The following is a 72,089-nucleotide window of genomic DNA, read 5'->3' on the forward strand; positions in this document are numbered from 1 at the left end:
CGGGGAACCCGTGGTTCCCACACTCCCCCCTCCTTAAGGCTGAGGTAGGTTTAAGAAAAATAAAAATGAAACTACCGACTCTCGAAAACAAAACAAAACAAAACCAATGCGGCGGTGCCGGCTCCCACATGCATGGGGTGACAAATAAATCGACGTTCTTCGTGACGTTCCCTGCGTTGCAGTAGCTCGCTCACCATGGCGTAGGGTCTTTGGTGGAAGTGGAAGCTGGTCCCTGGTCGGCGAGTTGTCCGACCACCGCGCAGGTCCCGTTGATGAAGAACGGGCTGTCCGTGGCCAGATGAAGGTCCTGACGTGCACGACAACGGCGGGTCGCTGGTTCGGCCCGCGGCCGGCCGGGGTCACAGGGCTGCTTGACGACTCACGGGCAGCTCTGGTCCATGGACGCCGGTGAACTGCCGTCGCCAGGAAACAGCAGCTCCCGAACGGCGCGAAGCCCCGTGCTGGATGGGGATCCTCTTCGTGGATGCGGGGACGTACTGCGGGCGAATGACCACTTGGTCTCCGACCGCTTGTGACGACGCTCGCACCACGCTTTTGCGGTGACGTGTTGGACACGTGAGCGTAGGTGGCAATAACTGACCAATGGTCGTTATGCCACCCTTTCCCTCGGATGCCGTAGTTAGGGGGATTCCCCTACGGGTTGATCCGGGAGCGAACGCTGAGGTGACCTTTTATCTAGGTCACTTGCCAGTAAAACAATGATGTCTGGCGCGTTCGCGAAGGCAGCAGGTGCATTGTGCTTTGCACTTCCCTTAATGTGACATTTCGCCACTTACTGGGGCTGCCTCTACGAAAACTTCGGATATTAGTTTTTCCGAGTTCGCAGATTGTAGCGAGACGTCTGTTGTCCAGCGTCGGCGTTGTCTCGCGTTTTGCGTGCATATTGCTGCCGGGGGGCCGTCATCTGCTGATCTTACAATGAACAAAACAACAAAGAGAACAGAAACGTCAAACCAAGGTGCCAACTGGCTGTCACTCCGATTGTCTACCCCCAGCGAAATATACCTCGTCGTCCGTATTGTTCTCACCGTCAAAGAAAAAGCACTTTCTCTCACCCCCCCTCCCCCCTTATGCTTGCATCCTGGACAAGATTGACCTCTGGTCCTCTTTGTCCCCCTTCTTCCTTTTCTCCAGGAATTATTTCCGTCTTCTCCGTTCTCGTCCTTTCTGCCCCCCCCCCCCCCCTTTCTCGTCGTCGTAACAGTTTAGATTCAGGCTACTTGGGCAATCTGTGATGACCTTACCAGCCAATTGTCCTTTTGCACCACGAAATGGCGATTTGTCACCTGACACAGTACAGATGCATGATTTGCCAAGCCGTAAGATTCCATTGTAAGACTGAAGCCTTTCTCGTTTTCGGGGATGGTTCATCGTCCTGTGTCCTGATTTGAGAAGGTGATAGTTCCTCCAGCTCTGCGTTTAACACCCTGTTCTCTTCAGTCTTGAACGTCCGTTCCACCAAGTGGTTCCTCTGAGCGGAGCTTGCGTCTCTGGACCGGGATGGCGGACATCGTCGTTCTTGACATCTAGTTCTAGAAGGACTTCACATTTCCTCCGTTGGCCCGGTAAGCCTGATACTGTGAAACACTTTATTTTCACGGGCGCAATATTTCGCGAATTTTGTGCAAGTGTCTGGAATACTTCGCGGGTACGACCTGACGCCATTTAGATTTGTGTTATATGTAGGATTCCATGTTTTCAGAGTTTATTTTTCGTGAAATTCGGAAGGTGTATTTTAGAGTGAGTTTTAGTGTGTTCCCAGTTTTTCAATATTTAAAGTAAAGTTAAATATTTCCGGAGAAATACCTTTTTACAATAAAAGTCACTGCTTCTAATTGACCTTGCGATTGGGTGCGCTGACTGCCCCACGATAAATCCTGCAAGCAAGTTGAGGAAACATTGAACTGGAAACCGACACAGTAGTCTTTGCCGTGCTTTTGAAGTGCATTGACCCGTTGTGTTGTACGTACTTCACACGGAGATAAATGACAAACTTTATTCGTAAAATACCGTCTTTTTTGCTTTTTATTTTGCCATTAATGACTCAAAATCGGATATATCAATCAGACATGTCCGATATTACGATACTTTTGCCGGCGAGTGTTTTTCGAATTTCTCCGCTTCCAAAAAACACACGACCTCAGTGACAACAATTTGTTTTCGAGCCTAGTCACTGAGTTTCAGGCCAGACTCTCACCGGCGTCCCTGCTAACCCTAACCGAGTACACTGTGATTTCATTAGGCGGCTAAATTCTCGTCATTTGCCGCTTTAACTTGTGTGTCATTGAGTATATAATATCTTGAGGACATTGAGAAAGCATTGTTCCATATTTACAAAATCAAAACAACGCTGTACACTATTTTTTTTTAACTACGCACGCAGCAGAACGAATGCGACTAGAATGTTTGTTGTAATCGTTTTGACGGCGCCGCCCTATTAACAACGTGTCAAATGACAAAGGGCTTTGCTGTCGAAAATAGTTTACAACAGAAGATAGCCGAAAGCCATGCATTTTGAACGCTTACAAATCACGTATTTGAATGATTCCGCGAAAGATCGAACCTTAAGGTCCACTCAACATTTTTATTTTTTCAGGTTTTTTAAATGTGATGTACACACAAATGAGTCATACGACACTGATATATTTTTCTAGGAAAGCGCGTTTTCAATGCCAACAATGCTTGGATTTGAGCTAGTTGATTTGTCATTCTGATGTATCCTGCGCTGTGCACAGGATACATCAGACACATCATGTGTCTACAAATGACAAAAAGACATCAATCGTCCCAGTCCTTTTCACGATTTCTCAGGTACACACGCTTCATCTAAACTTCAGTCCCGCCCTGTCTACGATTTCCCGTAAAGAGATTAATTTTCAATTCAGTGAATTATCCGGCAGTCTTCATCCTTCAAAAGAAAGGTATAAAGAAAGAAGAAGCAACAAAACTAAACAGTTGTTAGTCTGCGCATTCACGAGTACGTCATGTTCTTAACTGTCTTTCAAATCATCTCGTATTTTGCGTCTTCATGTGTTAAGTGTAACTCCGCAGCGCAGGATACATCAGAACGTGTTTTCACTACGAGAAGGAAAATGTTTCAAAAATGCACGACGGCCGCGCTCCCACCGCGGACTGCATTCTGCGGTCCTGTGGAAGGCAGGCAAAGAGTGGTAGGCCAAACATATTTCCTGTTTTATGTAACACAGAAAAGTTTAAGTCAACCGCAAGCAATTAGTACGTGCTTGAACAATTAAAAAAAAATATATAAAAATTCATAATTGTAGACAAGGTGCAACAAATGCACTAACTTTCAGTCCTCCTACCTCAATATGTATGGCATTTGCGATTTTGAAAACTATATATGGTATAGGCCAGGGCATCTAAATTATTCCTGCAAAATATGAACTTGCAATAAAAATAGAAACTTAAAAAAATATTTTGGACAGAACACATTTAAAGACAAATACCCATATTGAAAAAAAAAAATATAAAAAAACGGTCTCGATTTTAATAGCACTCTGGGGTACGACTCTCCTTAGGCAAGGCGAAAATATCGACCAGAACATGTTGCACCATGTGCTTGTTACAAAAGTTCTAAGCCAGGGGTGGACAGGCTGACCCGGTCTAAGAGCCGCAAACAGAACTATGAAACTTGCAAGAGCCGGGGGGGGGGGGGGGGGGTGGTCTTTTGTTTAGAGGAGTAAACAATTACCAGGACTACTTTTAATCTATCCGAGTCAAAGGCAGTTCAACTGTACGTAATGTAGCAGTAGCACAAGACTACCGAACCGCAACCTGTCTTTCGATTTCAAACGCGTTCCATTCCTTTTTATTGGGGGAACTGCTCGTGCGACCGGGAGGGAGGTAGGGGAGGGAGCCACGAACCGCACTTAACACGCGAAGAGCCGCATGCGGCTCGCGAGCCGCAGCATGGCCACCCCTGTTCTAAGCGGTCAAAGTGGCGATTGCGAAGCGTCTTGACTCCGGCATTTTTCGCTGCACCCCGCTGCTGGCATATTTTTAATTTATTTTAGATGAGAACGTTCGTGTCCATAATAATGAGACATGACTAAAATGTTCCCCTTAAAGTAAGCAATACCATCCAACAAAAAACATGTCATAGAGCGTTGACACGGGGTACGGTCGGGGCTTCAGGTGCGGGAGGGTTCTTTGATCTATTCTAGAGGGTTGAGGGGGGGCTTCGCGGACCCCAAAAATGACTTCGTGGAACCTCATTTGAGAGCCACTGATCTAGATATCTTCTCACCAGTAATTTGATCAAAAAAAATGGTAGACTCACTCATGGCGTGCAGCTATTTTTCGCTGCTTTGCCCTCACGTCATTCATAGTGGGGAAAAACTTACGACCTGGAGTACCAAACGTAGCTCTTGCAAGAACTTATGGAGAGAGCAAGCCGTCTGCTTCTTACGGAAGAGTTGCGGTGACGTCAGAACATCGCCGAGCTCTGATTGGCCCTGATTGCAAGGATAGTGAATAGGCCTCAATGCTAAATGCTTTGAGGTCAACCCAATATTTTGTTTTTCAATCACCGAATAAGAGCTCGGCGTCCTAACATCATGGCAAGCCCAGTGCAGGAAGCAGACGACCTTGGGCTCCTCATTGATAAAAAACGCGGGCCTGTCACGTGACTCTAGAACAAGGCCACTTCATGGCCTTCTTATTTTTAATATACGTGCCTTGCACCTATATCATATGATGACATCCAACGAAGGTGAGCACCATGCTGGTGGTTGACTGCGCAGCGGGGGCAATGATAAACCGGTGAGCTGCGCCGCGCTCGGCTGTAGCAATTACTCGGTATCGCGACGATCGTTTCGTCGGCATGTCCCGTAGACAGAGTAGCCGTCAAATTAAAGGAAGTACGAGCGGCACGAGATGGTTCCGGCCGCGGATTACCGAGTTTGCGGGACGCATTTCAGAGCGGCGAGTGACAGCACTTTTTTCTTGTTGTTTACCATCGCGCACGCCTTTGTATCGGCTTCTGCCCGTTCGTGATGTAGATGGCCTTTGCCTTTCGTTACATCACGCCGTTTCCACGCTTTGAGCACAGCTTCGGAACTTCCGACCGAGTACGGGCGGCGTCGTGCCGGGAGCCTGGCCAGACGGCGATCGGTCCGTGTGCATGCTCGCCGAGACACCGTCGCTTGGGCATCGGTTTGTGCCGTCCACGACACGGTGACCTTTGCAAGCAGTGGAAGTGTCAGGCGAGCCGGTTAGGAACATCGTAATATGGGAGAGTGAGAGTTGTCTTGTCCGTTACTTTATTTATTCTTGCATCAGGATTTAGTTTATGATGGTAACGTTGCGATGGTTACCAGTACTTCGCAAAATCGTAGCAGTTTTTCTACAAGCGACTCTTAGAGCCGCTCGTCACATTTTGCGGCGCAATTAAATTTTTCTTTTTTTTTTCTTTTTTTTTTTGCGACACGGCAGCCCTTTGTGTTAAAACTTAGTCAGCGGCATATAGAAACTTTCTGCTCGTACCTCAATCACACCAATGCCGAAAAATTCCGCACGTACTGGCTAAACGTCATCATCGTAAGCTCGACTCGTTTTTTAAGGTTCACATCTAACAAAACTAGGCACCATTGATGAAAATATGGTGCATGTCAGCGCACGTCCGGCCAGTTAGCGGCATCCTACGCCTTTGTAAGCGCATCCGCGTGGTGCAAACTTCACTCCCAGCGTGGCGCCGCGCCCCGTGGTTCTCTAGCGTGACGTCACGTTTATGGCGTGTTGCTTCGGAAAAGAAAGAGCCTTTTCCCGCACAAAAGTAAAATGGGGGTAGGACTTTGGAGCACTTTCTTGTCCCAGTCAATCAACAATCTGCGTGTGGTTGCAATATAGCAGATGTGTGACTTTACCGTGAATTCCTATCGCCAGTTCGGGAATCCGATTCCACACAAAAGCTTTACCGCTCACAGGTATGTGGCGATTGCCGACTGTAGCTCGCTGCAGAGCCGTCGAGCGCACGCTTCAACACACCGTCGAATATTGCAAAACCGGTAGTTTTGTTTGGCCCCCTTTTTGTTTTCGTGTTCTTCTTTTCAGAACGACGCAGAATAGTTGGCTCTTTATTTACAGTGTAGCAACTCTCGCCGGCCTCCAGGTTGCGTCTAAGACGAAATCTGCCCAGCTACCCGTACACGCGCTAGGGTTACAAAAATGCGCTTGAATCTCGTGCTGGGATATCTCTATCAATCGTCTGGCCTCTAATGTAACAAAGTAAGCCAATCTCCACGTTACAGATCTAGGTTGCTCAGGACGCTAGCTGTCATCTTAGATTTGTTTCGCGATGTACCGTCGAATGTAATCGCCTCTTCTTTTAGGCGGGGGTCGCATTGTTTGAAGTTGCAAAAATGTCCTTTGTAAGGGAAAGAAAAACAAAAAATTAATTTTTTTCATTTTTTTTGGATAACCTGGCACCTTCCGGCTACTGATCTCGACAGTGTTTATCTTCGGACATAGGCGGCCCCTAGATTACTTGATGCGGTCTGGGTTGTTTGGGCTGTAGTTAGGGGTTCGCTTTCTTGTGTGGTGCATCTAAATCCTGGTGATTTAGCTGGTCAGCTTGTTTTTACTTGATTTTACTGTGAGCTGGTAAGCTTATTTTTACTTGATTACGAACAAATGGGAATCGCTTGCCTTTGTCAGTTTCCATGCACGATTCTTCCTTTCAGTCCCGAAATATGTGTAACAGTTTGTGCCTCCATAACAACAACGGAGAAGCGGCAAGCTGTGAAAGCATGATAGTGATTAATATTAATGTACCTACTTCGTGAGTGCAGAAATTGCCTCTTCACTGTTTGTTTTTATACGATTTGCCAACTCCGTCAAAAAAGACTACCCTGGGCTTGTCTGTACAGAGAAATGATTACAAAAGTCCACGAATTGCTGCATTCTTTACATGTGCCATTGTCTAGCAGTTATGTGTATCAACGCTTGTAGCTATAGCCGTGCGTGTTTGAAATGATAAAAGAAAAAGCAGCGCAGAACCCAGGCATTGTCTAATACCTGCTCTGAGGTTCTTTGTGCGTTTTCCATAATTCGCTGCTAGCAGCATGTCGGCGAACCTGATCCAACGAAGAAACGATGCACTATTCGTGTTTACCCCTTGTTTCCGAGAGGCCCGAACGTCACCAACACACTCAAAAACGTTTCCTCCTCTCCCTCGCAGTCACAAGATGGCGGCTCTCTCAGAACCCGAGCGGTGCCTGGAGATCGAGCGGGAGCATAACCGCATCCTGCTCTCGCCCAGCAGCCAGTATTCATCGACTAAGCTCTCCTACGCCGAAGTCGGCCTCAGCGCTCCGTTTACTTTCATGGCGCTAGGCATGAGCTCCGCTGCGGAGTCGGACCACGTGCCTCGTCCGCCGTGGCAACAGCAGAAGCCGCCGGCACGCCGAGAACGCGATCGGAACCCGCCACCCACGCGGAGGGACCGAAGGGAGAACCAAGGCGGGAGGGGACCGGAGGGCCCGCTGCTCCCGACCCCAAGTTCCGCGGGACCGCAAGCGGATTTCCCGGCATTCTCGTCGCCCACGGTGCCGAGGCCAGACCGGAAGCCACGGCAGGACCACCGGATTCTCGTGCCGTCTCACCGCGCCCTAAACAACAGCGCCAACGCGGGGAAGGGGATACAGAGGTTCGCAGGGAAAGACGGCGTCCCCATGATGCCGGGGGCGCTGGGTCCCCGCCGGAACCAGGACGTCATGTTCTTGCGAGACATGGAAAGGCGTCTTCTGGAGAAGCCCGAAGCCATGCAGGGCTTGCCAGCATCATTCCTTGGTAAGACGACGAGGGCAACGCTTCCGGTGTGAAACTGTGTGTGAAGTAAGGCCAGCACTAGAGGCCGCTTTGTGCACTTGCGACTGCTTGTGACCGGAGAGCCTAAAGCGCCGTTCACACATTTACAGCCGAGTAGGACCGAGAGAGGCCATACCGGTTTTTAAGCCTCTTCCGACTTAGGACTAGCTCTGCTGCTTTCATCCGGTCCTAAGGCGTCGCAAGAGGCTTAAAAACCGGTCATGTCGTTCTCGGTCGTACTTGGTTGCAACTATGTGACCCAGCCTTAAAAACCGGTTTTAAGCCTCTTGTGACTGCCTATGACCCACTCCGCTGCTGCGCTTCCAGTCGTGCGAAAAGTCACGACCGGTTTAAATGCCGGTATTCGGTTTCGCTGATTGCAAGCAGTCGCAATGTGTGAATTCGCTTCCTACGAGGCTAATAATGTTGCTTAATGGGCCTTTTCGGGCACACCATTACGGCGTAAACTTTTCCTCTGTCCAATGCATGCTTTTTTCAGGAGTGATTTGGCCTGCGTTTCCGCAAAAACATTTTGTCTTCCAAGATATTTAATACTTCCACTGTGTTGTTCATGACATCAATCACGGCGCTTGTTCCTGACCTGATTGTCCGGAGTTCCATTATTCTAATCTGAATGATCCTGGGAAGATCACTAACTTACTATGTTCTGAAATCTTCATATCTTGTAAGGTTTTGTTCACTGTGCTCTTTAGGGGGTATTCACTGGATGGTATATTTGAAGGCGTTGTTTAGAGTGCATGCTCAGAACGAGCTCGCATGAATGGCATGCTAAGACCGGCAATTTTAATTGTCCGGAAGTTCGCCGTCAGCAGGCGCTCGGCAGCTACGCGCACAGATATGGCCGTCAGGGAATACTTCCTATTGGGTTATAAGTCTTTGCTATTGAAAGTGTCTCACAAATATCTTTCTCTGGCTCCTGATTAAGGCAGCGGAAATCTCAAGAACCCGGCCCGCCTTGCTGAGGAATCAACTGCGAAAATTTCCCTGAACATTTTCAAAGGCCAAAGTGTGCTACCCTTAAAGAGGGTAAGTATCTTTCTCCCACTTCTTCTACCTTTCGCTAGACGGAAGTACCGTCATACAAAGAGGATTCAGGTTTTTATGTCACTCGAAATGTTTACAGTCGTCTTTTCTTTTTTATAGTGTATTTTGACTGAACACCACTTCAGAAAGGTTGTGCTCCTTGACGCTGAAGTAGTTCGATGGAATGTCTTCTCATTGATGTCAAAATGATTGTTGATAACCCCAAAGAAAAAAAGTGGTACAAATAAATGTACGAGAACCCGTTTAAAGTGTTGAAGGCCCGGAAGCAGGCACTCACGTAGGCAGAGATACCACTCACTGGTACTTAGCATTATTGCCCGAAGGCGTGTAGCAAACTAGCTTTGCCGGACTCTCGAACCAGTAATATTTGAAAATCGCGCAAGTCTAATCGCGCTGACCAAGCCTGTGGAGCTCAGAGAGCGTTGAAAGCCACGTTCAATCAATTTCCCATCTAAATTTTGCGGAAAAAAGTGACGTAACGTGACGGAACGTCACGTGACTTGGGGTCAGATGACGTGGTAATGCGACGTTAATTTTAAAATTCGCTGGGAGATTAAGAGATCAGTGACATTCGTTTTCTTGTCATATTTAGCATTAAAAATGACATCACGTGAAGTGGTCACACGATTTCAAGTATGCCGCTAACGGAGAAATTTATTTGGAGAATTTGGCGTGACGTGGCTTAAATTCTGAGGAAGTGGTCAATGGACGTCAAATTTCAAGTTAAAATTAGCGAGAAAATTTATGTCACGTGACAATAATTTTCCCGCTAAATGTAACGGGGCAATGGACATGGCGGTTTTGCGAAAGCATATCCTGTGTTAGAACGGCAAATGACATCTCGCGGTCATCCTGTGCAGAGTTCCAAGCGGTTTCCGAGGGCCATTTTCTACTGCCACTTGTGCCACCGGTACTTCGACGACAACTGGTACGTCAAGAAACACCTGGAGCAAGAGCAGCACCAACTTAGGCTATTGGTAAGCGCTTAAAATTTTCACGTTTTTGAGCATCACAAAGTGTGTCGCTCGTCGTGGCAACGCTTGCGCAAACGGTTGATAGCCTGTCGGTGCACTTTACACACTGGTACGCCAGCAATAGGTGGGCGGGGGGGGGGGGGGGGGGTTAGTTCCAGTTTTTGCAAACCGGCGTAAAGACTGAAGCATAACACTGCAAACAGCAAGGGCTTACATTGCTGGTCCCGAAAGCAAGAAAGAAGAGCGAGTAAAAAGAAAGCCAACGAAAGGCTCGGTGTGTTCTTTTTGCCGCGACGTGCTGATTGAGGTTGTTCAAGCGCTTGTCAAATTTAGTTCTATTTGTAAAGGGTGTCTCTTCGAAGAAATATCATATGTAATGTTTTGTTTTCACCGCAAAAATAAACTGCATTACCAAACGCTCATTTTTTTCTCAAAATGTATCGCTACTGGATCGAGCCATATGGCGAAATATCGGAAAAGACGCTGTTTCATTCAGAAGTTACAAATGATTTTCTGAAGATTTTGATTGCCACCATTTTGCAGGTGAGCGATATGCGGATGAACGTCAAGAACATCCCTCACCCGGTAAAACTCCAGGTCAAGGCAATCGACACTCTGCTCAAAACTGTGAGCAGATACGGGCTGACGACGGAGGAGGTTGAGCTGAGAAAAGCATTTGCCGAGAAGCTGGAGGCCTCCCTTCGTAATACCCTTCCCGGTGAGAACCGTAACTACGGTGCACGAAGCACTTTCCTGGCCACTTCCACAGGGTGTCGATCACCCGAGATCGATAAGTGCGAAAACCCATTTCAAAACTCCTGTGGAGCTATCACTCTCCCTGCAATATATCGTGAGTAGTTTGAAGAGCGCAGTTTTAGTTTCTGCGTTTCTCTTTGTGCGGGGCAGCAATTTTTAATGCCCACGGCACGTCACCGATTGTGACTGCCGCAACCACCTCCACAGACTGGCACGCGCCCGCAAGTACCTCACTTCTTGCCGTGCTTGCGAATCATTTGTCGCTTCATCAGATTGGGATAGCAGCTGTGGTCTGGCTATGAATAGCACATCAGTGATCAAGGTTGACTTGGTTTTGGGTTGATCAAGATTGTTTTTCTGGTAAGATTACAGGTTCTGTTGAGTTATTTTGTTGTGAAGATGAGAAACGTTTCAAATGTTTTTGCGCTTTTTTTCGTTTCGAGGTATCGCCATACCTTCACTTTGTTGGCAACCAATGTTTCTTCAAAAACTACTGCATTGCGAATTAACGTCTACATTGACATTTGCATAATCGAAATTTTCTTTATTAAGCTTTATTTTTACGTGTGACATCATCACGGTAACCAAGTAGTTTCCTCCAAGGATAAACTCAGCAATAAGCCACACTAAACTCACATTTTCTCCATAGTAAGGAGAGTATTAACAAGCAGCTGTTAGGTCAACCGGTTTCTTGACGTTTGGCTCTTTATTGTAGAAGAAGTTTGAGCCCTAGAGTGGATGGGTGTTCGATTGATGTTGTAAACACGCCCGCGAGAGAGGACGTTGTGATCGTGTAGGCGCCGACAGTCTCACCCTGGGTGCTAGAATGGAGTGCATTCGACGTTAAAATCACGCTGTACGTGAACATGAAGTGTCACACGGAAGAGAATGTCGCCGGAGGTTCCAGTCAATCACAAAGCAGTATCATTTAAATGTCGCACGAGCTCACGCTGTCTATTCGCAACGTGTCGCGCGGCGATCCGCGCAATGTGTTTTCGACTGACCCTCCGTGTTCATTATACAGACATCAAGCTGACCCCCCACGGACCCTCGGTGAACGGTTTCGGCCTGTTCAATAGCGAAGTGGACCTGGACCTGTCCTCGACCGGCAGAACTGAGGTGGCCGAGCTCCTCGGGGAGCTTTCGGACAAGATCACCCAAGATGAGGGTGAGTTGCGTTCTGCTCTCTGCACCCCTTTCTTTCCAACACGGAATACGTTCCAGGGCTGCTGTCGCCATGAAAAGCCGGACGAAACGTCGCGAAAACCGTTATAAAATGCGCAACGTATACATCAGAGGACATTCTGCACAGAAGAGCGGTAAATTGTGAAACGTGCCCCAATGAGAATCGAACCCACCACCCCACGTCTGTGAGATCGACATCCTACTGCCGGCCGCGCAATGGGTGGTTAGACGAAAAGCTGGCTGGCTCTGTATCTATCACGGTGGTCTCTGTTAACCGTTCGAATAACAAACACCGGTGTTTCCATTTGGCGTTCGCGCTTGAACAGTGCATGGGAAGAAACGAAAAATGAAAAATGTGCCCATCGTCACATAAACAACTACCGAGCTCGGAATAAAATCACGTGGTATACAGGGTGTGCGCGCCTCCTGGCCGCCATGACAGAGGGAGAGAAATACTTGCGGTTCTCCCGTGTATTGCGTTGTGTTTGGGAGGGCGAGCGGCGACTATTGATTGGTTCACTAGCGAGCAGTTCCGTCATGCTTTTATGCTACCAATGCGTACCGGCACAATCAAATATCACGAATGAAGTTATTTCGATTATCCCAAGACGAGGCATTTGCCAAGCCGGGGTGATCGCAGGATGATGGTATTGGCGGACGATGCTAGCTACTTCGATGTGCTGCCGACAGATGGCTTTAAGCGAGAATGCGATGGCTCGACTGATCATCTTAGTGCAACGATGGGCCATTACAGAGCGTACAAATGCAATGTGCATGATGCTCTGGGAAAGAAGCCTGAATATCGAAGCAAGCGAGTCAAAATTCAAATTGCTTTTGTGCATTATTATGTCTCGTGTCGCATTGAAGCAAGCGAACTAAAAACGTTTGGTTGTTTGCAAAAATTCGGCTAAAACTAAGACTTGCCTCGGTCACTCCTGCGGGAAGGCTTGGCGCATATCTCCGGTGGTTGGAGGAGGTGGTTGCCCATCGCCTATGAGTCGAAGTACGAAGCATCGTGATTCCACGATGCTAAGTGCGATCACGAAGTAGTTTGAACGCATTTAGAGATTTTGGAGGTATTAAGCTAATTTCAGGTGGACAAGGCGAGTCGAATAGGTATCGCTGAAGATTCACCCATAATACCTCCGGCAGATCTGTCATTTTTTTTAGGAACACGCACTCTTCCCTTCTTCCGAGGGATTGGGAAGGCGCGTCGGTCTCGTGCAAGCAAATTTCGCGAGTTACCGCAGTTATTCCTCGGTGGTGATACAAAACAATAGTCCCTAGACGCTCGGTTTTTAATTTTTTTTTCTTACCTCTGCACAGCCCGTCTAACCACAGAAAAATTGAAACGGCACATTATGTGCATACCAAATTTATCTGTCGACGAGAAATTAATCTTGTGGTAAAGGACACCAGCAGTCGCAGACGCATTCTAGTCACTGCACCAAAACAGGTAGTATCCATGGGTGTGCTTCTGAACCACATGTCTTTTTGTATTTCCACATCCAGACAACTTCTCGTCCCCGGAAGGGAATTTCCTGGCGGAAGCACCCAGACTTCGCTTCGTGGACGGTCCGACAAATCTCACGTGCGAGATCAGCCTGAACAACCACAACTCCATCAAGACATCGAAGCTGTTGGCGGACTACGCCTCTCTAGATCCAAGGGTGCAGTCGCTCGGCGTCATTTTCCGCTACTGGGGACAGGTAAGTGGACGTCCAGTCCAAACCTTTAGCCCTTGGACAGCCGTCCTCGCGAATTCCAAGCTCGCAGGACGTGTTACAGGCACAGACTGAAGCTTAGGCTTCGGTCTTGATACATAGTACCTTCTAGCACTACAAGTCAAGAATCAGGAGTGCCGGTTTTTCTGCGTCCTTTGCAAGGGTAGTGGTGACGTCAGAACGCCGAGCTCTCATTGGATCTGGTAGAAAAATAGTAGGTATACCTCAAGGCAGCCACTATCTTCCTAGTCCCGCCACCAGCTCGCGCTTCCTGCCCCTTTGACACCGCTTCGGTGTCGTCTGCAGCTCAAGCTCTAACGAAAGCATGGTAGAAGCCAAAACATGCCGAAAGGCAGTGAGTGTGTGCTGGAGGATGGGCATTCTAAAGACGCGCCTTGTTGTCCTCCCACTGTCCGTGAATGTGCGGGTAGAAACTAGTAGAAATGCCGGAGCACCGAGCTCCGACCGGAATGATAGTTGGGCAGTCGTAAAGCTAGCTGCCTTTGTCTCTACTCGCTGCGTTAACGCGTAGGAACGGAAACGCCAGACGCCGGTGTTCGAACGTATTCTAACAGTGAGCAGGGACAGCTAGCCTTGTGTCTGCCCTCCCTCCTCCCCGATCATTCCAACCGGGGCTTTGTATTCTGATGTCCTAGCCCTCCCTCGTTTCCTTCACATTCTTTCTGTTTTTTTACGCCTCTAGTCGGCCGTGTGTCCTCCGTGCTACTACGAACGACGTCGTTGCCGACGTCTCCTTCCGTCGAGGGAGAACCTACAAATTCCGTCCTGCGGTTTTCCAGGTGTGCCGGCTGGAAAGGAAGGAGAGAGCCCCGCTTCCACTCCACGCGTATCCAATCATGGTCGTCTACTTTCTGCAGCAGTGCAAGCCTCCGGTCGTTCCCGTCCTGCACGAGGTGAGGGGTGCCCTGTAGCATACATGGGTAAATTACTCTCAAAATGTAATTTAATTACAATTACAATTACTTAGCTCCAAAAGTAGTTTAACTACAATTACAATTACTACTACGCAAAAGTAGTTCATTGCAATTACAAATTACTTCTTAAAAGTAATGCAATTACTTTACAATTACTTATTTCTGAGAGTTACCCCCCCCCCTTGGGCCATATAACTGTAAACGAGTTATATGGCCGCTGTATAAATGTCACGCATTGTACTTTCCTTTTATGAAATTTGTTAAATGGATTATAGAACTTAATAGTTTGGAGTAATGAACTCCTGCGTTCATATATTCTCAAAACATAAAAAATGGCGACAAAATTCACAGGTGCGAGGTGAATCTCCTTAGAGGTTATGCAAATGGTATCCAAGTCAAACCAAGAAAAAATAAACTTAAAAATAATACAAGGAAACAAATATGCGAATGTACTGGTATCATAAAACTCACGTAAAAATGGCTAATAAGAGAAACTTGTAAACGACGTCAAACATTTAAAGGATACGACAACTTACGAAAACATTTCAGCCACGATGATTCGCTGCCTCTCCCTGTCTGTGGACTTGTAACATGCCGGATGTGGGTAACCGTAGCACACGAACTCTGGTCGCTTCCACAAAACTAGTGTCACAATAGCAGCAACTCTATTGCCAGGGATTCTGGGTTAATTCAGTGCACGGTAACACCCAAAAAGCTCCTGAGATAAATAATAAATTTAGGATCGTCATGTAGCTAATCATTAGGATAGCAATGATTGTATCGATGCTATGCGTCTCATAAAGAAGACCGATTTGAATTTAGCATGGCAAGAACAACCTCGAAAAATTCATGATACACTGCAAACGACTTTATTTTCGCGAATTTCGCGAATCGCCTACAATTCGCGAAAAAAAAATGTAAACACATTGGAATCTATATCGCGACCCCACCGCGTCGCGAAAATTAAAATCCGCGAATTATTCCAAAACTGCGGCCTCTTGGACGCCTCGATTTCACGATTTACTTGAGCGCGTTTCAGCTGGAAGATATAGACGAGCTATTATTAATATTTTTTTTATAACTGTAAGTATTATTCAAAGTAACAAGAAAGTTGCCTACCTGCAAGTGTTTCCGCAAATTGGAGGTCGCCTTTCGGTTTATTGAATTTGTTTTCAGAAACGGCCCGGAGAGTTTGCTCCTCACGATTATAGTTTTTTACATTGGTGCTAATCTGTTTAGAGAATTTTTTGCAACAAGGCCCCGGCAGCCTTTCCTTTTCCATTGTAGATAAGACTGTTGCAGCTTCTCAATGCAAAGCAGCACTGCGCGCCTCGGAGCGGTTCCACAGGCCAAGACGAGAGGACAACGCGTGGAGGGTCACGATAGAGGTGTAAAAACAATGTGCAAGCCAAGCCCTCTATAAAAAAAGAAGCCTTCAACGAACAACAAATGCAAAAACAAGCTCCCTACAGCTAAAGCCGCGGTTTGTAAGTTTTGGAATCTCGTCCATTCAGGCTGACAAACGGTTGAAATGGTTAGGTAGAGCGAACACTAAATAATGAAGATTTATACAAAAAGGTAGACGAGGATTGGGAGAAGGAAGAGCAGTGTAGCAAGAACAGTTGGAAGTAAGGCAGGGTGAGTCGTGTTAATGAGACTTGCTGCTTCTTTGCTTCTTCGCCTCGATGTTAGAGTAGCACGACTTACTGTTAGTGGTATCAGCGTACGAGATAGAGGAGAAGGACGTGAAAAACTCATAAAGAAAAGGGAATAATTTCATGAACAAAGAAGTTCCAAACTTGACTGAAATATGTAAGCGAATATGCAAGCGGCGAAGACGCGTAAGGAGAACCTCGAACCTCCCCGCCTCGACCGGATGATGTGATCGGAGCCAACCAGCTCGACTTCGACCTCCGATGCCCCCGTGTGGGAATGAGAAATAAGAAAGACCCCCAGAAGCGGGAGCAACAGGAAGCAAACGAGACGAAGAGTCAGATTCAAATACGACGTTTCTGTAAGTTCAGCTGGTTTTCACAATCTAAGTATGTGCAACCAACTAGCTCAGCTCCTTCCCATTGCAAGTTATCTTTCTAGTTACCTGAGCACGTCTTTTGTTAATCTTAACCTCCTCGAGCCGCAAGCCCTAAGCCTTTTCATTGCCACCTCTATCTGCCAAGCACGACTACTCACTCGGAGCATACAAAAGAAGATTGTCCTGGATGAAGTGCAAACCTTCTTTGGTGCGGTTAAACCATCCCAAGGACATGCCCAACGAGTGTCCAAGATCCTTATATCCGAAAAATGGCGCCAAGTCCGGCTCCTCACCGATTTTCTGCGAGTCAAATGTTCTACCCAAAATTGCTTTTCCAATCACCTCGCCTTGACAAGGCATGCAACGGAGAACCTATGGGTTCAAAGTTTCCTCCCCATATGGCGTCACCATCTAGAAGCACATCGACAAGCCAAAGGAAACGTTAGGAAAACTCCACCCCAGGTGATCGGGAACATACAAATTTCAACAAAAGCCAGACAGGTGCTGGAACAAGGACCCAAGTTCGCCATCGCCCCCAAGCTCGAGGCAGTAGACAACGTAGCTCTCCTAAGGCAAATAGCCGCCAAAGCTCCCCAAGGAAAAGGCCCTCAGATCATTGATGAGGGCATTCAAGCCTTTGAAAACCTCATACACCAGACCAACGGAAAGATCAGCTTCAAATCCACCATTCACGAATTGCGAAGCAAAGATCTTAAGTTATGCGCCTCAGACAAAGAGGGAGGTTTTGTTGTTCTTGGTTCAGATGCATATGGAGAAAAGGCTCATCAAGCTGTCACCAAGAATTTTATAAATGTTGACGAACAACGAACCAAAGCAGCAAAAAAGCACATCTTAGACCTCCTTGAAAAAAATCAACAAACCAGCCTTTGCACCAAGATCAAAGCCGCAAAAAATGACAAACTTATGATGTTTTTCTCCGCCAAGACACACAAAGAAGGGGTACCTTTCCGGGCCATAGTGTCGGAAAAAACAACGTGGCAAGCATGTGTTTCAAGGTATTTGGCCCAACATCTTTCCACAATACACCCTGCGGACCCATTCCACATACCAAACTCTGAGCGAGTGATATCATATCTAAAGGAACAAGGAAACAACATCGTCTCGGGGTTTTCCTTGGACGTACAGGACATGTATTACTCCATCCCTCAAGCAAGGCTTCTACAGGTCCTCCGAAGTTCCATCGAAAACCAAGGGCTCGCGCAGTTCCAAAATGCAGCAGGTGTTAGCCTAGACACCTTCTTGGAGGTTTTAAGATATTATTTGTCCGCAACGGTAGTAACCCATCAAAATCGGCCGTATGTCCAGAAGAGTGGTGTGTGCATTGGTTCAAAAGTGGCCCCATACCTGTGCGACATCTTTCTCGCCGCATCTGGGGTAGCCATACAGCAAGTTTTAAAAGACCCACGAGTTGCCGCTATTTTCAGGTATGTTGACGATTTCCTTATTTTATGCACAGCTGGAGTTGATGAATCACTAGACGGATGCCTCCACACCACCCTCAGGCATTTCCAGACAAGCTGCATGGGGCTCACATTCACCTACGAGCCCCCTGTTGATAATTCCATACGGTTTCTTGATTTGGCCTTAAACTTCCAAACAGAACATTTGTGTTGGAGATATGAAGTGCGATCGGGGAAAGGGTTCCTTCCCTTTGAATCCGAACATTCCAAAATTGTAAAACAAGGGGTCGCTACTGCAGCTCTTTCAGCCAGCCTCAGGAAGACCTGCCCCCATCAGATGGTAAAAAGTTTTGAAACCCAAATATCCAGGCTTCAAGAGGCCGGATATCCGAAACCCTTCCTGGACTCCATTTGTGAAAAGATTTGCCGCAACATAAAAAGAACTTGTCAACGCACTGACCTTGATCCACCGAAGCAGATCTCCCGTTCACCTTTTGCGGTGGTCCCATACATACATGGGGTAACTCACAGGTTAAAAAAGATCGCAAGCAGACACGGCATAAATATCATATGCTCGGCACCCAACAAGGCACACGCAATGTGCAGGAAGGTCAACCTAGCCCAGGTTAACAATACAGGCAGGTGTACCACCAAACACAAGACAGAATACGTTCCATGCGACAAAGGAGTAGTTTACAACATACCATTGTCATGTGGACGTAGCTACATCGGGCAAACGGGACGTTGTATAAATGACCGCACGCGAGAACATGCCGCAAACTTAAGAAACCTGGCTGCACCTGGACATCTAGCAGCTCATTGTAGAGAATGCATGTGTGAGGCTAAGCTTGAAACGGTAACCATCCTAGCTCACCACAAAGATCGGTTCGCCCGAGAACTACTTGAGGCCTTAGCCATAGATCAACAAAAAGACAACTGCGTTAGTTCACCATTCATTGCCCTACAAACAAGTGGAAAGAAGTTCCTGCGAGACGAAAATGCCCATGAAGATAGAGGAAGATCAAGAAAAAGGAAAAAGAAGAATACGTAAAAAGGACAGCCACCAGACCAGTAGAAGAAGAAGCCGAGGGTTAATAAATAGTTGGTAGTCCAGCGATCGGATGCTTTTTCCTCCTTTCTCTCCTCCCCCCCCCCCCCCTTTTCTGTAAGTTCAGCTGGTTTTCACAATCTAAGAACGCGAATGTAGCCCTCATTTATCAAATTATTTCTCAAATTCTTTATTAAATCGTTTTACAGTCTACAAAATCCTTCATTCCGTTCTATCCCAGCCTCTCTTTCCCATCCCTCTTTTCCATTTTTTTCAGCAGGTTGGGAGACACTCTCTACCCTGTCGCTTTGGCTGTGCTGTCGTCTCCGTGGCCAGGGGGGAAAAGCGCCGCCGCCACAAAATCTTGCAAAAGTAATTGTAATTTTGCCTGAAATTTAGCAATTACTGACGCTAGAAAGTAATTAAATTACAATTACAATTCCTTTTAGCCGAAAGTAATTATTACAATTACAAATTACCAGGAAAAGTAATTAAATTACAGTAATTTAATTACTGTAATTGAATTACTACCCAAGTATGCCCTGTAGGGAGTCGACCGATGGTTCCTTTTCAAATGTCCGTCAAGCAACAATGCCAACGCAGCAGTAATTTTCAGCGCGAGCCGAGCCAAGTTCATGCCGAACGCCGACGCGGACCTCATGTTCAATGCACATGCCTACACAATGGCGTACTCTGATAGGGTGCGTAGCAGCTGCTGGGTCATGCACACTTTTGAAGAGGGTCTGTAGTGCGATCCACTTATGACTTATGAGGATGATGAGAAAACCCAAAAATTCAAACGCGGACATTTCAAAATATTGGTTAATTTAAACAAATTTAAAAATGTGGGTTGTCCTGCTATGCTTTTCATGTACCTATAAGCCGCTTAATTCCAGCGGCGTTTTCATGTAATTCATACTTTTTCTTCTCACAGCCCCGCTATGCACGCTTCTTTCCGAGCACCGGTACGCTGCAAAGCAATACCCGCGGACGTCGCTTTTGCGGTGTGGCTTCTCTGCAGTGCATCGGTGCAAAACAGGAAGCGCACTCAAAAGGGGCTAGTGCAGTATACAGTGTTTGGCCATTCATTAGGAGGTATACGAGCCAAATGAGGAGACGTCATTGGCCTAAATCCTACTGAGCTTGTTCAGGGCGAAATCACAAATTCGAATGTGGCCAACCAGAAGCCGGAAATCATACCCTGACAGTGATCGCGAGAAACAAGCTTAATAAGTGCGTCGGAGTAACTCTCGGTGACTGATACTATGGTGCACGTGATGTTTCAATCACAGTCATCCAGAATCATAGTGGAAGAGCTCGACTAGTGGAACGATCGACGTAATCCGTACTCCAGGCGCCGAGGGCCAGGAATCTGCCGTCCGAGCGGTCACACTCTGTCTGGGCAAAACGGAGTTCGAGCGACACATTTGTTTCTTACATCTCTCTGCATGATCATATTCGAAACATCACGTGCACCCAATTTTCAACCATGAAGGGTTACTGCATTTAACTCTTACGCGCTTAATGAAAACATATACCTATGTCTCGAACTGTTTCTCGCTAGCACCGCTGGGGGATTCTTTTCGGCTTCTGGCTGTCCAAGAGAGCATGTCAAACCCTCTTTCGGTGTCTGGTGCATGCCCTGGCTCTGCCCGCGCCTCCCAATGACCAGACTCTCCCTATACACGGCTCTGGAGCAGGGGACATGTGAGCTATGAAAACGGGTACTGCACGGCAGTTTCCTTAGCATCTCGCACGAACGCCGTGACGTGGCGCTATGGCATAAGTCCACGTCACAGCAGCTGTGGAAGTTGCTATGGAAACTGCCGCGCGGCGTCGCTTTTGTCGCTAATGTGTCTCCTGCTGAATAGTCCACAATGTACAACTCTTTTGCTGGATGATCGAATTGAATTTTGTTTTGAGGTGTCATGTGCTGTCTGGACAGCCCAAAATGAACATTATTTTTGGGAAATAAATAAATTTACCAAATTCTTTTCACCACTGTTTCGCCTTTACAGAAAACATTGGCGAAACGAATGATGTTGGCCTACTAAATGAACCAAACGGAATTGGTCTACTAATCATACCTGTTTATGATTAGCAGGCCTGTGTAGGAGCAATAAAAAATTTTCTGCTTTGTATGTGTACCCGTCCATATGATAAATTATAGTTTTATCTTGTATCATACTTGCCATATTTTTTGGTGCATAATCGTTTCTTTTTCAAAATTTTTTATAGGTATATACATTTGTTTTTATTACACGGTGTGGCGCCAATTTTTATCCCCCGCGCGCCATTATTTATAGAGCACCGTTGCTACGTAGCCAAAGGTGGTGGTCCTCCTTCCAAGAAGCACTGCTGTCAGCACACTCTTTTAAACGTTTCCTAACTGAAAGCGAGACATTTTTAGAGCACAGTTCTTAGAGGCCCGTATTGCGGGTTGAGCGGCGTCAGTGTTACCGCGCGTTGCATTATGGGACGTTTCCCATAATGACATCACACGTGACGTAACGAGGGTAAACTTTTCCCAGAAAATATGGAGGGAAAAACTTCACTAAAATTGGCAGGAAATTTTTCCGCTAAATTTAGAACAGAACTTTTACCCTCGTGACGTCTCGTGTGACGTCGTTATGATAAACGTGACGTCACATGACGTCACGTGAAAATTCTCCCCAAAATTTTCCCACTAAATATAGCGGTGAAATCCCGCAAAACTTAAAGGGGAAATTTTCGGATAATTTAGCGGGAAATTTTCGAAAATAGGAGGAAAGGAAGATAGAAGAATACGGAGGCAGAGCAGTGACATACCCTCCCCTCCTGCCCCTCAAGAGCTGCGCTTTATTTTTTTATTTCCCCGAAGCGGCTCAATGTCGATGAGCGAGACAGTAAGAATAAAACTTTTACAGCACGCTATTGACGTTGCCTAATCCAGCCATGATTCAGTAATCTTTTGCTTCAGTCCAGTAGCACTGAAAGTGGCCTGGTATACACGCCTTGCAGAATATTCACTCGCGTCTTTTTTAGTTTACTTTTGATGAGCCGCGTTACTACGTGTAAAGGGAAGGATTGTCGCTAGCCGATCTTTTAGAGGTACCGAAAGAAGTATGCAAAGATTTATGTATCCGTCTGCGCATCGATACTCGCGTCATCTGCGCAACTTGGCCTGGGCTAGGCCTAGCCATCCAAAGCAAGGTTCGAGTGTCTGGCATGTTAAACTTTCGTTCGCTCGGCATGCGTTCGCTGGAACAAAGCCGACTACCTTCTCCATTTGCGCGTTCTAAGTCCATTTTCTGCGAAACGCTCGATTGCCTCCGCCAAACAATGCCTTGCTAAGGGCATTTCTCACGAGTGGAAACGCCAAAGTGGCGCGTCCAAACGTACGCGCCGTCTAGCCAATTCTACGAAACTCAGATTTCGCGCTTCCATTGCGCGTAAACGAAAAAAAAACTCATCGTGTGAACCGTCACGGTTCAAGGGAGGAGTTTATCGGTTGCACGCCTTTGCACGGTCAGTGCAAAGATGTGGAACTTATACAAAGTTGCGACATATAGGGGGACACTACAAAAAAAAAAAAAAGTAATTGCTGCGAAAAAAATGTTTTTTTTTTAAATATTGTTTTATGTACAATTACCAAATTCTAAAGAGAATTTCCAGAAAGTTTACATTTGTTTACGCTGCATAGTTACTTTTTTATATATTATTTTCGGCCTACTGACGTTAAAAAGATAGAGGTTGAGCACTTTGAACTCTTTTTTCTTTGTTCGACTCTTTGTCATAAATTTGCCTTTAGGAAAATTATCGTGTGGTACTGGGACAAAAAAGGAAAGAATCACTAATTCTTTTTCCTTAGTGGAATTGTCTTAGAGGGGTGTCTTTTATAAAAGATGCTATATTCGGTTGACAACATAAGAGGCAAATAATTTATTTGATTTTTGAACACCATGTTACCATAAAATAAATTACATTTTTGAATTTTTTTTTTGTGTTGGACTCTATAGGTAGTCTGCTATATATCTAGTGAAGAAAAATGTTGGGAATTAGATAGGTTTTCTAACGATTTTTTCATAATTAATGTAAGTGTGTTCCAGATAAAAACGAAGTTTCTTTCGATGAAACTTTGCACTGCATTCTGCTTTGCAAATGTCAGTGTATTCTCTAAAATTAATTCATTTCAAGTCAAAGGTTAGAAAGTTGACCCTTTTGGGTAGTGTCCTCCTTTATATACCAACGTTTCCACGACAACGTCTTAATATACGGATGTGCGACTTATAGTCGGAAAAATACTGTAGATGAATTTCTTATAATTCGAACTTCTAATAATACAAACAAAACTCCTGGCGTTCTGGAGTTTGAAATAATTAGAGGTTATTGTATCTGGACCAGAATCTGTGCGTTTCTAGTCTAGAAACTCTGGAAATTGATCGTTATATGCCCCATGCGGGACTGATTGGAGCGTTGCAATCGCTTATTGGTGACGTAGTGACCAGCATGACGTGACTAAGTCAGGTATTTTTACCGTTCTTCTTTGCTTCGGTTGCGTGCTTTAGCTCGTAGCAGAAGAAACTGTTCCCTACGTGAATTTTGTTTCTGCTATCATGGATAACCTGCGTAGGACAAAACCTAAAAACCAGTCCGAATGCGCCAAGCGAAACGATCGCAAGTTGTGTGTAAGTTCAGCCCCGTTCACACTCTTGCGATCGAGTAAAACCGAGAGAGACCAGACCAGTTTTTAAGCCTTTTGCGATTTCTTAGGACCGGATGCGATGCAGCGCAGCTGGTCCTAAGAGATCGCAAGAGGCTTAAAAACCGGTCTGGTCTCTCGGTCGTACTCGGTTGCAAGAGTGTGAACGGGCCTTTACGATGGAATTCTACGATAGCTTCACGGCCGCTAACACCACTCGTAAAATTCGCCATGGAGACCAACGAGCTCTACGTGCTCTTTGCGTGCTTCTCGACTCCGAGCAGCAAACGAAAGGAAATACATACTCAGATACCATTCCCGGAGAAGGTCACTCGATTCACGGATTTCAGAAGCAACGACAACAATCCCAGCGACTTGAGTGGCCTCTCGATTCGGTGGGAGGGTCGAGAAAGGTGGGTCGGAAGGCCTAGCAAGTCGCCCGTCACTCGGTGCCTACGACCAGTGGCGTCATTAGGGGCCCCAAAGAAATAGGGGTTCACAACTGCGCACGCACCAAACCCAAACTCCGTTTTGGGTTTCGGGTTGGCGTTCTCCCCTAACGCAAAATTCGAGAAATAGCGTGGGGCCCCTATCGCCCATACTTGCTTGGGGTCGTGTTCCGTCGGCAAATATGGCGGCGCCCTTTCCGCTCGCTTCGGAGCATATTCGTCATAGTCGCTGCCATGTTTGCCCCAGCATTATTAGCCACGTTCGTTGCCAATGAAGGGTGCATCCAGTTTTCGTTTCGCTTTATCTCGCCCAAGTAACAAACAATGAGTGGTGGACTCGCCCCATTTTAAAGATTGTCCCTGGTTCTGGCCGCTCCTAAGCCTAAAGAGACGATGTAGCTGCTCCGTGGCTCCGAGTGAATTTCGTTCGTGGCACGATACTTGTAGCTTAAAAACAAGTATTTTTAGGCTTCAAAGTCGCTCCATCTCAAATCTAAATAAAGCAGCTTGTCGCAAGGTATGCTCGTTCACGTTAGTGTCAGTTTCAGCATGTTTGAAGGCGTGAATCATCAAAGCGCACACGGACGCCCGAAAATGTGAGAACAAGCGCAAAACTAGAGCGCTACGGATTGGATTGTTTTGGCTGACAGCCACCAACATTTATACTGATTTTATATTGTCTCTAATTTTAGCCGGCTTCATTTAGATTTGCAATCGCCATTATTTATAAATCAAAAAGTACTTTGCTAAGCGCATATGTTTTACTTTTTTTTTTTTTTTGATTATAAGATTAGCGCTGCAAGCGGGAAACGTAAGCGCGCTGCGCTGAGTTGCGAAACCTCTTTTCTAGAAGCCGTCGACGCTTTTGGGTCCCTCCATCTCTTAGGGTAACCCAAACGTCGGGGCCCCCTATTGTAGAACTCTAATATGTTTAAGCGACACGCATTCCTTTTTAACGCGATAACCAGCTCGTGTTCCAGAAAAGCCGGTGTGGGTGAGATGAAAAAATCCTGATTGGTCGATAGGGTCATGACGTCACAGCCACACGACAACACGCGGGAATTTCATACGACCCACAACGCTCACGTGAAACGTGACGTCGCGCGTGAAATGTAATTGCATAAAACATGACATGGTAGTGCGGATTCATATGTCTCAAATGATTTCACTTTATGAAGTAATTAACTTGCCTTTGAAGGAAAACATTAAAGCATCTCTGGCGGGATTATAATTTATAACCTACAATCCTTTGGATGCGAGCCAGACACGCTACTGACTGGACCACGAAGACACGCTCGCATCTCTCGTCGTCCTCTTGTGATTTTTGGAGTGTTGTGCTTCAGCTCGTTGCATCTAAAGCACCACGTGTGGCGTGCTTTGTCGTCACAGTGACGCACTTGTCAATTCTATTTGCATCTTCTTTGACGTAATAGACACGTTATGAATTACCCTCGGATTGTGTGGTACGTAGACTATTTTTCGTGTGTGTCTGTAAAACAAAGCAAGCAAACTGAAAAAAAAACGGTAATCTAAATGCCAAGCTCAACTCCTGCTTAGCCATCCTCACGATTGTTTTTTTTTTTCTGACTGATTTTAACAGACTCTAAAATAAAAAAAAGGAAGGAACTCCTGCGAACCATTCCATGCTAGAATGCACCTGTTTGGTCACTTGACAAGCCTTCGAAGCCATGACAACAACAGATTTGGTCGTGGTCAGTACGATGACACGCAACTGGGTCGCAGGGTGCTGATCCGTAGGCCGTGACGCAACCGCTGTCGCGCTGTTTAAGTTTAATTTTGACGACAAGTACAACGAAAGAATTAGGTCAAAAGCAACCCTAAACCCTTGTTCAAATTCACGAATAAAACGTGAATTGTGAGCGATACACCTCAACCTACATGCTACCAACAAAGCACAGAAGCGGTAATATGATCATTGCTACCATGTAACAAGAAGCAGCCACGCGGGTTCACTCTATCTAATCCGGGATAATGAGTAAGTAGTACATCATTACATGCGGTGTCTTTATAAGTATATTGCACTGTATTCTCTCTATTTGCCAAGCCTCCCGTATTACGCGGAAGGCTCCCAGAATTTTACCACTTCGTACGGTTTCACGATTGACATGGAAATCTCCCGGAAAACTAAAATTAACCCCTCCTATGCAGTGTCGCTACAGACGGCAGCAATGATAGCAAGCATCCGCTGTATCTCCCTAGCACGAGCATTGCAGTACAAATGTAACGAATTTGACTTCATGTAACTTCATTGTCAAGATTTTTTTTTTTTTTTTTAAATGGTACCCCTTGGTTCATAAAACCACTCGGATATGGTTTCTCCGAACTTGACACGTATGATTCTGTGTTTATCTTTTGTAAAACTTTTGCTTTGTAACACAGTCTGTTGCAACTCAAGAAGGTAGGGCGAGGGTAAGACGGGCCGGGGAGGAAGACGCAGACGGAACGCTAAAGAGAGAAGGAGATTTCCCCTTCTCCACTCCAGCGTTCCGTCTGCTTCCTCCTCCCGCCCGTCTTACCCTTACCCTACCTTCTTGAGTTGCAACGGACTATAGTAAATCCTTGGTCATCGTTAATGCTTTGACTTAGAGCTGGTAAGCGACCTTCTCATGTAGGATGTGCTGGTCTTTATACTAAATATGTTTTTTCTCACCGACACCTTCTTGCAGTTGTTGGGCGGCAGCGACTCGGAGCCCCACCTGTGCGTGAAGGACTCGGTAAGTTGCCCTCTTTTGTGTTCATGCGGAATTCCTTTCTTACTGAAACTAACAGCGATTTCGCGAGGGGTCTTATTGAGCTTTGCTGCGAAGGGTTGTCACCGATTTCCATTCGATGCTTATAAGACTGCACAGCTTGCAAGCACTGTATGTGCTCCCCTTAGATAATTAAGCGAAAACATGCACATTTACTCTTTTGCCTTGGAAAGAGAACCCACTGACTGGCAAATATCTTTTGGCGAAAAAAATTCAACAGTCAAAGTATTGATCAGTTGCTCCTTTCGATGCTGCATGTGCAGGAGTGGAAGTGGAAGTCCGCAAACAACCGGAGCTTGGGCGACCTCTGGTGCGAGCTGCTCCGCTTCTACGCAGCAGAGTTCCCAACGGAGAAGCACGTCATCTGCATCCGCCGTCTCAAGCCGGTCCTCATCTCCGAGAAGAAGTGGAACAAGCGCTGCATCGCCATCGAAGGTGAGGCACAGCGCTTGCTAAGTGTGCCAAGACTCGCTGCTTCTGTCGAACTTCGCGGACTTCGTTGTCGGCGGAATTCTAGGAGAGGCTGCGTTCTGGAGGTTTGCTGTCTTTAATCCAGTGACTCCAGAGGAGTCCTGTAGCTTTTGTGCTTCACAATATCTTGATGTTTCTTTTTTTCTACTTCTTCTTTCTAATTTCGCATGTCAAGGTTCCCGTATTACACGGGAGACTTCTCAATTTTGACCAGTTTGTACGGTTGTACGATTGACAAAAAAAAAATCTCCCGGAAAATGAAAATTACCTTCTTCCCCGTCGTTTACATGGGAGGGGGAAAATTCTAATCTCCCTCTCGTGGCTTCCAGAACGCTAAGTGAATGTCGAAAGACAAAGCAAATCTTCACAGGAAGGCAAAACCCTCTCCCGCGTTGGCCACGACATCACGGAAACGATGGGACGCTATTGGATGCGGAGGTGGCAGAGGGATATATGAAACCCTTTGAGGGGCATCTGCCGCTGCCTTCTTGGCGTGTAACTTAGTATAGCATGCGGAGTGCTATATAAATGTAATGAAGTTTTCTTCGTGTAAATTTCTTGTCAATACAGTCGATCCCATATATATCGAATTCCAAGGGTATCTTAAAATAGTTAGATATATTAATAGTTTTTTATACAAAAATGTGTTAAATTAAGCTCTAGTCTAAATTTTTTTTGCCGTTTCTCCCAATACCGAAGGTCGCGACAAACGGGAGCTTACCGAATAGATCATCCAAGAGCCCCTAAATACAGTAGAGCGTAGTTGGCGGAGACCGCAAACAGCGCCGCGCTTTCCAAGTGCGCCTGGCTGGGACCTCCACACAGCGTAAGCGACAAAAAACGACAATTTTAATAATGATAATTAAAAAACTGAAAGAACACAGAAAAGCGAGACGTATAAAAAATGTGTTGGTGAAAAAAAATGTTAAGCAAACAACAAAAAGGAAAGCTCACTAAATTGAGGCAGTGGGCAAAAAAATAACGGTAAAATAAGAAAGTGAAACATAGAAAATGCGTTCAAAGTGCGATTGCACGGCCGTTGTGTCGACACACTCGACTTGTTGAAGACGTTTTTATTCGCTTATTTTATTTTAAGCTAGGGAGTCATGCAGCGTCAGCATTTTTCGGGGAAAAGGTGCAGGCTACCGTTTTGACAGCGGGCACTCCTTGCTCTGTCAAAACGCGCATGCGTTCCCTTCCAGTTGCTTTTGCCCTCCTCCACTTTTTTTTTTCCCCGGTTCATGCTGGCTTGGCGCTCTTCCAGCCACGCAACGCAAGCGTGTGTTTGCTACCGGGGCAATCGAATCCCGGGAAAAGCAACGGGCGGACAGGCTTCCTTCGCTACATCAAGTGTCCCCGCCATGGGATTTAAATTGAAAAAGACAAAGCTCCTATACTACTACGTGTGATTTTCAAGGGGATATTTGCACTGTTTGATACAAACAAAAGTTCGAAATACCTGAGTGCGATACTAAAACCGGGCTGGCCTGTATTCGTTCTTAAAAAAAAATCTATTTCCTTTTTTCCCCTTACCATGCTTAGAAGCTTTCCCGGATTTGGTTTCCCCGAACTTGGCGTTTATGCATGTGTAATGTTGGAAAGATAGGTGTGTGTGTGTGTGTGCGCGCGTTTATTTATTTTCAGTCTTGTGATACTCCACTGGGAAGGCATGTCGCTGTCAGTGGGCATAAACCCATGACCATAAAATGACTTACTTTGTCTTGTCTTGAACACAGACCCCTACTCGAGTGAGCGGAACCTCACCTACTCCATCCCGAACGAGGATATGAACCTGTTCCTCAAGCGGGCGCTCCGGGAGTCTGCCATCTACTTCCACGAGCCACAGGTCACTGTGGCCATTGACCTGATCCGCGAGAACATGCGTGCGTGTCCCCGTTGGTGCGCAGACAACTCGAAGTTTGAGTCGGACTCTGATTCGGACCAGGAGGAGTCCCAGGTAAGTTCATCTATCCTCTACCACTCTGAGATTGCCCGTGCTTTTTTCAAGGTTGAGACAAGCTCGGGAGCCGACACGCATACCTGCAAACTCTCCCTTATTGTCCGGGAGCCTCCCGCTACCTGAAAACTCCCAAAAAGTTGTCTCCGTAGTTATTGTTTAAATTTTTTTATGACGCCCTCTTGCTATAATCATCACGCGCGTGTCAGTGCGAGTTAGTCGATAGTAGTTTTAGGTTACTCTGGCGAGTTACCACGTGACAAATCAGTTAGTGCAGCAGCGTAAAAAGAGGGTAGACTTACAAACGCCAAGGTAGAAAGTCTCTACTCTGGAGTAAGTTCGAGCGCATTTTGGAACACGGCTCATATGATCGTAAAAGCGCACTGCGCTAGGCTATTCTTTTTTTTTCGCTAGGTTTAGTTTTGCTGAAACTGTGATCACCCGATGCAAAGAGTTACGCACCACATCCATATCCACTTGGCTTTGCCAGGTCGGCGAGTGAAGTGCGGAGCGCTGAACTGCTCTGTGTTTTCCTGAGTGAAGTTGGAACAATCGATGGCGCTTTCAAAAGCCAATAAGTAGTTGCAAGTATTTCTGAGATCATACAGGATGGGGCTTCCGTGCTTTGTCACTTCGCGGAAAGATGACAAGTATGGATTGTGCACTACTTGCTCCTGTGATGCGAGCATTTCGCGCGGCGGCAAGACCGACGTCAAGATGCACATCGCTTCACAAAAACATCAGAACAATGTTTGTACCGCAGGAGCTCAGGGCACCATCGGCAGTTTCGTCAAAAACAACTGTGAAGAAAGTGTGATCCGCGCAGAATGCCTCTTCACAGAATATCTTGTCGAACTAAATATGCAGGGTTGTAAGAGTTGCTCATAAAAAGGGTAATTAAGTTGCTGCTGTTGTTGCGTTTTTGCAAGCACATGTAGTCAATTACTCAAACTTAATTCTAACTTAGCATTTAGTGAGTGATTTTTAACGAAATATGTTAGATAGCACTTCCATAAATATGGTACCCAGTTGAGTTTGTGAGTTCGCTACTTAGTTCACTGTCCGGTTGGTACTTGGTTGACTGTCATGCTCGTACTTGTTTGAGTATGTGAGGTTGGCACTTAGCTAAGTTAGTACATTATGTCGATGCCGACTTATGTTAGCATTTAACAAGGTGTGTTACGTCGGTATTTGGTTGAGTATGTTAGGTTTTTAGCTATATGAGTATGCTAAATTGGCACATAGATAAGTGTATTAAATTGATACCTAATCGTGATACGTGGAGCGAGGTGACAAAATGTGAAACGTTCACAATTCTCTGTAATGCCGAATTAGAGCGCAGCTCTTGAGGAGGAGGAGAGGAGGGTACAAAGGAGGAAATCCGAAATTTTCGCTAAATTTTCCGCTAGATTTAGCAAACCTTTTCCCGCTAAATTTAGCGGGTAAATATTCGCGCTAAATTTAGCGTGAAATTTACCAACATTGCCCCGCTAAACCTAGTTGGAAATTTAGCGAAAATGTTCTCCCTAAATTTAGCGGGGAAATCTACCGCTAAATTTAGCAAAAACATTTTACCGCTAACTTTCACATGACGTCACGCATGATGTCACGTGTGACGTCACGAGGGTAAACTTTTCCCGCTAAATATAGTGGAGATACTTTCCCGGTAAATTTAGCGGAAAAATTTCCCGCCAGATTGAGCTGAACGTTTTTAACTTTTTACCCTCGTGACATTACGTGTGACGTCATTTTGGGAAACGTCTTATAGTGAAATGCGCGGTTACGCCGACGGCGACGCTGCTCAACCCGGAAACGGGCGCTGAAGGGCTTTGCTCTAGAGAGGGGCGGAACCCCAAACCTTTTTGTCCCCTTCTTCTTTTGTCCCCTGTTTACCTGATTTAACTTGAAGTATCTTATGACGAATTCGGGTGGTCGATCGTCGGCAAGTTATTTTGCAGGAAAACCGGCAATAGTGTTCGCGTGGTCAGTTTTCAGCCGGCGCGCATTATTCGGGTGGTGGTTCCTCGGCAAACACCGGCAACTTTGCGGCGCTTTTTCCGCCCGAGCTCCAAACGGCCGGGTGAGTAGGCGCCAGACTGTATCCGGTGTTGTCACTTCCGAAATGGGAGAGAAGGTCAGGGAGAAAAAAAATGAACGAACCAACGAAACTGACCTGAAGTAACTTCAGCAGTCACTACTCGAGTCAATCCAAGCCGTTGGGACATGGGTGACGGCAGCTACGGCGGCGACAGCCTTTCACTAGCGGCGTCGCGTGGGTAAGAGGTGAAGATAACTGCCGCCGTCGACGTTTCGTGTTCGGGTGCTGAAAGTCACGTGGTGTGCCGCCGGCGCGTTACTGGTTGCCGGTTCTGCCGGCTCGGTCTCGCCGGCGATTGACAACCCGAATTCGCCATTAGTTTGGTACTTTGCACGTGCAGACCCTGGACGACGAGAGCGGCTCGGAGTACGGGTCCAAGACCCCATCCGCAAAACCCCAAAGGCGGAAGGAGGCCTCCACAATCGCCGGAGCATCCCAGTTTGTCCGACCCGGCCCCCCGATGGCCCAGCAGAACATCCAAAGGTTGTCGAGGCTCTCGAAAGAGGACTTCGACTACCAGTTCACACGCGAGACCCTCTCAAACGGGCGGGTGAGGACGGTTAAATGTTGGGGACGAATAAAGAAAAAGACCGTAAGTCAATCGCGGACGACGGCCTCCCAGCCAGAGTTCCATTTCTTTTTTCTTTCTTTCTGATTGCAGTTTTTCAAGTTTTGCGTACTTGACGATACTTTCCAGGTTGCAAGCACGGCAACGCCGGCTTTCAGAGGAGGCATGCAACGATGTTTTCTCACTTTGGCAGGCTAGTAGAAGCGTGCGAATGATTGGGTTTCGTGTTTAAATCGAACAACGATCGACCGTATATTTCACGAGACATTCGAGGCTTGGAATGGTTAGACGCACTGAATAGCTGGACAAAATCCGAGTTTGTTTGAAGACGAAGCATAGATCTTTCTGGAAGGAGTAGGACATGCTATTGACGACAGCGAAGCCCGCAAATCAAGACTGGCCACTAAATTAACCCCTTCGATGGAAAGTAGTTTGTTCCTTATGGTCCTCCAGTGTTTCGCAGCTCTGTGTACTACTAACCTATTTCTGATTTCTGCGACCATAATGCATACACACTCTAAAAAAAAGCCTGTGCGTCTGCTTTCCCGCACAACACCCGCAGAGCCAACCACCGCAATTTACGGAGGCAGCTCAGTGAATGACAATGCCGAAACATATGCTTAGACCAGAAAACGCAGTCTGAGTTGTGACATTAAGCAATGCAAAACGTCACGCTTGCATTGCTTACTGTCACAACTCAGACTGCGTTTTTTGGTCTAAACATATGTTCGGCATTCTTTCGCTGAGCTGCTTCCGTAAGTTGCGGTGATTGGCTCTCCGAGTGTTGTGCGTGAAATTAGACGCACAGACGTTTTTTGGAGTGCCCTAAAAACGTCTGTGCGTCTACTTTCCGGAACAACACTTGGAGAACCAATCAGCGCAACTTACGGTGGCAGCTCAGCGAAGGACGATGCCGAAACTTCTGTTTAGACCAAAAAAACGCGTAGTGAGTTGTGACATTAAGCAATGCAAGCGTGACGTTTTGCATTGCTTAATGTCACAACTCAGAGTGCGTTTTTTGGTCTAAACTATGTTTCGGCATTGTCATTCACTGAGCTGGTTCCGTAAGTTGTGCTGATTGGCTCTCCGAGTGTTGTGCGTGAAATTAGACGCACAGACGTATTTTAGAGTGCTCTAAAAACGTCTGTGAGCCTACTTTCAGGCACAACACTTGGAGAACCAATCAGCGCAACTTACGGAGGCAGCTCAGCGAATGACAATGCCGAAACATATGTTTAGACTAAAAACGCAGTCTGAGTTGTGACATTAAGCTATGCAAGCGTGACGTTTTGCATTGCTTAATGTTACAACTCAGACTGTGGTTTTTGGTCTAAACATATGTTTTGGCACTGTCATTCGCTGAGCTGCTTCCGTAAGTTGCGGTGATTGGCTCTCCGAGTGTTGTGCGTGAAATTAGACGCACAGACGTTTTTTAGAGTGCTCTAAAAACGTCTGTGCGCCTACTTTCACGCACAACACTTGGAGAACCAATCAGCGCAACTTGCGGAGGCAGCTCAGCGAATGACGCTGCCGAAACTTCTGTTTAGACCAAAAAAAAACGCGTAGTGAGTTGTGACATTAAGCAATGCAAGCGTGACGTTTTGCATTGCTTAATGTCACAACTCAGAGTGCGTTTTTTGGTCTAAACATACCTTTCGGCATTGTCATTCGCTGAGCTGCTTCCGTAAGTTGTGGTGATTGGCTCTCCGAGTGCTGTGCATGAAAACAGACGCACATACTTTTTTTTTAGAGTGTATGCCTTATTTTATATATCTATATATTTTGTCCTATTTAGTGTTTGCACATTGCACACATAAACTATGGGTATTGATAACCTGGAAGACTTTCAGACCACCATTTGGCCCTCTCCGTTTCGAATTCAATTTAGTATGAAATGTCACCGTTCGCACGCCTCCACTAACTACCTGTTACTGATAGTAAACCATTCAGGTTCCTAAAGTGTGCAACAGGTACCGGTTTTCGTCGACTCATTTTTTGCAGAAAAGGTTTTTGAGGACTGTAGTTATTTTTCTTGGACAGCTGTTTTCCTGCAGGATCCCTTATGCATTTAGGTGTTCGTTGTTTAGTTTCTAGGCTTGAGTCCAAAAGCTCGGAAAGTTCGAGTCCAGAGCCGATGGGAGCTTACCTTACTTCGTTACAGGTTTTGGTGCTTCATGCTTCGCACCACCAGCACATAGGAACTACAGACGTGAATCGGGAGCGTCGCGTTATTGAGAGTCGACTGTAGTTTGCTAGTTTCACCATTGACCGAGCGTCCAAATTTGTCCGCATCGGTTTTTTTGGGTTCATGAAAAGTCCGATATTCTTAAGCTCGTAAAGATTGCAAGTCATCTCAAGTTAGTACCGTGTTAAATGAATATTCCGTGCGTATAATACTGGTGCAGAAATTTAGGGAATATGCTGACGCTGAATTTTCACGGAATGTACTGATGCTTAATTTTCAAGGAAAGCGGTCATCCGGTATCTTTAAGGAATGCCATAACGCTGTATTTTCAGAAAATATATCGACGCGGAATTTTCAGGAAACATACCGGCTCATAATCGCCAGAGAATATGCCGCCGCAAAATTTTGAGCGACCTTACCGGTGCAAAATTTTCAGGGAAAGTCCAAATGGACAACTTTCAGAGAATCTACTGACCACTTTTCTAGGTATTCTTGCTCGTCATTCTGGGGGAGAGCTGGTAGAATTTATGGAAATTAGGGATGCGATCTCCCCACATAATATTTTCATTGTTGCAGGAGCCTCAGGTGATCTGTCCCTTTTGTATGGAAAAAGGGCACCTGAAGGAGGTGAGTAACGTTATCTGCTGGAAGCCCGGATCATTTTCCAATTATCTACATGAAAACACACAATCTCAGTCAGGGAATGACATCCATGATACGACGTGATGAATGTTAAATTTGTGCTTACGGAACGACAGCTTGAACGGAAAATGCATCCCGTACCAGTCATAAGATCACCTAAAGAAATAAGCACCGTACATGATAGCGTTCTCGTTAGCCAGTAGCTTGCGTCGTTACATGAAACTAGCTGTTCCACGGAATCACCACATGTCTTGGGTGTGTTAATGAAATCCCTTAAAGTTTCTGTCCAAATAATGTGGCCACATTGCGTGAAAAATGGTCATATACTGAAAGGCTCAGGCATGCTTCTGCACGATTTATTTATTCAAAGTACCTCAAAGGCCTGTTGGCATTATTTGAGGGGAGAGAATACAGTCTACTTAACATGAATAAGGAATGGCGGTGAGCTCGCCGACTCCATACAAACAATATTGCACAACGGCTTGCTTCTAAGTTAACCAAACATTTTCACAAATCGGTGACAGAAAGCACATAAAGACATAAAGGAATAAGAATACACGCATCAACATATCGAGTAATGCAAAATATAGATACTGTACCCAGTTCACTAGGAAAGCACATCGTTACACATTTTTAATTGGCTAAAATATACAAGGTTAACTCTGAAGGAAACAGTGTTGGATCAGATACTGAAAGGACGGCCTCGGGAAGATCATTCGAGAGCTTGATGGCACGTGGCAGGGAATAGTTTTTGAATGATAATGATCTCCCAAAGATGCGTTTAAAACTTTTAGTGTTAAAAATACACGATTCCTTGTTCAGGAGTTCCAGATGCAAGAACAAAGTACCACCGGGGTTGTGGCCTAATCAGTGAATTAAGCATAGAGAGAAATGTTACGTCGGGTTTCCAGTAGACAAATAAAAAATTCCTTGATTAGCGACACACTGTCGAAACGCGAATATGATGAAATAAACCGAACAGCTCGGTTTTCAATGAGCTCGATTTGATTAACTGAGTATGTTTGGTGAGGGGGCCCAGATAGCGCATCCGTACTCTAGTTTCTGGCGAACACAGGTTTCATAGGATAATTTGCGGAGGCGAGAGGCTAGATTTCCGATTGCGTTTCAAGAAACCGGGGGTACGGGATGCTTTAGCGGTTATGGTGTTAATGTTGGAAAGACAAGAAAGATTCGAACTTAGTTCAATACCGAGGTACTGATAAACAGAAACAGCGAGCGACGATGGGCGAATTCTTGAGTAAATATGCGAAGTATGAATTTGTGCGTTTACGGGTAAGAAAAAAACAAGCGGGAGTCGCCGCGTGTAGCATGCTCGTGTGAGCCCGTGGGGACTCTAGTAAAGTAGCAAGCTGGAAGAGTTGCTAAAATTTGAACGTAATTCCTTCCTCCATTTCTTGAACATTATTCCTTCCTCGTTTGTCCTTGTCTCTGCACGCGATTTTTGATTATGGTCCCGTCGGGTCGACGGAGTGCCTTGGGCAAAAGGGGACGACGAGCGCCTTGCTTCCGTTACTTTTACAGAAGTGTCCAAATCAGATCCTGCCGCAACTGGTGGAGCTTCCCCCCATGACGCGAGGCCACATCATGATCCTCAACGACGTCTGTCTGGATGTGATGCGTGAGTGTTCTACGTTCCCTTTTTACACTAATAGTCGCTGCTTGTTTTTCACACCACTAGAAATGACGTCTTCTGGTGACGTTGTAGTTGTCGTTGATGTAGTCCGCATAGTAGGGCGTAGGGTGTCCATTGTCGATGTTGCCAAACCTTGCAACCTTGGCCTGCCGCGTGCCAAGCGGAGGCATTATGACAAAACAATGCTATAGCATTAGTCCAATGAACACATGTGAAACATAGACGATATATAAGAACTATATAAGATAAATAAGAACATATAAAACCATATAAGAAATTTATAAGAAACTTCTCACAAGTTTTTTTTTTATGTGGTTCTTAGATGGTTCTATGTTCTTATATATCTTGTATGACTCGTGCGTTCATGGTACACAAACATTTCTCATACAAATGACATTCTTCAATAGGGTTGACGCTGTCAGTGCCAAGAGCTCGTGCCAGGAGACACGCTTTGACGTGCCGAGTAACAAAAATGAAACAAATGCCTTCTGAACTAAAAGTCAGATGCCTATTTTGTTCCGAACACCCCGCGGTGCGTGAATGACACGCCGATGCTCAGCGACTTCGCCGTGACGTTTCGCCACTGTCTCCGTGACTGTGCTGTAATTTAACGCAGGACTGCTCCATTCTTCTTTTCATGCCTGTTTTTTCACTATAGTTTTTTTTTATACTCAAGTTAGCTGATGAGAGTGTAAACATCAGGCTGGTTCGATTTAGCTGCACCTCCTGCACATGTGGAGAAAACGTGTAAGGTAGTGTACTTCCGGTATGTTTATTGAGAAAAGACCGGAAGTACACCGCCCTACACTTTTCTGCACTTGCGAAGGAGCTGCAGGTAAATCGAACGGACCTATTGCAGAGGGCGCTTTTGCTGCTCACCATAAAACATGCTCATGAAATCGGCTCGCTCTTTGCAGGCCAATGCTCGCCGCGCTCTCATGAAGAAAAGGACCGCAGCAGGCTCCTTCATGGGCTGGAGCGCCTAATCAGAGAGCTGTACACAGGTGCGTAGATTACCTTTGCATCCGTAAATATCTGCCGTAGTGTGTTCATACGCAGCACACTTCAGAAACGCCTGCTTGGATCATACACATATTATCATTAACAGAAACTGTAATCTCCAAAATCTGTCACCTCTCATATGAAGAACCGTCGTGTAAAAATAAATCCTCATAAAGTCTATAATCTGCGCCTGTATATAGTCAGCACTGCATATAACTTTTAAACACGTATCGCTTGCAAACCACTGTAGAACCCCCAAAAATAACTCGCCCCTATTTTTGCACGTTTTGCTCTTTCTTTAAACACACAGAAATCTAGCCCACTTCTAGAAACTGCGGGGCCCTGGCCCATGGTGACTTCTGCAGAAATAGTGTCGCTTGGCTGCGGAGGGAGATAAACGAACATTGCGGACTGGAAAGGGCCGTCATCTTTAGTTCATCGCCCCTCGCTGCGACTTCCAGTTTCTCTGGTCACAAAAGCTAAAACTAGCATTTTGTCAACTTTCCTTGATCGCACACAGAAAGTTATTCCGCTCCTTATTTTCGCCCGATTTGCATTCGATTTTAGGTGGGCTCTCTCTCCGGATATTACGGTATACATAAAGTGTGCTAATGCCACACTGTTGATTCGGTATAACTTTGTTATTTGGAACAAAAGGTGAATGGGGTAGGAAAGGCACCAAATGTTGTCTGTTAGCATCACGGATATTTTCACCCTGCATATTACAGTACAGTGTATTCATGTTACACGTGGCTCGTCACTCGGGTCGAATATGCAGATGCGAGGCTGACACTCTACGGCTCCTCCTGCAATGGCTTTGGCTTGGCGAGGAGCGATCTCGACCTGTGTCTGACCTTCGATAGCAGCAAGGATGGCAAGGTGGGTATTCACTCTCCAGGTGAACACCTGTCGTCTAGAGTTTCAATTATCTTCCAAGTCGCATGGAAGGATGTTTGTCTTGTCAAACGTTGCGATGCGTTTTCAATGCAGAACTCCTCTTAACGGAACCAAGTTGGCATCTGCGTGCATGTCGCTACGGCCGTTGCATGGCTTCGTCAATTAAGTTGCGGGCTAATGTCCCGCTGCATTTAGCAGGATGCCGCTATGGCTCACACGGCTGCCGCCACGGCGGGTCGCGTGATGTGCGTCAGGCCGTGCCACGTCACGCATCACCAATGTCGCGAGACTCGCGCTGCGAGGTTGTAGTGTTATGATCTTGAATAACATAATTAGATCACGGGCCCACATTCCGTGACATCACATCATGAGGCACACTGTCACGGTGCCCAAATATTATATAGTTCGTGGCGCATGTGGCTCGTTAACGAAGGTGTCGGTCTCGACCCCACGATTCATTTTGCATTTTCTTTTCTCTAGAAAGCTCCAACGTTGTCAATCATTTTTCATTTTCATCTTCCGAGTGTATTGAACACCGTCAGCTTTGTTTCTCATTTTCGCCCTCCCTCTGGAAAGTTTCAGTCCATTCTCGACAGTTGTTGCATGTTCTGGCTTCAAACGTTCCCGTGGCGGCTCGACGTCTCCGCAGGAACTCTGCCACAGCCAGACGATTCCCGAACTGGCTAGAAAGCTGCGAGCACACCCAGACCTGGCCAGAATCGTTCCCATCACCACGGCCAAGGTGCCCATTGTCAAATTCTACCACCTTCCCAGCCGGCTAGAGGGCGACATTAGCCTCTACAACACCCTGGTGAGCAAAGCCATGGGGGGGGGGGGGGGGGGGGGGGGGGAAGAAGGGGACGTATTTACTCGGATATAAGTCGACCAAAAATATAGGTCGATGCCCTCATATTAAACTAGGTGAGAATAAAAATACAATTCTAATGTGGTAAACTTCATTTTTTAAAAACAAAAGTTTGTTTCGGCAAAAAAAAAAAAAATTACTTACAGCACTGTCGGCTCAAACTCAGCACGATGCCAAATTTGTCAGAACTTCCGGACATGTCATCTTCGTCGGAAGCTATGTCAGCTTCGTGGATATCCTCACAAATTCGCAACAAAACCTCGCTGACACCGCTGCAAATCGGCAACAAGAAATGAAAGCCGCTGGAGACAGGCGAAGCGACGAAAGATCACATACAAAGACGCGAGCAACGCCGCAAGCCGCCGCCAGCCGTCACGTGTCCAACAAGAAGCGAAAGTAACCTCCGTATTTTGTTTTACTGTGCATCCGCGAGTAAGGAAAGGAGAGGAGGGGAGAGGGAAAGGCAGTGGGGCAAGGTGCCTGGCGTGTCGCGTGGGCACTCTTGCAACCGAGTACGACCGAGAGAGACAAGACCGGTTTTCAATCCTCTTACGACGTCTTAGAACCAGCTCGACTGCAGCGCATCCGGTCCTAACACGTCCCAAGAGGCTTAAAACCCGGTTCCGTCTCTGTCGCTTTTACTCGGTTGCAAGAGTGTGAACGGCGCTTAATGCCCGAGGGAAGCGCAAGCGGTGGCCACGACGGGCCGCCGGCTGCTGCTTTCTGAATCAAGAAACATTGCAGCACTAAGGTGACGTCGGCTCGGTGTCTCAGTGGCTCGATAGCTCCATGCAATCGAAATTTTCTAGTCACGATTATAGGTCGATCTTTAACTTTAGGCATTTCAAAAAAAAAAAAGACAAAAAAAAAAGGTTGACTTATATTCGAATAGATACGGTAGTTAAATCTTGGCGGTATCGTGGGCCACACAAGCTTGTGGTGCTCGTGCGGGGGAATTACGTGCGTTGCCGTGCACTCACCCAAACTCGACCCTGTGAGCCAGCCGGCATGTGGCACTCGGCCTTACATTCTCACCAACTCCGCCTTCTGATACGTTACAGGCTCTGCACAACACGAGACTGCTCAAGGTCTACAGCGCCATCGACGAGAGGGTGCGTGTGCTGGGCTACACGCTCAAACACTTTGCAAAGGTGAGCCCGTGCAGCGAGTGAACGCCGAAGGGGAAATGGGGGGAGGTTCTCACGACGACTAGTATGGGGAATCTCACGTAGTGCTTTTAATGGAGAATGCAGTCTATCAGAACTGGTGTCGGGGCGGCCTAACGTACCGTTGAATTTAGTGGGCACCATTATGTGTGACGTAGTCCTGCGGTTGGATGTAATATGAATGACGTGGTCATACAGTTGGTGGAACTCTCGGTTACACGCGTTCACATCACTGTCAAAACATGCGGTCAAAACATGATGTCGCGGTGCCGCACGTTGTCACGCTGCCCAGATTAGCGTTTTAGGGACAAACCGGGTAAACACGTGCGTTTTGGTCTCGTTGTTACAGACAGCTCGTGTTGTGGATGCTTTTTTGGGGAAGAACGGAGGCATCCACGTGAATTAGACATCGATGCATGTCGTGGATGCATTCTGCGTAACGGGGCGTTTGGGCAGTAGATGTTTGGCGACTTCTTCGGGTGTCACGTGATAATGAATGCCAAGGGTGTCTCACTTCTGTCGACAGACCTTCGATATCGGAGATGCGTCACGGGGCAGCCTGTCTTCGTACGCGTACATCCTGATGGTGCTGTACTACCTGCAGCAGTGCCAGCCGCCCGTGATCCCAGTCCTGCAGGAGGTGGGTGATGCTAGTCCCGTCGTCACTACTCTACCCTAGGGCTACTGCGTAGGCTGCGCTTCAAAGTACCGACACTTGAACCACCTTGCTGCTGAACATAATTGTTGCAGTTATGTGGAGTTCTATATGAAATCGCAGGAAACACTTTTACGTCCTGCAGAGGTGATGAAAAGAGGCCACGACAGAGCAAAAACGATGTTGTCCGAGCTTCAGGACACCGTACTGAAAACTTAGGAAGTTGAATTTGGGAATCGTAACTATCGCAAGTTGCGCCCATATTGTGAATGTGTCGGACACCTAATGCTGGTATATATAATAAAAATGACGTGTGTCGAATACATAATTGGGCATTCATAATATGGTTTGTTTTGCATGTTCTGCTTTCCTCAAATTCCGTTGATGTCTTACTGATGTCACTTTTTGCCGGCAGCTCTATCCAGAGGGAGACAAGAAGCCAGAGGTGATCATTGAAGGATGGAACGCCTGGTTCTTTGACGATATGGACCGCCTGGTAAGCCTTTGGACCGTGTCGTGGTTATTTTTCAGTTAAAAGTATAAGGATCTTTTATTTGTGGTTGGTATTTCAAATGGAAGTTTGAAGAACATATGCACTTTCACCATTCAATCTTGCGAAGGTACAATTCTCGGGTAACTGCAGTCTCGGTCAGACTCGCTACCCGACTGTGAAGGTTGATTAAAAAAGAGCATATTTGGTATACAGTTACGTATTGCGTCTCAAAACGCCGCAAAAATAAACTGAATAAAATGTTTTTCGTGCTTCCGCAGTCAGGAAATTGACGATTAAGCAACCAAAGGGGGTTCATCTTTGAACGTGCACTATTTAAAGGGCCCTTGAAAAAATTAAAATATTTAAACAGTCTGAAAAGGACACGTGAGATTTATTTTTAAATTTTGCACGCAAAGTCTATGACCTCACGGAATGGACATTCGCTCAACGAGAAGGTAATTCGCTCTTTCCACTTCAACATTAAGGCGAAGCCGATCCACCTATCATCCATGCGCCCAAAATGCCGACAGTGAGAACAAGTGGAAAGGAGGTGACTACCGACTAAATCACATCTTGCGCCGGAAATATTCCTTTAATTTTTTTCGCGTAAATTAAATTTTTCTTACGCGCGTGCCGTAGCCAGATTGCTTAAAGAAGTCATTTTTGTGTCTTTTAAGGGGGAATGCTTGCAAAAAACCTAAACTTTCTTTATATTTAGAGCTATATGTATGAAACTTTAAGGGCACATTCATGGCATATATATATATGAGTAACTGTCAAATTTCATAAAGCTGTGCCCATGAATTCTCAATCTATTCTTCTTTTTTTCATTATGGTTCAAATTCTTTCTTTTCCCAAGCCGTGGAGAAATAGCAAAACAAAGTGGAAATGTGAAATTTAATATAAGCATTCCTGGATAGGCACCCGAGGGCATGGCAGGCGCTTTTTATTAATTTATATTCGAACAAATGTTTGCACAACATTGCATTTGATATTGTTGGTCATATCCTCGTCCATCAAATTTAATTTGAGTGTTATAAAATATTAACACAATCGTCTAAAAAAAGAATCTTCTCTCACCAAGTTATTAAGGAAGAGAATGGAAGAAACTGCACGCAAATTCATTAAACAGTTCTTCAGATATTGCTGAGATAACCACCAATTCCAGCGGAAAACTGCATTCTGAGAAAATAGCAGTTGAAAGCTGCCCTTACATTTTCAGCGTTGAGCTCGTTTCACGTGACGCGATTCTGCTTGCAGTTTTCCTTTTCGTGTTGCAAAGAGCTTACGGACACAATTCGGATGCTCAAAAGTCACTGTCCACGGCTTTTATTCGTTAGCTTTCTCTCGAGCAAGCAACGTTGTAACCGAAAATCGCGATAATCGCAAGCAGGATTGCGCTACAAGAAACGGATTTACCCGCAGAGTAGTTGGAAGTGTCCTTGCATACTTCCTTTTTGTTCCGCGGTTGTCTTTACTTAGTTTCAACGGTCGATGGCCTGTATCGAAAAAGCGCAATCTGAAGTAGTGACGCGATGAGCCTTGGTATCCCGCTATGCAGACGCGGGCCGCCGATGCTGCTTCTGATGGTGGCCATGCAGAGAAGCTACCATGAACTGATTTCGTCCTTCGAATGCGCGCACCGTCTCTTAATTCATTCCCCGCACCTCTGTGGCCACGAAACACATGGACAGAGTGTGCGAAGCCACTAAAACAGAGGGCACCAAACGATCACAAACATGGCGAAAAGCACACACACAAAGCGCAGGAACAAGTAAGTAGACGACGCGAGGCTGGTGAGACGCGTTCCGGCTCCACGGTAGTCATGGCAACGAAGGAAGAACAAACGTCGCGGCCAATAGTAGTCGTGCACTCTTTTGAGCGGGCGCTTTGGCCAATAACTGCGTCGCAATCGCGAGGCGAGAAAAAGCTGATCACGCCAAAGTTATGCTGCGGACACAATTTGAAGGGCGTCAAAAAACAGAAAAAAATCCCATTGGTGGATTTTTAGCGAATGTGTTAGCATGACCTCTGGGAAACGCCACACACGTCTCTATTTGGGAATTGCTAATGCTGATCCCTTCACTTTATTGTTTTTGGTTTCCTTTTTGCTTCGTCTATTTTTTTTCTGTCTCCTTTTGGCCTCGCTGTGGAGTCATTGTTGGCGTTTTCCAAAGGAGGCCGTGTATGGCGTCTCCCAGGAATCATGCTGACGCATTCGCTGAGAATCCACCAATGGGTCTCCCTGCAATTGTTTTCGCTCTTGGATACGATCATCCATATGCCTCGTGGAAAAGACCACACTCATACCAATCACGGGAGGAACCGCATCCATATCACTCGTGGAGTGAACCGCATCCATCGTTTTAACTAATCACACACATCCCAGCAAATGCACCCGTACTACGAAAACCCAGAGCGAAGAAGAACCGGCGACGACTCGAGCGGCAGCTGAGCACGCCTGCATTCTACCGCGCCGCGGCAACACCTCCTACATAAGAAAGCCCAAGTGCTGAATTTTTCTGCGTCACTAAAGAAGGCTATCGTAGGACACAGATTGGACACGACTGCTGCCTCAGCGTTCGGCCGGAACACGTGTCCATTCAGTGAGAGTCGGAGTCCCTGCCGAACACTGAGGCCGTAGTCATGCCCAATCTGTGGCCTTCTTTAGTGACGCAAGAAAACTCATCATTTAGACTTTCTTATCGAGGGGGTGTTGGCCTTGGCGCGTCCTCCTCTCTGGCTCTGCGCGAGCTGTGAGTGTTACATTAACGAAAGCAAAACGGATCGTTTTCGAGAAAACCCGGCGGTTTCTGTCGGTTTCTCAGCGCCGGGGAGAGAGGGGGAGGTTAGCACATGCTGACGTCAGTACTTCAGACCAAAGGCAGCTTCGCACGTGTCACGCACACCCTCTCTTTTGCTCACTCTCTTTGGCACTGACGAACAAACGACACCGCCGGGTTTTCGTTAAAACTCCGCTTTAAAAAAAAAAAAAAAAAAAAAAACACGATGGCGGTTGTTCGACAAGATGAAAGCAAGCGGCTTGATTTTGCGTCTTCAGCGCGATTGTGAAGCCGCCAGGAACTCGTAAATATTTGTTAAAACATATTTTCTTAGTCAATTAGCTGTTGATAATTACTGTGGAGGTAGTTTAAAGGGATACTGAACCGAAATTTTGAGCTCACAAAACAAGGCTGGACGGATAGGCAGGGACGGTGCAAAACCACAAAACAACACTCATACAGCGATATCTCTAACGGATCGCCGCATTTTTGAAAAAAAAGAGTGCGAGATTGAACGCGACCCTGAGGCCGATAAAACAAGTATCGTCACGATTCTCATTTTCATGAATGATCACAAATATCAGAGCTACAAGGTTAATCTGATACGGTGTCCGTTAATATTTATTTTCTCTTCACCGAAAGAGCCGATTAACTTTTCTCGACATAAATATACGCCGAAAAAACCGGAAATTAAATTTTGAAATAAACACCGAAAAAATGTCGCCGAATTTTGAAAGAAAAAAAAATAGGAACCGAAAACGCGGAATTGTAGAGATATCAATGTATAAATGATGTTTTGGAGTTCGTATACTCTTTCTCACCGTTTCTGCGGCTTTATTTTACAAAATTCAAATTTCGATTCAATATCCCTCTATTTCGGTTCAATATCCAAAAAAAGTTGTTTTCCTAAAATCTATTTTTTCGCAATTTCTCGGTTTTCCATCCCCGTGCCCCTTAGATCTGTTTATCCGACTTCAATTATCTTCGTCTCGCTTTGAAGGTGCTTTCTCGCTTTCTGTTGCACAACCTCGCAAACTGACGTCGATCCCGCGGCCACGCCGTGCTGGCGTGTTTCCCGCCGCTGTGGGGCACCCTTGCGATTGCCTCGACGTCATGCTGAGTCATGCTTTGTCGTCTGCAGCAGTCGGTGTGGAGCGAGTTCGGCCAGAACAACGAGTCGGTTGGGGAGCTCTGGCTGGGGCTGCTCCGCTTCTACACAGAGGTGTTCGACTTCCGGACCGACGTCGTCAGCATCCGGCAGCGCGAGCCCATCACCCGCCTCCAGGAGTCCTGGACGTCGCGCTGCATGGCCATCGAGGGTGAGTCGTCACCTTGTGACATGCTGTTTTTCGACACGAACTGGATCCCCCTGCTCCACTTCAGAGGGTTTAGTGAATACAACTTGGAAGGCGCAAGCGTCTGCCGCTTTGCACTGTCTCTCGTTGAGCTCCAGCATGCTCGCTGCTTGGGGCGTGCCACGGAATGACTAACGATGACTCAATGGTAATAGTTTGAAGTCCCTGACGACCGTCGTCTTCGACCAACACCGAAGTGTGTTTTTAGTGTATCCTAGTGCATTTTCGTAGTATCGTTTTTTTTCTGTCGATCAGGGTAATAAATGTATGCCCAATACTGTTTTGGATGATCAGAGGGCTGTTTTCCAGCCCAGACTGTGCTTAAAATACTGACATTTTCCTCTTTTGGTGGTCCTAAGTTGTTTTCTCGTTTTGTTAATCGTGGTACTTATGTTTCAGACCCCTTTAAACTGAACCACAACCTTGGCAGCGGTGTCTCCCGGAAGAGTGAGTTCCTTTTGAGAACCGATTACCAAGGGATACCAATTTTTCGAATTGTTAAGTTTGCGCCATTTTTCTAACGAACAAGTACAAAACGAGTGCGACTTAGTACCGACTCGTGCTGAACCGAATGCCTTCATTCCAAGGGTCCATGCCCTGACTGCCATTCTTGTCGTGACATTTCAGTGAACGCCTCCATCATGAATGCCCTGATCAATGGTAGGGCGCTGTTCGGGACCCCGTCCCGAAAGCTGCCCACCGCCTACGACAGCTACATTGTGAGTATCCATCTCTCGTCACGTTAAGGATGCTTCTATGGTGGATACGCCATGGGAAGGACATTTGCCACCTCATGTGGTGGATAAAAATTATTGAGAGCGATTTTACAGCGAACCTGTTTATGACTAAAGTTCCGTGGATTTTTCGTGTGCGTCCACAAAAACTCGGGCGCCGAATTTGATGCAAAATTGCTTCATTCTATGCAAAATGCTTATAGGTCTCATCACTTCGATATGCATTTTCAGTAGATTAGCTATTAATACGCACCAGTTTCAAGATCAGTAGACGCTGCAGTAGATAATAAAGGTTTCTCACAAGATTGGCCGCTGTGCGACCCGCGTCGGCTATGTTTACGCTCGCACTGCCTTCCCTTTGTTGTCGTTCCAAGTTACTTGCGTGCCTAGTTTTCTTTCCTTCCAATTTCCCGGGATGGCGGTCCCGTCGCGCGTGTCTACTTTCTGCCGGGTAGAGGTCCCATCGCGCGTGCCTAGTTTCCTCCGGCTCGTCACGATGACCACAGATCAAGAAAATAAATGTGTTCGTACCGTTGTTCAAAATTTTGTGTACGTCTGTGTCATCTGTTAAACAGCTTGACTGGTCCTCCACCTTCACAGAGGGGAATGGCTCATGATTTTTTCTCAGCTTTGCCTTTTCTTGTCAAGTGTCTTTGCCTGACAAATTTTCTAATACTGTCGTTACTCGTAACTAAACTGCATCCTAAAGCTTCCTTTTTTATTTTTGATGGATAAAAAGTAAATAGCTGAAACATAATGTAATTATTATACCATCCATTGGTTTTTCACAATTGTTATTTATTTATAATAAATGACAATTTTATAATACTTATTAGCTTTAGAATGTATGTGGGACCCTAGGAATTTTTCGTATCAAGTTTAAATCTAGTTCTTTTCGAAGAAATCACTTTAGCGACATATAAGAAATGACCTAAATAGAAATTTAGAATTCGCTTCTAATTAAATTATATAATGCTAATTACAATTATATTATTTATGCAATAATATTGAAAAGACCTAAAAATTCAATCATTACAACCGACTATCACTGTATCTAGACTGGGTGTTTCTAGTCTAGAAACTCGAAACTGATCGTTAGAACCCTATTGAAAATAATTCTAAAGGGCCCATCAGCCTGAAGGATTATGGGACCTCACAGGCCTTCAAACCCATTCAAAAATACCCTTCAGGTATACCCCTCAGAAAAAAACCTCCAGCCCCACAGCCCTTCAACCCGAACCCCTTAGCCCATCAACCCTTTAGACGCCCAAATTACTATGAACCACAGACAAAAATTCAGTTCAAAACGTTATTGAAAATTTATTGCAGAGATTAAGTTTTACATGCATATTAAAACCCAAAAAGACGATAAAAACCAACGCTTGTTCAAACCCGAGCGCAAGCAGCTGTCGACGAAAGGAATCATACCAAATAGGAACAACTGACTTCTTTATCACAACGAAAAGTATCCTTCAAAGTACTCACAATGTCGTTGGGTAAATTCCTGATTTTCGGTAGTTCAGCAAATGAAACCGAGCAGGTGCACCTCACGCACACATACACAGTCTAAGTAAGCACGTTTAGCGAAAACCACGAGCTCGCAAGCAGATCCCGTCACCGTTGAGAAATCCCGAGCACAGTCACGGTTTCGTCTATGACGTCGTCGGGGCGGCATCTTCGGCGTATTTTTCGCTCGCTGGATGCTTCTGAAGCCTGTCGGACGAAGAGGCGCAAGGAACAAGGCGGAACAGCGGCCGTCATCCGCCGTCTCAGGACCCACAGTGCCATGATCCCGGTGCGCAGGCACTACGTGCGGTGGGACGCTGATTTCGACTGCCAGGCTTGCGTCGAGTAGGCCGACAGCGGCCACCATCTCCTTGAATGCGCTGAACACGATGGCGCTCGAGCGGTGCTGAAGGCGGCCAACGCCGAACTGGGGTTACCTGCGGAACCAAGGAAAAAAACGGACGGGATTAAAACAGACCAAGGGGCGAGCCCTTAAACTCCTTAACCCTTACCTTTCTGGATGGAGGAAACCGGACCGTTCCAGATCTCCACGGCGGTGAGAAACAAACCGCCCACGAGTGGAAAGAAAATGGCTACAGCGGCCTCCTGACTTCCTCGGCTGCCTTGGCTTCCTCACACCACTCTCTCCCGCCGACTATTAGACAAGCGTGCCGTCCGGCCCTGGCGGTTCTGCACCCTCTCCTCATTGCCGGGCGGGGAGAAGCGCAGTGTGTGTGTGTAGGCGTTGTAAGAGAGGGGGGATTTGAGTTGCCTGTTCGTGTTTTTGACGACGACGAAAAAGAGAGGACTACCGACTCTGGTGAAAAGCAAAATGGTTTTGTTTATTTTTTTCCCCATTTTGGGGATCGTCCCCCGCGGGGAAACCGGTTCCCGGGACGAGTCGCTCCCGCTTCGCCCTTGCAACCTCCCCGGCGTCCCTGTTTTTGGGCAACGCGCTGCTCTCGGCTTGCCCTTTTTATTATTATTCGTGCAACAAGTAAAGCTTGTTCGCCTCAAAACGCCGCTCGGCCAACAACACTCGTCCCGCGCCTTGTCAATTCACCACTTGGGGCGATTGAACCCGCAGCCCCCTTGGCGACCGAACACCCGGCCAGTGACAGACGGGTCGAGGAGCCCAGTCGTGTTTGATAGAAGAGCAGTAATAAAAAACTGACCGTACACACATACGATCGACATTCTCCAAGAACTTATTTTTTTCCCTTTGCGAACAATACGTTGCTATGTTCTAATTCAGCAAAATGTGTTTTCTCCTCCTAGGCCGTGGCCCCACAGACATCTCAAGAAGCCTGAAGGTTTTCCCGACCCCATTAAAAAGGTTCTTGACAGGCTTTCAGACATTTCAAGGCATTTAAAGGGCACTTCAGACATTTCGGGAGAGCCCCGGACGGGGCCCACGAACCCACCAGGAAATATCGGTGCCCCCTTCAAACATCACAAGAATTCCTGATGTCCCCTTCACACCCTTTAAAGATTTCCTGAAGCCCCTTCAGAGCGCTGTTCAATAGCGAAGCAGTACATCGTTATATGTGGTATCGTCATAAGAAAGTTGCACTTTATTTTCTATTAAAAATATATCTGAAATGTAATTGCAGACTGAATGTGAGGATTAAAAAACACACTTGCGTGCTAAATTTAGGTAAGATCTTCAGAAAAGTAAGAAACATTCTTAATTCTCATCCCCTAGGGTTTGGTGATTTCGGAAGAGACACATAAACCTCAAACCAGTGTTTTAACCCACTAATTTGAGCAGTATTTTAAATAGAAGAATCTCGTATTTCGTTCTCTAATCAGTATCTGGACAATTTTCAAGTGTTCATGATTATACCCACATTCTTCAAAGTGGAAAATGTGCGTGGATTTTCTCACGAATTAATTTTCTCGTGAGCTGACATAAATGGGGAAGGGAATGTAAATGGCACTTGACGAAAATGGCAAAGCTGAGAAAATTATTCTCAATTTTTTTCGACTTGAAATTTTCTATTTTACAGTACCTAAAGATGAAATCGAGTAATCATAGTTCATGGGGAAGCTGAAAAGATTTCAGGAATACAATTTTTTTTCAAATTCGATCATTCTCTTGTCATCGCCTTTAAAAGAGCTCCCCAAATTATTTTTGGGAAACGCCGCACTAGAGCAGGACGCATTTGTTATTTGGCCGACGCCGGCTCGTGGACGGGCAGCCCCCCACCGAGCGGGGTTGCTGGTTCTGCTCAAAGATCGGCCACCGGGCCAAGGACTGCCCGCGCCGGCACGGTGCCAATAGCAACGGTAGCCAGAACGACCGGGTGCAGGGAGGTGGCAGCCTCTTGAAGAGATCGAGCCACTGCGCGTCGGGGGAGGGGCCGGGCCCCAAAGGACAACTGGCGCCAGCCCCAGATTGGCGCGTGACAAATGTGCGCCAGCTCGCTTTATACGTCTCGCGTTTGTATATACTCTATTTTCTAGTCTACAGGCTCTCGGTGACACTCGTCAAGTTACTAATTTGAAGCAAGTTCGTTTTGCAAAATAAATTGACGAAATCAAAGTTTTTTTTTAATTGCAGTGAATTACTATGCTTATCCTAACGACAGGCCCGTATAACACTTCTACAATCAACATTACCGCAATATCCTGAGTCATAGCCAACCCCCCCTGCCACCTGAGAACCATAAAAAGTAGGGTGGGCCATGTATGGGTGGGTAAAAACAAAAAGTCGAAAAAATATAAGAAAACGCCAAACGTTTTGTATGCACAGAACGTTTGGCGTTCTGTGCATGCATATTTTTTCTGCTTTTGCATTTACCCACCCAGACATGGCCCACCCCACCCTTTAGCGCGGCTACCCAAGGGATACGTTGCCCGGTAGCGAAAGAAATTGGATCTTTTTTTTAGATCACCCTCGTGTTTGTCTTTGAACATAATATTATTTCGCCAAAGGCGTCAAGCACGTTGAGCTGAGCAGGCCATAAACCAGCACAATTCCCAATGATAAACTAAGCTGCAATATTGTACAACCGATACTACTCGGAGGCTGTGATGTGCTTATAAAACCATAGCCTCCAATGGCTTAGAAAGCTTCAGGAAGAAGGCAGGCGAGCAGGTTAAGGATAGACATAGTAACCCTGGAGCTGGGGGACAAAGAGGGACGGACAGACACGAAACTCGGAGTTTCGTGTCTGTCCGTTCCTTTTTGTCTACCAGCTCCATGGTTAAGATGCCATTTGATTTCGAGGTATTCGTATTTCACTGCTTCCTAATTTGTTTCTGGGCGTTATATTTCTACTAAGTATATTTTCCTCGCTGTGGTTTTCATGTGAAAGGTCCTCACTTTCTCTCTTACTGTAGTCTTACTACGTTTAACATGACATCCGACGAAAGCCAACGGTGCAACCCAACGAAGTCAATTAAGCAGAGGTCGCCCTTTTCGGACGCGCAGTGGGGGAAGGCGGGTGTATTGCCGGAGCGCGTGTTAACCCCCACCCCCCCTTCCCCCCGGTCAGGATGCTTCGCGGCGACAGTCTGAAGATGGCTCATTAAAATGCTATACATAATGCTAACCCACCTGGCTAAAATGCTAACCCACCTGGCCCCCTCTACATGCCGCTTCGCGGCGTCCCGCCGGTGGCCCCAAATGAAGTCCCTCCGTACCTCTTTACAAGTAACGACAACCGATACAACTAACAATGCACATTTCGCTGGAAACAAAATGTCGTCATTCAGTTTAGTTTCCTGCTCTGCGCCTCACTCGTTTCCTAGAACCCTTGCCTTCAGGCAGTCGGCTCTTCAAGGGTTGTTGCTACTTGTAATAAGATATCATCTATAAGAAACTTTAGGCCCAAGCCCTGTGGTTCCCCTTTGCTCCTCCGGAAAGGGAGTCCCATCAAGCACCGGTAAGGTGTATTACGATTGCGCTTGTCTTCGTTGCGCGTTGGCAATTCACGGCTACATGAATCACGCTAAGTAAATGCTGCGTGTTTGTGTTTAAAGTTCTGTGTGTGATTGGGTTAGCAAGCGAAAGTAAACGCACAAAGATGACGAGCGTTATGATTACGCACTTTCGGGCCTGCTTGATTCGCTCCGTCTGACCGTAGCGTTGACGGCGGTTGGACAGAATCTGAAACGGAGTGTAGACTACTAATAAATTTACTTCATAATAATCAAAAAACTATTCCTCGGTTCAGCTTAAATGGAAACTGAAGGGATTCTCTATTTTAAAAAACAAAAACTCATTAAAATTGTCTTTAGTTTGAATTTTACGATTACGAATGACAAAATTATATTTCAGACTGATGCCCCAAGAAGAAACAACTGCGCTTTCGAAATAGCGCAGTCCTCGTCGTGTTCCGGGCCACGAGGGAAGCCTGAAGTATTATGCAGAAATCTCAACATGGACGCGCTTTTTCGCAAGCCTGGCCCAAGCAGTCAAAAACATTGCACGCGTTCCCTCACACGAAAGGCAGCCGAAACCTCTGGGTATGACGTCACACCCAGCGTCTTTTTCCTCCTCAGTTTTTCGTGCATCTGTTGATACTTCCGGTCAGATGATTGTGATATTTAGATTCACAGGAAAATCATGTTCTAAAATCGGGCTTTAGCTCGATTTCTTCAAGAACCTCTACAGCTTTTCTTTAAGGCGAAACGAATTGTAGGAAGGTTTGATAGAAAGAATTCGGGCGATGGCCACCTCGCTTGGATTTAGCCAAGTCTGCTAAGCACTATTGAGGTAGAGGCAGTGAAAATTATGTCGAAATGGCGCCAGCTCTGCCAGGATTCACTTATCCATTCTTCTGCAATGCCATATAGAATGCGAGTACCTCCTCAGAGTCTATTTTGTACTTCCGTTCTACGGGACATCACTTAGTCAGCCTTCTACACCTAAAGTCACGTGATTCCAATCTATCACAAATGCAGCTTACGTGAACGCGCAACACATAAGATAACGTAAACGTATATTGAGCACATAACCACACGACCTATTATGAATATGTAATCACGTAACTAATATGTGGGTGATTTCATTTGAATTCGACCAAACTTGTCGGGGGGGGGGGGGGTCTTTAGATTTAATCGTAAAAAATATATATGATACCCGAATCCTTGTGATGAAAGAAACTGCCTTTGAAAAAAATTAGAATTGTATAGTTTGAGAGAAAAAAATTCTGAGGCGCTGCAGGGTAGAAAACGTCAAATTCCCAATTTGATTTTATCTCGACTTTAGCCGCCATTTACAAAATATCGAATTCTTGCAGAATTATTATATTTATTACGCAATATTTACGCAGACGTGGCTATTTTTAGAGGTAAATTTCTGTCTTCTGTTATTTTAAATTAATTTTCTAAAAAATCTCAAACATGCAACCTAGAGCAAGTGTGACGCAACTTCGGACAGCTATATAAAACGAACGGTAGGGCGCAATGACGTGAGACAGATATGTGTGCGTAGCTATCAATGTAAGCTATCGATTGACATGTATTTTCTGGTTATTGTGTTTACCGTGTTGTTTTTATTCTGCCACAAATATAGACAAAAATGAAAAAATATGCAAATTTTGAAGTCAATTTTCTTAAAAAATCCATTTTTTATTTCGTTCATACTTTTTTAATTTATTGCCCAGATTCTGCTTATTAACAGGGTATAAATATTGCTTGACCTTTTTTTGTTGTAGTTTTAGGACAACCAGTTGAATAAGTCATTTTTATCGCGTAATACCAACCTCCGGCTCCGGTATGCGGGCTTCACCGCAACATTGATAATTGGCTCAGCAATATCAGATTTCACTGAAAACTACTTTACCCCGTTGAATTCTTACTAATATATTTAAAAAAAAAAATCAGTAACGTCATAAAGAAATGAGAGATGGCTGAATTGACGAAGTGATATCTGCGAAGTCACAGCTTGCATTTTCGAACGTCGCCACGACAACGTTTTACTACTGAGGTTGCAGGAAACTTATATATTTAAATTATTTGTTTGAACATTGTGTTGTGATAAACAACAACAAAAGTAAATTTAGTTAACATCAATGTTAACTAGCCTAAGCGAGTGGAGAGATCCAAGACGTTTCATCCGTTTCGATCATGTCGGGTTGCATTCTACGGCACTATCCAGTCCAGAAAAACAATATCCCCGTTTATGCGTTTCGGACAATCTTTATTTTATACAAACATTATCGGAAAATCGGCTCGAATTTTTAAATTTACCGCATGGCATTCTTTCGCCTATCCTTCATTGGCCCTTAGTATTCCGAGGTACGTGAAAAAAAAATTGACTACAATTTGTCCATCCTTCGGCTTTTGGACTACTTGTTGCATACGTTTAAATTTTTTGGGCTACGCACAGCATATCGGAAGTTGCTTTTCAGCTTACAGTAATCATACTCTTTTGTTGGCAGTATGCAATAAAACATTCAAAGGTAACAGTTTAACAAAATCACTCTATTTATTGAGTAATTTATTTGGGTTAACAAGGCACACCTATAGAAACACATAATTTTTCAGAGAAGCGCGACTGTTCAAGAAGAGGCTTTAACAACAAAACAAAACAAAGCCGTAGATCATCTGAGAGTTCTGCACGTGCACCACAGAGGTTCATGCATTAAGACGAAGATAGAACAGTTCGCTCAAGCTGCACTTCACCCCTTTCGCGTCGCCACACGTGCGAAGCGCGGATGCCTTTCCGAGTCGGTACGCAACTCCACTCTGTTTTCTTGATTCTGCGGAAGTCACTCACCTCCTTCTCGGTTAAGTTCATGAGAGTTACGTTTTTGACACGCCTTCCAACCTTGTCCACAAAATCTACTGATGTTCGGACGAGCTGCTCCTCCGGTGAACGGAGGTTGTGCACCGTTGCGTGGTGTTTGAGAAGCCCTCCAACCCCGTCACAAGAGTTTTTACCATGCCCAGAGGCAGAAAATATCCACTTCAATTGGGTATGGCCCACTCGTTCGAACTCATGCAGCTGAAATCTATTTTTAAAATGAGCAGGTACCCCGTCGGATATGTACGTTAGTGAAGCATAAACTGGGATGTGCTCCTCCAGCCAGTCTTCTATAAGTATCAGAGCCAGCAGCGCATGGGAAGTGTCATGACATAAGTCCTCACAGACAACGCCGAAGCATTTTGAGCCTTGCGACGTGGATGCCACGCACGTGAACACAGAGAGCTCACGCTTGTGCCAGTGGTACTCCTGTATCTCGTGTGGCAAAATTACCGTCCAGTTCTCCGCAAAATCGAAGTGCATGACGATGTGTCTTGAGGTCACACTAGACTTCTCAATCCGTATGGCTTCCCGTTGTGTCCTACGAATAAAATCGTGCGTGGAAAACCTTGTGGCCCATTTCTGTAGCTCTTTCAAAAAGGCGCTGGAGTCGGCAGTCTTGCTTATCAAATTACCATTCTCCCATGTGAAAAATGTAATTTCCTCTTCAGGCACCATTTCCAATGATTCTAAGGAGAGTCTGTCAGTCGAGGGGCAGTCTTTGCATTCGCCTCTGAAACATTCGGACGAGGGTTCAGGGCAGAGGCACAAAGCGAGAATCTCCTCTTTTGTTATTTTTTCTTCTCGCATGCTGTTCAGGGTGGAAAAGCACAAATCGAAATTCGTACAGCACACACATGCACAGACAGTCTGTTCAGGGTTTAGCTTGACCCACTTTGGCCGCAGCGAGTAAAATTTAGTCAGACCTAATTTTGAGTCCGGGTTTCCTTCCTTAAACAGCCTGTACGTCTCTCGGACAGACCTTGTCATATACCGCTTCACGACCACATGTTCTTCGCCATCCTTCAGAAGCTTAACAGCATCTTTTTTGTTTGGGCTCTGCCCAGAACAGTCGAGATCGTCGTCGGTGTAATATTGCGTGGCTGCCCGTATGGTGTCCTCGCTTATGCTTCCACCGTGATAAGGCTCCGGACGCTCCCATACGCCGAACCGTTCACGAAGCTGCTTTGATTTCTTCAGAAGGTACTTCGATGCCTCAGGAATTAGCCGTTCTCCCTCCCTAGTGGCTACGCCCTTGGGCACAAGCGTGAGGAGCTGACATCTCTCCTGGTAAGATGCCGCCTTCACAAAGGCCTCTCTGATGTTTGCCCACCACCCGTCGCAGCCGAGGTATGGTTGATCACTGCGAGAACTTGACCCACTTGGCTCCAAGGTATATGCAGTCGCCAACTTTTTTCGTACCTGTCGGCTGTGTGATCCTTCAATCTCCCGCTGTTTTCTTTCAGCATATGCCTGACGGCTTTTCGGGTTTACTGTAGAAGGCATGCGCAAAGGAGTTGTTTCAAGCCCAGCAGCAGAAATCTCTTCGTTAAGACCTTCCACTACTTCGTGCTCTTCGATGCAGCTTGCTGGAGAGCTCGAGCATGGATCACTGACAGATGATGAACACTTCTCACCGGTGTACTGGAAGCAGTTCTGGCAGAGCACGTCATCCAACGCAAGAGCCGCGGCTTTCGATGGAGGCAGGATCATCTTCAAGGCGTCTACGTTGAGATCGGTGGCATAACGAAAACGTCGGTTGCAGTATACCCTTCGCTTATGTCTCTCGAAGTAGTCCGCGCAACTCTTTCTTTTAAAGCTGAAAACTGCAGCCATGACTGAGTTCAAAATAACGCGTTCATTCCTCGGGAGGTTCCGGCTTTCTGCTTTCGACGCAGTTCCGCAGTTCTCTTATACAAATTCATTGCGGCAAGCCCTCTTCTTGTATTTTTTTTATTCTCTTATACTAGATGAGTTTGTCAAATATAGACACTGATTAGCGAATTAACCTAAGGACGCCAGAAATGTCATGGTGCGTGTTATTCGCTTACAAGTAAAAATAAATAATGGATAAGAGAAACAGACAGACCATAGCACCAGGGGCTCAAAGAGGACTACAAACATTAGTTCCGGAGAAAAGCGCTGCAACGAAGACACAAAATGATAAGCCAACCAAACCTTCCTTTTTGTTCTGATGCTCTTGCCGACACTGTAGCCATGTTTGTACTGGTGATAACTTGCCACCCTTGAAACAAATAAGTATCCGCAAAAGCTGTATGTATACAGTTACGACTCCATCGAGCGGCGTGATAATGTCTAGTGTTTACTGCATTTGTTTTCTCCTTTTGACAAACTTGACCCAGCCGAGCTACAGAAACTTCGGGCACCAAAGAGTCTCAAGCTTCCGCCCATAAATTTATTGGGAGAAGGACAAGGACTGCTTCACACAGTTCCACTTCGCTGTGATGCATTGCGACAGCCTGTGACGACGCGAGTTCCACTCTAACAAGATTAGTATAACCCTCTTGCAACGGCGCACGCCGAGGTCAACTAAGAGTCGCATGGTAATCTTCATGATAAGAATCGCAGCCTTTTGCTGGCGCTCGCGAAGAGGTTACTGAACCTATACTTCACCTAACAACTGGACCAGTTGCAACTGATGTAACGAACATGGCTTTTTCTTTTGATGTAAAAACAAACATAAAGAAAAGCGCCAGAAAACGTGCATACCCAGCTGGTAAGCAACACACGGGAAATCAATTAAAAAAGTTTGAAAGAGAAAAAAAAAATTTGCCTACGCCACTTGCCTTCTGTCATTTTTTTGTGACATTTCTTTTTTTGTAAAAAGTATATTACTAGGAATGCAACGAGGTAAAGTGGTTGTCAGTGAAATCTGATATTGCTGAGCCAATTATCAATGTTGCGGTGAAGCCCGCATACCGGAGCCGGAGGTTGGTATTACGCGATAAAAATGACTTATTCAACTGGTTGTCCTAAAACTACAACAAAAAAAGGTCAAGCAATATTTATACCCGGTTATTAAGCAGAATCTGGGCAATAAATTAAAAAAGTATGAACGAAATAAAAAATGGCTTTTTTGAGAAAATTGACTTCAAAATTTGCATATTTTTCATTTTTGTCTATATTTGTGGCAGAATAAAAACAACACGGTAAACACAATAACCCGAAAATACATGTCAATCGATAGCTTACATTGATAGCTACGCACAGATATCTGTCTCACGTCATTGCGCCCTACCGTTCGTTTTATATAGCTGTCCGAAGTTGCGTCACACTTGCTCTAGGTTGCATGTTTGAGATTTTTTAGAAAATTAATTTAAAATAACAGAAGACAGAAATTTACCTCTAAAAATAGCCACGTCTGCGTAAATATTGCGTAAAAAATATAATAATTCTGCAAGAATTCGATATTTTGTCAATGGCGGCTAAAGTCGAGATAAAATCAAATTGGGAATTTGACGTGTTCTACCCTGCAGCGCCTCAGAATTTTTTTCTCTCGAACTATACAATTCAAATTTTTTTCAAAGGGAGTTTCTTTCATCACAAGGATTCGGGTAGCATATATATTTTTTACGATTAAATCTAAAGACCCCCCTCGACAAGTTTGGTCGAATTCAAATGAAATCACCCATATATATATATATGTATATATATATATATATATATATATATATATATATATATATATATATATATATATATATATATAACGTTGCCAGTGGTGATTATGTGATCACGTACACGTTGTGATCATATAATTCACGCAACCAATGATTACATAACCTGAATCGTTTACGGAATTACGTTACTCTTTCTGCCATTGCTGCGACTACGTTTTTGCAGAACCACGAGTAGATAACTGTAACCATGATAATCAAATCCGCCCCACTAGCGCAGGAGATCGCTGTTGGATTATTGAATGGTTCAGTTTTTCAATTCCCGCCAAGTGACACAATCTTTTTTGAAGACTACTGCCCGTGTGATGATTGTTTCGTTAGGATATTTAGTGACGCTCGAGGTATAAAAGCCAGCCCCAAAATATTCTTGTTTTCAGAAGTTACAACACAATTTTGCAAGATAAACTGTTTTGATCTTCCCCGACTGAGATCGTGGAAAGTATATTTTTCCATACAAACGTGCCTAGCACGGTCGTCGAAAGCATCACCAAGAAAAGGCTACTGAGAAACCGAAGAAAATGACTGAACTCACGAGGCCTTCCACGACGTCCGCCAGCCGCGACCTCCACGTCCCCCCTTTCACCCTCATCTTCGTCCAGCGCCACCACAGCGCCCAAGAACACGTGGAACTTAAAGAGTAGATATTTCGCCGGTAACTCGCTGGAAATATGTACATGAACGAAGGCCCGAACCTTGCTCTTTAATACCAAGTGGGAAATGAATGCCCATTTCAAGCCTCATTTTACAAAATGTATGACTATCTGCAATACATTGATATTACTAGGTGAATAAAAAGTGTTTTACAAGACTGACAAATGGAATCGTTTCTGGGAATGATCGGTAGTCTTCCTTACCTTAGCATTTCTCCCTCTGAAAAGAAACACTCCCTGTCCTTCACCGAATACGGAAAGACGAACCGCATTTCCGCTTGAACCGAACGATATGAACTGTGTAAACTTCATTTTTGCGCCCGTGATGACGTGGATGGACTTGCTCAATGATATATATACCGACACAAGATTGCCCGAGGAATCGTTTAAGCCGCTATAGTGGGGTAATCACTTTTAAGAGAGTTCCACGCGATGCTTCAGCGTCCAGACAGAGACGAGATCTTTGGAAGAGTAGGTAAGGGAGCTGTGGGAGCTAACGTATTGAAGGCACTTAAGTTCTTCGTATCGTAGAGTGCGAAGACTTGACATTTGTTTAGCGTTAAACGCGCGACTCGCCGCTTGCAATGAGTGTGCAGCGCCTCAAGCCGCATCTTGGAGTGGAAGCAGAGAATCCGGCCTCAAGATCGGCCTCAAGATCGGTTCATTCCCGAGAAATTCGAAAAAAACAAACAAACAAAAAAAAGCAGAGAATATTCAGTAATGTCTTCCCCAAGAAGTACGGCGATATTCGACCAGAGTCGTTCCAGTGTCGGCCGAGTGTGCGGTTTTGCACCACGTCCCGACATCGGGCAGGTACCACTGTTTCCCCATCGGCCAACTATTGACCTGATATCGTGCGAGTACTGCCCAGATCGGACTGTCAGCCAGGTATCGGCCAGATGTCGCATATGCGTCTGCTCTTTATTTGCCGGACGTTGCTTCTACACCCACTTTCTATCCGCAATATCGGCAACATTTGCTTGTAAATTAATATCTGATGGAGGGCGCGCCTCGCACGCACACACAGAGAAACGCAATCGTTTTACATCGCTTCAACAAGTTTATTGAAACAATATCATTGCGCACAGCTTGTTCGCGACCTAGACGCATTTACAAAAGTGCTACTTCTTTGTGGAACGTAATACAAAATAATAAATAGAATTACAATTTTAATGGGAAGCAAAACTAACAAATCAAGCACAAAATTCCTTGGAAATTAGAGAGTTTTAGTAGATCTTTCATATGAATCTAACACCGATACCCGATACTCCGCATTGATTATATCGTTATCGGGGGTAGAGGATGTATTGGAACGATCTACTTAAACTAACTATTAAGACGGAAGCAGGACTACTAGTAGAAGCTAGCTTGTAGTGGTACACAAAGAAAGGCAGGAGCAGACAGGACAGAACGCTATTTACAACTGACGTTTTATGAGAGGAGAGAGGAAGACAAAGATAAAATTGAAACTAAAATCATAAGAAAAGGATAAAAAATAATATGCTAGAGACGGAAAGGAAGAAGATAATAGAAAAAAGAATAAGGATAAAGGAGAAGAATCATTGAACAAATTCACTAAGAAAACAAAACACAGTACTAAAAATTTAAAACGAAAGATTTTTGGGAAAAAAATGACAGACGTTTACAATTTCCTGTAATGCCGAATCGGAACGCAGCTCTTGAGGTGGAGGAGGGGAGAGAACGGAGAGGTGGGTATGCCCTTCCTCCTCCATACTCTCTCCTCCTCCTCCTCCATCCTCCTCCTCTTTCTTCTCTCCTCATCCTCTCTCGTGACGTCACTCGTGAAGCCCTCGTGAAGGTCTTGACCTTCACTGTTAAGGTCGATAACTTCGTCACGGCACTCGTGACCCTCGTGACGTCACGTGCGGCATCATCATGGGAAATGTCACATGATGCAAAGCGCGGTTACGCCGACGGCAACGGCGACGCTGCTCAAGCCGGAAACTGGCGGTTAAGAGCTGTGCTATAAAACACCTATGAAAAATAGTGCAGGTTCGGAAGTTCCTTCGTTCACAAGTTTACCGACGGAGCACTAACATATGCATCCCCTCTGGTTGCTATGACATGGACTTCACGTATTTCCGGCCGTGTTCTTTTTGGCCACACTTCGTCGCAGGATCATTGTGCGAGCAAACAACGGGTGGCACCGGACGTCCCTCACCTGTACTGCTAGATATCTCGAAGGTGCAGATGTAAGAGAGAGAAAGAATGTTCTCTTAGCCTAATGTTGATGCACCATCCCGACTGGCTCACATATGACTTCTCACAAGACATCGGATGTCGTATACGACACCGACGCAGCAGCTGACGTATTGGTGGACATGTCTGAATTGATCTGGGGCCAGAGCCTTCTTAGCTTATCAGGAGCAGAGAGCTCTACCTGCACTTGGTATTTGGCAGCGACTCTCTTGAAGTTGTGCGATATACGTTGAACGTATGGTGCACGATTATAAGTTGAATATACGGTTACAGAGTTTTTCTTGGTTTCACCTGGGGCCGGACGTGGGATGGGGCGGAGTATATATACAGTCAAAAAAAGGGAGGAGAAAAGGAAGAAAAACGATGTTTTCCCTGTCGCCAACGAAATGGAGGAAATTGCACCCGTTCCTCCCTTTTACCGACTCACATGCAGCGCCACCTGGTGGCGCTTGAAGAATGAACAAAAATTCCTCCTCTGTGGTCGCGGCGTCAGCGCCGCTGCTGCCCGGAACATGTCTAATGGCGGTGAAGGCAACTTGAGGGCTTGGTTGCCGCCACCTAGAGCGATCCCACTAGTGCCCATGAGCGTTCCTAGCGGAGGAAAAAGAGGAGCTGCGAAGGCAAGCGGAGGTACACTAGTTTAACAAAAAAAATTGCTGTGCTTGCGTAAGGATGAAAAACATGCGAACAAAAAAAGATATAAGTTGTTTCGCAAAGAAAAAAAAATTGCACTTTTTATTCTCGTAAGTTTGCTTTCTTATTTCGGTGATATCGGACATGTGTATGTCAAATTAACCATTTTGGCACATATTAAATAACTATGCTAAAATGAAATAAGCTGTAAAAAAAATAATATTGTGACGAGCACAGTTGCGCGCCCTCTGCGGCCACCGGCAGCGCCACTGTCTCGTGGACAGGCGCGCGCCGGGGAAGCGAGGAAGCTCGTACTCAGAATAGACTGGCCGTTGCTGGACCCCAACACGTCTCTACCTGCTCCTTTCACTGCTCATAAAGCACCCTCATAATATACACATAATATGATTTTCCTAATTTTAAATTGATAACATATATGTTACAATATGCCTGACGCTGGGGAGAATATGCTATCTTCGTCTAGAACGCTTATTGAAGGAGTAATATGTAATTGCATAAGAATTAACATTAACGTACTCCCGTCTGAAACAAACTAGCCAAATGGCTACTCGGTCATAAAAGAGTGATCTCTGCCTACAAATGGCAGCACAAGGTTTCGTGAATGCAAAATATTATATTTCATTCAGCATTTCCCATATGTTGGCATGTGAGCTTACCACACACTTAACACGTTTGGTCCATACTCGCCCAGTAAAAGCGGTCAAACCAAGAACGTATTCACTCTTGGAAAGGGCACCGCAATCATCAGAAATATATGCCAACACTAAAAATGTAGCACACGTAATTTGTGATTATTTGAAGCAGAGAGGCTGCTACATAGACAAATATAAAAGAAACGTCTATACAAGATATCCCAGAGAGTCAGTCAGTTAACGCTATATTCGTGGGCACATTATGGCTACCTGAGTATCTAGTCTTAACACCCACCTTATTTTCGGACACTCACACATTGCGCCCTTTGGAATTCAGCCTCAAAACACCCTAAAGAATTACCTTCCTCGAAAGATAAATATGATACAGAAATTCAATAAGTACATTACTAATCAGAAGGTCACGAAGGCCTTCTTTATTTCTAGGACAACACACTTGCTTGCTTTCGTCTTTTTTTTTTTTTTGTGACGGTGAACGTAAGACAGATGATGATTCGTGAAGTTTTGACATGGATGGAATAGAGCTTTGAGTGATTATATATTGGTATGCCCCATACGCCAAACGAAATTGAAATATTGATAAAAAAAAGTCGCGCAAGTATACTGACGAAAATAGGTCAATCACAAAAACAAATATACTTCATATATCATCTGCAACCTCCTTTCCCGAGAGCAATCATAATGTTACAGACAGAAATATTTCCGATTGAATTTAAATTTCAAAGGTTTGGCTAATATGAAAAGACGGTTCGAAAAACAACTACTAAATTTCCGTAGCAATGTCAATTCTACCATAGAGACATAGATCAGAGAACAAGCCCCACGCCACATAAAGTCTAAATAATTCAGGTCAACGAAGATAAAATTCACGCAGTAGGTTTACTTCTGTACTTCATTAAGGCATTCGGTACGAGACAGCGTGCTACATTATTGTTGTTCGAACTTCAATAATATGAGGTACGGGACGTTACATTAATGCCTATTGAAAGTTATTTAAAATATCGATGTCAATTGTTTAGCATTCGATATTAATTCAATGCTAAACACATGTGTTCAGCATTCAGACATATTACATAATGCTGATATTCTTAAACACTTTCGGCACATCTTATATATGAAAAGAACTATGCTACGCTGGTGATAGGTGTTGAAAAAACATGTTGATTTTTAAACATTTTAAAATTGTCGTTATGGTTTATTTTCTACGATGACTGGACCTATACATATTTCGTTATCATAGGGTCATTGTTCCGCTTCCCAAGGTCGAGTGTACGCATAATCTTGCTGTATATGTATACTATCATTTGTCTCTTAAGATACATATTCGTAATATAATTGAAGTTTCGTTTCCTGTGCTGGGAGGTATTTCTAGAACTACGTGAGAGATTTCCAGGTCAGTCATGTTGTTACGAACATATTATTTGTTAATTCGGCCCCAGCTGGAGTTTTCCTGTGTTATCAGCATGTCAAAGTTTCTCGCTCCGTTTCCGGCAATTAACGCGCCCAACGAAGAATGCCCGCCCCCCAAAACTCCGCCACGGCCCGGCACTAGCTTGTTCCTCAATCGCACGCAACCTTATGGTGTTAGGAATAGCGACAACTTCCTTAACATCTTAGTGTGGCTCGAAATGAAACAATCCTGATATCTTTTTTTTTTTTTTGGAAGTAGTCGAATTTCTAGTGTATTTCGTGTTTTCCGCTATTAGTATTAAAAACAAATCCCATATTCGTATAGGTCTTGTTTATGCTTCTTAAAAGCACTTCTTACCTCTACGAACATTGTGACGATGTTGGTAGAGGTTCAGAAACTTATGCAAATGGTTCCGTGTTTTCGGAATTTATTTTTCTCAAATTCAATGGTTTTTTTGGTTTTTTTTTTTAGAAAGCGGGGGGCGGGGGGGTGGAAGGTGGCGGTGGAAATATTTTTTCGAAAAAAATCTTCGACAGATTTTTGTCGAAGATGTTTACTGTCGACATATTTTTCCAAAAGACCCGATAACATGAAAAAACGAAACAATGCGAGTGGTTTCAAAGAAAGCAGCAAGCCTCGCTAACTTCGCGAACCCGATGTTTCGGGTACACATAAAAAAAAGGAAAAAATAAACTTAGATAACCATTTTCTTCCCATAAAGTTTGGGTAGCACTCGTTTAGGAGAGCTCCCCTTCGGGATTTGCATGTTTACACCGATTTTGGGGAAATCAAATTGATGCGTTAAATTTAGGGTTTCACCGGTATTTGTCGAAAATGCGGAAGCCTACCTACTAGTGGCCTTGCAACGCGCACTGGCCATTCAGATCATGACGTGAAAGCACTCTCTGTTCAAAAATCCCACTTTGGAGGCTAGAAAATTGCCTCGGAAGAGCACGTAGAAAGACCGAATATTTTTTGCGAAATTCCTTAAAGAAACTGAGATTTCTTCAGAATATCGCGCGCGTTAGGAATAGGAACGTTGATTCATCCGTCAGCCTAGGACTCACTATATATCGCGACCTTCGGAGTGCGATCGCCACAACACCTGCGTCGAAAGACACGCACGGTCGCTAAAAATACCGCCATGACGGCCGGAACGAAGTCAGGAATCTCCGTCGTACTCGTAACGGTTCTTTTTCGAGGGTAAGTACACCTTGTCTGGTCTACAGCAAACGTACACCGTGCGACATTATTATTCACGGTTTCACTTCTCGTTCGACAGTGACCGACTCTACGACGAGATGGGGTAAATCGAGCAGAGCCAATTACCGTAACACAGTGGCGTTTGTCATCTTTTAGTGATTGCTATCACCGGCTGAACTAATCACGCAATGTGAATATGTCACGAACTTGCGATATTTTTTTTTTAGTGTTTGATCGGTTTAGTTGGTTGTAGAAAATACACAAAAACGACCATCGCCAGGAGGATACAGTATCGGCGCTGCTTCATTTTCTCCGTCGGAACGTGGGCTGCACTTGGACTTCATGGGAAACGGAGGATTCTGATTTTTACTGCAGCTGCCCCCAATTGTAGAAAACAGAAAGAAAACAAAAAAATCAGATAAAACAGGTGGTCACTTGTTCGGACTATAGACATTGCCATCTTTCATTAAAATTCAACCGTGAAGGATTTTGTTTTTTGCATTTTTTTACAGATGGTCCAATTATTATCTGTAACTAAAGAGTTGCTCCTAGCAGCGCACAAGGCTCTGCGTTCGGAGTCGTGTCGGGCCACGGGCTTTTAGCAAGCCAAATTAGGTGAGCTGGAATTTGTTCGTCGGGCGTCCGATGCTACCGGAAGTGACCAACGGCCGGGTCGGGCAAGAGTTAGTAATAAAAACAAAGCAAAAAAAGAAGAAAAAAGGCGGCTTTGATGTTTAACTGGCTCCGAAGTTGGATCCACGTTTGAACTATTCAGAATGGATGTTGTGACTCCATTATCTACCGAAGGTGGTCGGCGTTAGTAGTGCACTCGGATTTTCGGCGCTTTCAAGGGCGTCATAACTGATGAATAGGCATCATATGTCGGCTTCGGCGCCGTTCGACGATTGTCGCATGAAGTTTGTTGCCGAAACGCGTTAGCGGGTTGTGATGAATAGTTTCAGCGCAAATTTCGCTGGTAAGGTTCTGTCCATGGAGTTCAGCATTTCGATGCATGCCTGTAATGCGCAGCGTCAGATCATGCAAGATTCACAGTCCTACACTCTAAGAAGAAGTGAGCACCCCCCCTCGTCATCGTGCGTTTTGACGGCTGTAACAACCCCACGGGCTTACTTAACTACCCACTGGGCTCGAGCCATTGAGAGTTAGCACCCTGTTGGCAGGTGACAAGCATGGGATAGTCACGTTTTTTAACTCTTGAATTGAACATTCAAGTGCATGCAGTCGTTCAATAGTAAAAGTCACCTCAAAAATCTCAAAAAGTACTTGAAACTTGTTTTCTTTGTGTGTTGGTTATCATTTATTCAAATTTGAACCGGTCGAAACAAGCTTGTGGCTCAGTTCGCCTAAACTGGCAGAAAACAAACAAGTACAGGCAACCTTGGTAGGCACCTGCTAAAACCCGAGGCAGATAAAAAGTATCGCGGTTGTCCTTTTTGGTTCCGTCGCGGGTTTTACCATGTACAGCAGTAAACACACTGATCTCTATGACAATTGCTGGATCGCGCTTCCCCGCTTGTTCGCTGCAGCGCAAGTGAAGCCACCGGACTTCTCTCGCTTGGGATACGATTTGCCGTTTTTGCTAGCCTTTGCTGCGGTTTTCCAGCGTGCTGTGGACACGTTTTCTACTCGTTCGTCGTCATTCGCCGAAGAAGTTTTTTGAACACTCTGTGTATTGTTGAGACTTGCCGTTGTGAACACGTGGAAAATTTTACGAAAGTGCAGTGTCGCAGGAAAAAGGCACAACGCGTCGAAAGGAAGGGCTGGCGGCGTGTTCAAAGCTTCCTTGGCACGCCGAAGTGCCGTGTCTCTGTGCCTTCGCACGCTTGGATACCGACCAAGAACCGACGCCGTGTGTATGTGTCTAGCGAGTGCAATGTGCGTGAAGCTGTTCATACCTCCGGATCAGCGTCTTTTCCCCTCGCGGTTTAGGAACGAGCTTAATCCAGCGTCCACTAGCGACGGAAGATGGGGGGAAGGTACGTCTTTTTTTCGTCCTTAGACGATTTACACAATACCATGCACAACAGCTCCTCATCACTGATCAGTGCTGGCTTATTATCAACCTACTTAATTGCACTTGACGTTTGAGCGCGGCTCGCCTAATTGTAATTGGTCAGCAGACTGCACACGGCCATATCGGCCGCGCTTCAAAGATTTTCATTCTCGCCGTCTTGTACTTTTGCTTTCGAAAATCCCCCTGGCTCCACAACGTTGCCCTATTCGTGCTCCCACGGAATCTATTAGAGTAGATTTGGGACATAGCCATGGTTAATATAGTACATAAGAACACGTACAGATCTCTCCCTTTTATTGATAGCAACTCACCGGAACAGCTGGACGATGCAGAACTCCGTGGCCGATATATATAAATGATCTAAAGGCTTCTACGCGCGACACACGTTCAGAACTTTGGCGCGGCGTCAATTCTTGACCGGTATACAAGCGTGCGAAGGCACAAAGATGCATCACTCGGCGTGCCAAGGAAGCTTTGATCACGCCGCGACACCGGCGTCACTTGTTTTCGACGAGTTGTACCTTTTGATACGGCTTCACGCACATTGCACTCGCAAAACACATCCACACGGCGTCGATTCTTGGTCGGTATCCAAGCGTGCCAAGGCACAGAGACACGGCACTTCGGCGTGCCAAGGAAGCTTTGAACACGCCGCCAGCCCTTCCTTTCGACGCGTTGTGCCTTTTTCCTGCGACACTGCACTTTCGTAAAACTTTCCACGTGTTCACAACGGCAAGTCTCAACAATACACAGTGTCTTCAAAAAACTTCTTCGGCGAATGACGACGAACGAGTAGAAAACGTGTCCACAGCACGCTGGAAAACCGCAGCAAAGGCTAGCAAAAACGGCAAATTGTATCCCAAGCGAGTGAAGTCCGGTGGCTTCACTTGCGGGAGCGGCAAGCGCGATCCAGCAATTGTCATTGAGATCAGTGAGTAAACAGGTGGCAGCTGGCGTCGTGCTCGAGGAATTTAACCAAATCTCTAGAAAAGCACAGGAAGCCACGCACAGGTGTGAGTTGACTTGAATGTTCGCCGGACGAGATACTCTCGTCGTCTTTTATTGTGCGGTTCAGTAAAGAGCGTGCTCTCAATAAAGGAGTGATCGGTCAATTCTGCGTGCAGATCAGTTGCAACTGGCCTCCTCGGTTCCGCCGAACTTGCGCGCCTGTCATACCCAATTGTTTTGCTTTCAAGTGCAGTGAAGTATGAGGCATTGAACACCACGACTGAGGCCGGACAGGACGAACGTACACAGATATCTGGGATCATGTCCGTGTATTTCACTATTTCTCTGTCTCGAGGTACATGATTCGCCTTCTCTGGTTCATTTGGCACATTTCATCAAGCATACTAGATAAAAAAATGCTTCAAACAAGGCCGGTTCAGACACTAGCATTTGACAGCGTTGCGTCGAGAACCGAAAGCCACTCACCGGCACGTCTGCGCTTCGTACCAAGCGTGGAATCTAATTCAAGAAATCATCTTGGCACGCGATATAAGCAGCAGGGATGTCCTGATTTTTTGCTGCCGCAACGCGGTCAGACGCACGCAGTCAAACACTACTGTCTCAACCAGGATTTAGATAATTTAGCATACGTATTTCGCGTTCGTTGCAGGTGAAGGCACGGGCCCGAAAGCAGCAATTCTGCACTGTCCTCTTGGCGCGAGCGCGAGCGCATAGAACGGATATTTAGCGAAAAGAAGAAAACTGAAATAACGCTTCGGGGGGGACCGGCGGATGGGCTTCGCTAAAATCACCTGCGCGTGCTCAGTGTAGTCAACGTGTACCCAACCGCCGCTAAAGTCAGTCTGGATATGTAAAAAGAGAAAAGAAAATGCATCAGTGTGTTCAGAAAGTTGTGATTGCAGAAATTGGTTTCGATAATTAATACAATGAATTAAACAGGCTTCTGTATACTTGAAGTGTAGGTAAGCGAGAAAACGAAACTGTTCAAAATGTGACGTGTAGCAACTAATCAAATTTATTTATAACCTGCAGTTCACTTTTGCAATGGCCCTAAATTAGAGATACGAGCGCTTTCCTAAGGGCAGTAGAGGAAAATAATATATACGGCTAAATCTTGCACAGTCTTTTCGTATTTATTCAAAATATGACAGTGGTCACCATCCTAATCGGTCACATAAAATACAGCAGTATATAAGCTGGTGGTGTCGACTAGACGTGTGTATAGGACTGTAGAGTGTCAATATGTGATGTTGTATCTTGTGCTGTTTCTGAATGCGTTGATGTATAAAATGCTGTGCTGTCTGTATGTCATGTATGAGTGAAGTGTGGCGTGGGATATGTACACACGGCATTGTCTGGCGAGGCGCTTAGAGCAAGAGTTGCTAGTTTCTTTTTTTCTTTAGTTTGAGCGCTGTCCGTTAGGTGGCGCGTGTCGCCGCCCTATTCAAGGAGTCGCGCGTTTATGTGTCTACTTATTTGAGTGAAAAACATGGAGGCGTTCCATGGCTCCACGTAGCAGCCACAAAGGGTTCGGTCTGGTTCGGTTCTCGGCCTCTCGTTCAAATGGGATCAGTCCCATAGCCAGTTGAATGGTTGTTCCGTGCGGTGAACAGCGCCAAGTGCGTGCACAGACGCGGTGAGGATTACCAGGGACTTGAAAGTGGATAACGAATGCTAGCAGGTGAGCAGGAGCGTTGAACGATCGGAACCGACGCCGCTTAAATCGGTGATACTTCGCCTCGCCGCTGTCAACCGAAAACGCCGGATCACTTGCGGCAAGCACAGCAAGCAGATGCTCTGTTCAATAAAGACATCATTCCATTTGTCGCTATTTTGTTTCCTTCTTTGAATGTTTTCTGGCCGCGAAGTAAATGCAGCCGGCCTCGCGAAAGCAATCGCGGACAAACCCCCTCGAATGCGCCCCCCCCCCCCCTCACATCGTCGCCCCTACTCGTATTAGCTGCGGTGCCGGTGCTTCGAGGCGCGTTTCGGAGTGCTTTGTGCGCACGGAAGGCAGCGAACGGGCGTACGCACTTGAGAATCGTATTTTAGCAAAAAGCAGTCCAGCTCGCTAGGCCTTACTCGTATTGCTCCACTGTCGCTTGCCAGCCGCCATGTTGCTTTTGGGGGTGCTCACTGTGATTACCTGCTAATTGCGTGCCGTGTGACTGCCCATGAGGTTGTTAGTATAACAAAGTGGGGGTAGCGATATCTGTGACGACTTCTGACTACCCCAAGTGTAGTACCCTACGACAACCCTTTTGTTGAGAGTGTAGGTAGAAAAGGTTGTTTGACCGTGGTGCTTGTGCGTATGGTATGGCGCGTGCTTTGCTCGTTTTCGCTTATGACAAAAGTACGCGCGCAGAGCTGTGAAGATTGGATGCTGTGAAGTGCCATCTTTACAGCCCGGCATTTTGTAAAGAAAAAGCTCCTGGCCGATGCGATCATCAGGATTCTATGGCGAGTGCATTGTCCGCTTTTCGGAGCGACTTACAACCATGTGCTCTCCTACAAATATAGCACGATAGTCTGTTATTTTGCAAGTATACAGAAAGGTGCATATGCATCTTTTAGCATTTGATCACACACGCTAATAAAGCGTATTGATAAAAAAAAAACTAAAAATCAGAGTACACCATTTAGCGTCGAATCAGAACGATAACAAGTTTCCTTTCGAATTTTTCGTAATTCTTTTTTTTTTCACACATTTATTGATCATGTGCGACGTGAGCGGGCGTGTTGAGAAGCGGAACATCTCTTAAGAAGTGAAGACAGAAAGAAAAAGAACTTTATTGGGGTCCTGAGGAGCGCCGCCCTTAGAGCAGCCCTGCGGGCCACACGCCAGTGAGCACAGGGAGGCCCAACCTCACTGCCGCATCATGGGCTATCTGGACAGCCCGGAGTTGTGGGAGAAGCTCGGAAATTTTGACGGCGGAGCTTCACTCCTCCTCGGTGACTTGATTGGGCTCCCGTAACGAGGGGCACCACCAGAGCATGTGATCGAAGCTGCTAACCGACCCGTAGTCCGGGCAGGTAGACTCGAAGGTATCTGGAGCAATAATGCTCAAGAAACCTAAGCTGGGATATGATCTAGTCTGCAACATTCTGAGTGTAATTGCCTGAGACCTGGAGAGTTTACCATGCGGGGGTGGAAAAGTCCGCCTGCCCATTTGATAGTGCTGGGTGACTTCATTAAAGGTAAATAATATGTCTTTAAATTCCCCGTAGCCATCCTGCAGATCGGCGTCCTTCCCGGCGTGGAGGGTTAGAGCGCGCGCCCGAGAGCTAGCAGTATCATTGAGGTTGGTAAGGGAATCTAGCTGAGAATCAAGGCGTGCCGGAAACCAAGTTATGGTGTGCGGGGAGATAATCTAATTGCCAAGTATTTGAGAGGCTTCGTCGGAAATGGACCCGGAAGCGAAGGCCCGCACCGCCGATCTAGGGTCTGAGTAGATGTGCGATCTACTTTCGTCGAGGGGGGCGAGAGCTTGACCGCCTGCTCGGCCCTCAAGGGAGTAGAATCTTTGAAAGATGCAGAATTGAGGATCGAACCCTTGTAATCGATGGCAACGGCAGCTAACCTGGCCGAGCGGCCATACTTTGCGGCATCTACGAAGTAAGCCGAGCGAGGTTCGTCCCTAATGTGTCTGAGAAGCGCGATGGACCTGGCCCTGCGCCGGCCGCCAACATTCTGCTGTGGATGAACGTTACGAGGAAAAATATAGGTCTGAATGCTGGCCCTTTGGGCCTCAAAGAGCTGATGTCCCAGCTCCACAACGAGCGTGGGGTTGAGGCCGAGTACGGCCAAACCTTCCTTCCAGCCGACGAAGACGACAGCCGATCGACCTGGGAAGCTTCCTGTGCCTCGATGATCTCTTGCGGGGTGTTATGAACCCCTAGCTGCATGAGTCGCTCGGTGCTG

At 45.8% G+C, this 72,089-nt stretch overlaps 1 protein-coding gene across 1 annotated transcript; it reads left to right on the forward strand.

Annotated features, from left to right (window-relative positions):
- Positions 1-9,746: 9,746 nt before the first annotated feature.
- On the forward strand, positions 9,747-50,329 carry LOC8039353 (terminal uridylyltransferase 7-like). Its single transcript, XM_029972755.2, is given in 22 exon segments — positions 9,747-9,890; positions 10,431-10,605; positions 11,668-11,811; positions 13,341-13,537; positions 14,353-14,466; positions 26,806-26,853; positions 27,153-27,324; positions 29,097-29,317; positions 31,735-31,965; positions 34,745-34,795; positions 36,353-36,449; positions 37,382-37,468; positions 38,245-38,345; positions 39,013-39,174; positions 40,290-40,379; positions 40,921-41,034; positions 41,465-41,545; positions 45,467-45,644; positions 46,080-46,127; positions 46,308-46,399; positions 50,074-50,274; positions 50,276-50,329. Coding segments are annotated over 22 exon segments (2,802 nt in total).
- The last annotated feature ends 21,760 nt before the right edge of the window (positions 50,330-72,089 follow it).

This window comes from Ixodes scapularis, unplaced genomic scaffold (assembly GCF_016920785.2).
Source record: "Ixodes scapularis isolate PalLabHiFi unplaced genomic scaffold, ASM1692078v2 PGA_scaffold4__175_contigs__length_147842914, whole genome shotgun sequence".
NCBI lineage: Eukaryota > Metazoa > Arthropoda > Arachnida > Ixodida > Ixodidae > Ixodes > Ixodes scapularis.